This window comes from Arvicola amphibius, chromosome 10 (genome assembly GCF_903992535.2).
Source record: "Arvicola amphibius chromosome 10, mArvAmp1.2, whole genome shotgun sequence".
In the NCBI taxonomy this organism is placed as follows: Eukaryota; Metazoa; Chordata; class Mammalia; order Rodentia; family Cricetidae; genus Arvicola; species Arvicola amphibius.
This window is the reverse complement of record NC_052056.1, coordinates 57,966,404-58,027,351: the sequence shown is the minus strand read 5'-3', so window position 1 is coordinate 58,027,351 and position 60,948 is coordinate 57,966,404. Positions and strand designations below refer to the sequence as shown.

The window sequence follows — 60,948 nt, the reverse complement described above, 5'->3', positions numbered from 1 at the left end:
AGATTCTGTAAGGCATGGAGGGTACCACAGACTAAGCCTCCAGCACTTCCCTCGGGTGACCAAGGAGCATAGACTGTGTGGTCCTACAGCAAGCTATCCAGACCTGTCTAGGGCTCCAGGCTGACTGTTCACTTGATACAGGCTTTCTGAACCTTAACCTGCATGGTGCCCCTCCCATAATTCCCAACTGAACATTAGTACCTTAAGGACCCCTTGGTGCTGTCCTTCTCATTGTGGCCACTGTATGTCATTGACCTACACCCACCCTCCCCATGTTTGCCCTTTAGGGGAAAAATGATTCTACCGAGAGACATTTTTTTTTTCAAGTAATTTTACTAAAAGTGAGGAAAGGCTGAAGGTGACTGTAACATTTGCTGGTTGGGTCTTTATTCCACAGTGTAACATCAGGCTATTCGGCCTTGCCCTGAGTTAACTAAACCACTGGAGGACAAAAGCAGATGAAATCAGACCTCTCATTTTTATTCCATTTCCTAGAGGGCTGTTGGCACTGAGTTCAGATGCCAGTGCAGAGGAAGCCAGCCCCTCCTAAGCCACAGTCTGAGCCCGCCCACTTAGAAACAGCAGCAGAGGTTCCAAGGCCTCTGTGTTGTGGCAGCAATGGTGAGCCTTGCTCTACTTGAGGTCCCCTCGTGATCCCCATGGTGGGAAGCAGCACCTTAACCCTCCCAACACCCAGGATGCACCACCCTCCCAGCACCCAGGATGCACCACCCTCCCAACACCCAGAATGCACCACCAGAGAACGTCACACAGCACCAGCTTCTTGGCCTACAGTACTCCTAATAAGAAGTAGAGTGGGCACCAAATTCAGAAGGAAAAAAGCCAGGGAAATCTGAGGTCACTTCACAGACATGAGATACTTGTGACTGTGATGGCCACTGAGTGATGGACATTGTGTGATGGACACCATGTGATGGTGGTCACTGCAGGAAGGTCACGTGTAATGACCACCATGTGATGGACACGGAGTAATGGCCACTCATTGTTAGTCACTGTGTGGTGGTCACTGAATGATGCCCGAAACAGCACCTGCTTCCCTCAAGGCCAGGTTCTGTGGTGGGAATAGAGAAGGGCTGGGCACCAGCACCAAGACTCAGTAAGCTGGCTCTCAGGGTTCCTGCCTCGGTGAGCTCAGACAAGGACGTTTCTTGTACTCTGAACATGTTCCCTTAAGCCCTGAAATATGGAAAAACTCTCCCCAAAGCACTATTCATGGGAACAAGGTCATGTTTGTGACCACATCTCTCACTCTACCTGGCAAAGTCTAGGCACTCAATAAACGGCACTGAGTCTGAAAATGACAGGAGAAAATGAGAACAAATTTAGCCAGGTCTGGTGACACAGGCCTCCCACAGGTAGCCAAAACAGGAAGAGAGTGAGTTCAAGGCCTGCCAAGGCTGTAGAAGGATATCAGAGGCAGTCTGCAACTAAATGAGATCCTGCCTCAAGGTAAGAAGTAAAGAGGGCAGAGGCTGTGTAGCTCAGTGGTAGAATCTTTCCTGGTTTATGTGAGGCCCTGGATTCAGTCCCCAGTACCACAAGAAAGAATTACCATCCAGTAGACACTGAGTTAGCAGCCTGACTAACTGGCTTACACACAATGCTGTGAAATCATCACAAGCTGCCCTGCCATGGGAAAGATGCTAGCGGATCTCCTCAGCGCTCACTCATTTTCATGGGGTGGAAGGGTTTCCCCTGGTGATGCAGAAGGCTTCATCCAGTTAATTTCAGTAGGTAGCCAGAACACTGAGGTTGACATTAAAAGGGACTTCTTGCAATTAGGGCCACGACTTCTGAGCTGTGCCCCTCCTTGTGGCTCAGTTCACAAAGACCACGAACCATATACCAGCATCCAGTTTGTACATAGCCCTGCCTGGAGCTGTCCAGCCCACATGGCACAGGGCTGGTAGTGAAGAAAGAGGTTCTCTTCTCTGCATCTGTTCAGTTGGTGGTTAGCAGCCTTACTGGCTCAGTGACACTGTGTGTCCCCACGGCAAGGTAGCACTTTGACATGATTCCACTGGTGGCAGCCAGAATTGCATGGCTTGCTAAAAGTCCATGAGGATGTTACTGTCACATTTGAGACAACACAGCTTCAGCTGTTACCTGATGTAAATTTTCAATTAGATTGGCTCTCAAGTGGATTCATTTCCACCTCGGAAGAGTAGCTGAGGAAACATGTCCACACAGCACAGAAAGACCTTGTGCTCTTAGAGACAGGATAAGAAAGAACTGCTAAAATTTGTCTTGCAGCAGATGCATGAAGGTGACCTGAAGTGTCAGCGCCTAAAGGTGATGAGATACTCTGGGTATGCTTGATTGTCATAGAACACTACAAACAAACTTGGGTTTTTATCATCATCTGTGACAGTGTCGTACAAGTCAGTAGGATTTCGAGGGTCCCTTGGAGGAGGCACAATCAGTGACGCGTTTCCCTTTGTGTAGTTCCCAGTGAGAACCCGCACGTAATACATATACTTCTTCCCATTGGCATCTGGTCTGGAATATGTATCATCAGCTGAATAGGAAGCATTGACGGCAAAATAGGTTCCCTTCCCATAGTATGTGGCTGCAAAGAGAAAGACATATCAAAGGAGTTCAATGTAGCATATAAATCAACTTATTAGCCCACTATGTCAGCTAATGTGAAAGGAATGATCGACTAGAAAATATGAATATTTCCTTAATCATCATCATTGTTATTATTACTTTTCCTCTTAAAAGAGTTTGTCAAGCCGTTGGGGTGAAATTGAAATTTATCACCATTTACTACCACAATGGGAAGAACACAGTGAACGGAGCCCAGGGTGGTTCCAAGTCAGCAGCCCATTTGGGGAAACTGACTGCATCTTTCCTCACCATTCTTCCCAGCGTAGCTGCGGTTAAATCCGTGGCTGTTGACATGTAGAATAGAGCTAGCCTCCGTCCCGTGGAAGAGTTGTTTCTCATTTCTTTCATGGCCGTTCTTTTCATCCATGATTTTTTTGTTTGCCTGGTATCTCCTCCAGAGAGCTGGATTCTGGATCCTTTCGATCTATAAATTAAAAAAAAGTATTAAGTTATTCTGGAACACAAGAGCCCTTGCCAAGTGATAGCCAGCTACTGTCTTTGTCTTTCATGAGCAAAAATTCTACTAGAACAAATTCAGTGCCAAGTGACAGCGTCCTATGTTCAGAAATATTTTTAGAACTGATAAGACAGCTCAGGAAGAATATGGCAACCTGAGTTCGATCCCTAAAGTTGGAAGGACACTGACTCCACAAAGTTACAGTCTGACTTCTACAGGTGTGCACAGTCTCTTCACTCTACCCCTCCTCCACACCTATGCACACAGGAACACACGCATGCACACACACAAACACACACAGAGACAAGGCTGTCTTACTGGTCTGGAGATAATGCACCAAGTTAGGTTGGCTAGATAGGTGCCACAGTTTCAGGCTGTTGTAAGCTACCTGATGTGGGTCTGGAAACCAAACTTGGAACTTGGGGTCCTCTGAGAGCACAAAACAAAATCTTGACCCATGGGCCACCTCTACAGACCCATATATGAGTGGGTTTATCCGGGAACATGGGTTATATCACTTATATAACTATGTAACTTTTCCATTAGAAAACTCAGCACCCGACTTACCTTCTCTATGATGAAGTTTCGGCAGGTCTGGTGGAACGTGTTTGCCACCATGATATACTCAGGATCATTGGTTTGCAGACTGACCACAAGCAATTTCTTCTGCCTCATGTCACTCCAGTTTGAAGGGATTTCAGCTGCAAAATAGACATCTGAGGGCTCCTGTGTTCATTTCCAGTATGCTTTGACAAAACCTGCCTCCCTCCCTCTTGTGTATTTTCTCATAATTCTGTATATGCAAGAAATCCCTTATCTTTCTAAAAGGATGTTGTTAAAATCAAGGAGCTTGGACCTTTGGTATCAGGATAAGATGGAAAACTCGTTTAGTAGAGGAGGGTGATTTAAGGTGAGACAGCGCAGTGGTAGATCTCTTGTCTGATACATATGAGACTTGTTTCCCAGCACTCTCTCCAGAAGAAGACAAAAGCCATCGATGTACTGAGTTAGGGTTTCCTAGGGATGGAGCCTCTCTACCTACTCCTGTTTTGGTCTTGCTAAGGTGTGAGAACTGACTACATGCTGTAACTCACCTTCATTTAGTGCACAGCCTCTACTCTGATGTGATTTAACAAATTCATTACTAATCTGTTCTGAACAATCTCTATCATTTGCACATTCATGAGTTTGTACCACTGGAGGGCAGTCTACATGTATTTTCTCATTTGCCTCACTCCATCCTTAAGAGGTAGGTAGGTGGGTGCTAGGGTTTGTCTGTGGCAGGCTGTAGAACACCACATATTATATGTCATTCTTCCAGGGTTGCTTAGGGTCTGGGAGTTCATTCATACTGGTCCCACAGAAGATGAATATAGTCTGTGGGAAGCCAAGGGGGACTCATGTGGTGGAATTGTCAGCCTACACAAGACAGACACTCCCTTCCTGGGGATCAGATCTAGAGGGAACCTGTAGGCCATGACCTGGCCTGGTACCCAGGAACCTTTGGCACAGGAAAGAGAAGAATATGGGAATAAAATTGGGGTCTTCCCTTGGTCATCATCATGGACACAGAGGCCAACTCTAACAAGTCTGTCCTCTTCTTCACTTTTGTGTTCTTGAGAACCTTGGGCAGCTTTTCTTCTGAGATGATTTTTTTCTACCTATGCCTCAGACAGCCATTATTTCACCAGAAGAACTGACCCAGTATCAACGGCCAGATGGAAAATGCAAGGCTAACCGTTGTTACAGTTAGGATGGTTCATCTTGGGCTGTTGGGCTCATCCATGATCTATTTTTCTGGCCATAGTATATGCTCTAGAAACTTAGAGACCAAGATCTTTAAATTATTCTACTAGTGTTATTTGAATTTTTAACTACTTTAAAATTTAATGTAACAGAGCACGTGTGGCTCATGCCTTTAATCAAACCATTTGGGAGGCAGAAGCAGGCAAATCTCTGAATTTGAACCCAGCCTGGTCTATGTTCAAGATCAGCCATGGCTATTAGTGAAACACTACCTCAAAAACAAAACAAAAGAGTCCCAGGCCAGCAAAGGCTAAATAACAAAACATTGTTAAAACAAGCCGGGTGGTGGCTCACACCTTTAATTCCATCACTAGAGAGATATAGGTAGGATCTCTGTGAGTTTGAGGCAAGCCTGGTTAAAAAGAGCTAGTTCCAGGAGAGCTAAAGCTCTTACACAGGAAAACCCAGTCTCAAAAACCAAAAACAAACATCAACAACAACAACAAAACCCTGCTGTGTTTCTAAAATAATGTAAAAATCAGAGTTGGGGCAATGACTGACACCCATGAGCATGTAACTTACCTTCATCTTTTAAGATGCGCTGAACTGTGACACTCTGTCCTTGAGGGCCCGTGGCCGTGTTCATCCTCAAGTTCACTGTGAAGTCCTGATTATTAATTTTCACAACAGTGCTCATGTGCTTTGCCTGCCGTGCATTTTCCAACTGCATGGTAGCTATTTTGTCAAAACAGTATGTGACGTTCTTGACAATATACCGCCATTCCACGAATGTGAAGACATAGTCTGCCTGGCTTTCCTTCTCTTTAGCCAATCGGATGCTCTTGATCAGGTTTTCAATTTCATCTTTAGCTCTTATCACATCTCTGCTAATTCCTGCAACTTTAATCAAAGGTGTCTTCTGGTCTATCTCAATGGTGATATTCAGTCTCTCCTGTAGCTCATTCAGCTTCTTGTACTCCTTCTCTCCAAAGTCTCTGACACACTCATCATCACTGCGATGGAAAAGCTGCTCCTGGGTGATCAGGTTCTGTATCCAGGAGATTGTACGTTCCACACTGTCTTCATCTATGCCACATACCTGGAAAACTGTCTGCTCTATTTTCTTCTCCAAAAACAGGGTGTTCTGTTTGGGGGGAGTGGGCTTTGAAAAGCCAAAAAAGGCTAAAGAGAAAATGAAAATTAATTTTTCTTTTACTCCCCTCAGCATCAAAGTGAGGAATATGTATTTGATAAAAGTGAACAACTCACAGGTGATCCTAGACAGTAGAGACGGCTGGGGAAGAGCCGGGGAACCTTCTCTGTCTTTCATGTTATCATAAAATACATCCAGGATATGAGGCTGGAAGATAACAACTTTGACTTTCTTCACAGCCTGCACTGATGGTTTCTGGATAAATTCTTCAATGGCATCCATTATGGCTTTAGCAACTGTATCTGGGTCCTGTTGTGCACTTCCTTTAAAAACATACATACATACACACACACACACACACACACACACAGACACACACACACACAAGACAAGGTTAAGATCCACCTGCAAAAGGCTGTGACCTAAACAAGGAATTCAAGATGTCACAGGAAAGAAAAATGCCTGGTTCTACTTTAATCTCTGTATAGTTCTCTAACATCATGTCATCAAATAGTTTTGACATCCTAGACACAGTGGGGAGGAGTTTCTGTTCCATGCTGTCCACAGGTCAATGCTCCAGGTAAAGCCCTTGAAACCCATTCTGATTTGTGACATTCACATCTGTCCTTTTCAGCGGATCTGGGTTCCCAGGGTCACTCCCCTCCCATTACAGAGTCCAGGTGGCTTTCCTCCCTTGATTTATGAGAGTTTTCATAAGATCATAAAAGGCAGGAAATAAAGATAATACACCTTGAAAAAACAACATGGTCTTTACAGAGACAATCTGAGCCTCTGGTAGATTTTATGCATGTGTTGAGATTCTCCCAGCTACCTCTGGGGACCTGATTCAAACTAAGGTAATTCTAAGGTACCCCAAACTGTAAGATACTTGTTATAGTCTACAATTCTAGGCATATTAGTTACCCTGAGCCTCTGGGATGTCTTTCTTCCCCGTACTCTGTATTGTTTTTGCTGCCCAGAAGAATTCAAAGCAGCTGCTGACTAGATCCTGCTTTGACATGTTCCAGATCGTGTTTCTCAAGCCCTGGAACCCACTGGCAAGGTAAGACTGTGGAACAGCCCAAAGTGAATGGCATCTCCAAAGTCACATGACAGGCAGTGTAAAAGTCTCCTGGGAAAGCTGGTTTGATCAACTGAGAGCCCATCTAGATTATCCCTGTTAATGGCGCCCACCACTGGGGCAGGAAATTACAGCAGATGCCTTTGACTAACCTTGAAGACAACAATTGTGGGCATACAGGTCACTCCTCCTACCTCTGTCCTTCCCATCATTGGGGCCACAGGTGCACATAAATGCACCCTGCTCATTTTCCTCTTTCTTAAAGAACCCACAGGCTTTGCTCAGTCCCTAGTGGACGGGGTGCCTTGGAGTGAGGAAACTGTCTACTCCTAGGGAAGGTGTCCCTGTCATCACCCAGACCCAGTGAGCACCAAATCCATGGGGAAGTTGACACTTTGGAATGGAACCTTGACATCCTGTGGCTACAGACCTGTGCCAATGGCTGGTAGGCAAATGGATGAGTAGTTCCGTTGTTCACATTCTTCCAAAACACAGGAAACTGATCTCTTCACATCATTCCCACCAACAACGTGAATAATACTCTTGCATCTCAGTGATCCACCTTCAGTGACTATGTACTCATTGTTGTTCTGCTGAGCTGTGAAACAGGAGCAGACTCAGAGTCAGATGCTGACCTGCGCTTGGAGAAAGCAAGATGTCTGATTCCATGAGGACACATTTTATGAATTAAAAGTTCATGAAATACTATATATCATGAAATTTGATAACCTTCCACTTTTTACTTTCTTCCATATGGAATTCCTTCATAAAATATATGATCTTAAGATGAATACATGGGTCTCAAAATAAAAGAAAACCAAAAAACAAACCAGATTAATACATTTTCCTTCCAGCCCAAGGCCCTTCCTCAGTTTCCTCACTGCCTCCCACAGTCAATCTTCCTCTTCCAATCTGGCTCCAAGAAGCAGCATCGTTCCTTACCCAAGACAGAACATTCGTTTTCCACACTTGGTCCTGCACCTTCCAAAATTGCTTTGGAGACTCCTACATGAGAAAATCAAGACCGTGATCTGACCAGAAAAATGCCTCTGTGTCTCAATACACTCCATCAAAGAGCAGTAAGGACAGAGGAGACATTTTCAAAATGTTGCCAGTTGTAAGAAAGCCCATTGAATTAACTTTAAAGATATTAGTTAACAGGAACAAGCCCAAGTCAACAAACTGTTTTGTCTATAGAAACACCTCTTCATAAGATCTACCACACTGATTCTTGCATGAGACAGAATCCATCTCACTAAGTACCTGATTTGAGATCAAATGTGTTTGATGTTGAATTGACAATCACATCTGCCACTTCTTTGGCGATGTTCCCTGTGGCCACTTGGAAGAGTATTGGGCCAATATACATTTCATGCACTCCTAATGTAGGGCTGCAGAGACTCCCATAAAACCCTGCCCGAAGAGAATAAAAGACAGAATTAGGCACCAAGTCATCAGAAGCAAGAATAGCTGAGGCTGCAGGCTGCTCTATCACTGTATTGACTGTCTTTTACTGTGGCCCTGGCTCTGAGCTGGAATAGAAGTATAGCTTGAATTCGGGAGTTTGGGGCCGTCCTGGGCAACATGGTAAAACCTCGCTTCATATCAAAGCTCCAGTGAATTCCAAACAAGATGAACTCAGAAACAGAAAGCCACATTTGACAGAGAAGTGTTGGCTTGCATTGTCTCTTAAAATGTATCTTGGGAAATACACATCACAGTGGAGATGGTAGTCTCGTCAGTCATTTGAAAATCCCACTGTACAGACTATATAATCTGGCCCACCTTTTCTCTTTGCCCCAAGTCCCATAAACAGGCCACTGTCTTTTATACTCACATTCATGGAATATCATTTAATATGTTCCAGAGTTTGACTTATCAAAGAAATGATCACCATCATCCTTTCCCTGTCATTGAACAGTTACTTAGTAACAAGAAGTCACTGGTCAACTTAAACACTTTACTGTACCTTGGGTGTCACTTGGATTTCCATGACTCCTTTTGTTAAATTCATCTGAAAATGCCTGGAAATACAAACACAGTTTTAACCATTATACTCCCTATGCGATCAGTGAGTTTGCATCTTGGTGCTTCTGATTCTGTACGCATAGGTGTAGTGATATGTATAGTAAAGCCGTTGGGCCTGGTTTTTAGTAACATATTTCAGCAAAGCCTTGCTAGGTTTGTGTTGGTTGGTAGAGGCTGGGAAATTAGGTTGAGACTGTTTAAACCTTGAAGAAATGTTGTCTCTCTGGAATCTCTGCACTTGGTGCTCTGTGAGAGCTTGTAGCTGTACCGACCTTTGTCTGAAGACACTCATGGAAACCTGGGTTTCTTACTTTTGATTATGGCATTCCATAATGTGTGGACTGTCTTCCCTGTCTCAAAAAACTGAGAAAGGCACACACACACACACACAGAGAGAGAGAGAGAGAGAGAGAGAGAGAGAGAGAGAGAGAGAGAGAGAGAGAGAGAGAGAGAGAGAGAGGGTGGGGGTGAGAGAGAAAGAGAAAACAACATTTCCAAGTAAAAATTGGGAGAGTCAAGTCTATGAGATAGGATTCATCCCTATTCATGCAAACATTCATATCACATAAATATCTTAGCACCTCCACCTCCTGCTCAGTTCGTGTACAGAAACCTAAATTTGTAAAGTAATTCTGATTTCTAAAAGGGAGAGCATATGCTACAAAAATGCCCACATCACCTTTCACCATGATGTCTCAGGGAAGCTATTTAAAACTCTTAACAGGTGGGAAAGTGCATACATACTTACAATCTCAGTATTCTGGAAGCCGATACAGGAGGATTGACGTAAGTGTTAACAGTCTGAACTACTTAACCAGATCATGTATAAAAATAACCTAAGTAAACAAACAAACATCACTGTGCTTGCACAGTCCAAGCTGAAGGTGTCAGGAGCTTTGGCTGCCCGATTAGAATGTAGGTTCCCTGTGCTTGCTTCCATGAATTTATAGGAAGTGTCTAGATCTGGATAATAATGACATAGGACCCAAACATTCCAACAGCCCCATCCACAGACATCTGTGGGCTGAAACCTTTACTGTGACATTGTGGAAACTATTCTAACACTAAGGTCATGTGTTCTACTGGATTACAAAGACATGGAGAACAGAAATCAGGCCTTAGAGTCAGACTACATTGCTGTAGCTGATTTGACACACTGTGACCGAGGATGATTCTAGTATTTCTGGTCCAAGTGTCCTAAGTCACATGGGGATGTGTTCAACCATATCCTTCACTTGTAATTAATTACATTTCCAGAAATGGCAGCTGGATCATCTGCATCTCATCCTGGAATTTTCAGATTGATAATGCCATAAATGTGCCTTGATATTATGTATTAACATTTCTATGTCCAAAGGACAGGCAACCCCATAGACTGATACAAAACAATGGTTATTGCAATGTGTGAGCCTTACTTATCTGATTCTGTAATGAATACGACAATGTGTGAGCCTTACCTGTCTGATTCTATAATGGGTATTACACTGTGTGAGCCTTACTTATCTGATTCTGATCCAGACATAAGGATGGAGAGATGGAGAGGCATTCATGACACAGCTGTAACCTCAAACATTAACTCTATCGTTGACCACATAAAGGAATGACTGCTATTTCAGGGTGTATTTTAGTGGTAAGGTTAAGTTCAAAATGAATTGGTGAATTGTTTAGAGACAGAATCATGTGTCAACATTACATGTGAGAAAAAAATTAGACACCCAGCCACAAGGCAATAGCAGTTGAGGCTGAATAACAGATAGAACTTCATTGGGTTGGTTTATGGACTTTTGTGGGTATTTGAAACTTTCCAGAATAAGAAATTTTTTTTCTGTTTATATTTTTTCTTGAAATTTGTCATGCAACGTAGAGCCAGTCAGCACCGTCTCCTGTGCTGAAAACACATGAAACAAACCTCCTATTAGACCAAGAAGACATAGAAGAACACAGGTCCAGTACTGCAGTTGGCAAAGAGATCAGAAGCAAGCCAAGTCTGTACCTGAATGTTTTCCAAGTCTTTTGGGTGCAGCAGAAACTGAACTTCCTGTAAAGTTTTCAGTTGGTTCTTGCTACTAAATTTGAGCACTTCTGAAATTATCAATTTAGCAAATTCGGGTTTAGGAAACCCCAGATTTCCTGTTCCTATTGCTGGAAATCCAATTGATTGCAGAGACAGTGCCTCGGCGGTTCCTAGACAGTCTCTGATGATGTTTTTCATGATCTGAAAAGCACAGAGCAGTTCCTTAAACGTCTTCTTTAGAAAGGGGGGACCCTAAAAAGAAAGCAGCTTGTCCTGGGAGCACTGTCCACTCTATTGTGCTTTCAACAAAAGTTAGCAGCTGTGTGAGGGGGAAACTGAGGGGAAGAAATGAGAAAGAGAACGTGGACACCCTTACAAGAGCACAGACTCCCTCCACCATAAGCAAAGAGGGGAAACCACAGCCGTCCCAGTCTATCACTGTCCCCCAGCTTCAAGCCCTCACCTTACCTTTCCTCAGTAAATGTAGTATATTCCCCCAACCCTTCCCTGACCATCAGTAATTGCTGAGCACAATAACTAACTTACATTTCTAACTATGGCCTATATGAACTATGACCTACAAGAAGTCATCTACAATCGAAAAGAAATGGCCATGGTATGGGACCTGCCAACTCATGATGCTGTCCCAGAAAAGAAGCAGACAGGGACTAGCTGTGGTGTGCTGTAGGGGAGTCCAGAGAGCTACCCCATGTCCTGGAGAATGTAAAGCTGGGTCCTACCTTCAGTGACTGTGCACTGTGGTTGACTTTCCATGGTGGAACGACCACGTGAAATACGTGGTGGCAGTTCAGGTTACAGCCACTGGTTTGTAGGATTGTGCCTGCCTTGACAGAGACCCCTTGTCCTGCTTCATTCAGTTCCTTCTGGAGTTCTGGCCCAGCCTTTTCCAGTAAGGCCTTAGAAAGTGGTCCTTTGTTGAGCACAAGATCCGAGGGAATGGAGTTGACAACGACATGAGTCTTAAAGACAAAACCAAAGATTCCTTTCAAATTCTTAGTAAAGGCATTCATCAACCATGACTACATTTGAGCCACTGGGCTTGGCAAAGGAAGACAACAGTTGCTTGTACATGTTGTGATTAATGTTCAGAGAAACAAAACTCATAAAAGTCATAGTGGAAACAATTCAAAGGTCCATTGGCTGGGAAAAACAAATGCATCTTCATCTAATAGGATATTATGCAGCCACTAAGAGGGATGAAGTACTGATACACGCTGCAGGGCAGGCAAACCTTGAAAGAATTCTCATCAGTGAAGGAAACAGGTCACAGAAGACACAAATATATTATTTCATTTTATGAAATCTCAAGAACAGGTGAATCTGTAGAGCCAGATGTGGTGGCACATGCCTTTAATCCCAGCACTCAGGAGTCAGAGGAATGTAGATCAATGCCAGCCTGGTCCACACTGCAACTTCCAGATCAAACAGAGCCATGTACTAAGACCTGGTTCATAAAGAAAATTAAAAAACAAACAACAGATTAGACTGGATGTTCTCTAGAGCTAGGAGGGGTGGGGTGAGCAGGTGCATAAATTAAGAGTAACTGTTAATGAGTACAAATTTCTTTCTAATGGAATTAGAGTGCACTATAGTTAGATTGCAGTAATGGTTGAATGTGGTTACACACACACACACACACACACACACACACACACACACACACACAAACTCATGCTTACACTGCAAGAATTATTCCTACATGAGCCCCAACTCCAAGACCTCCCATGTTTATTTTTAGTGAATATACAGAAAACACTGCTGTGCCCACTTGAAGTGTGAAGTGTGAGTTATATAACACTGTTTTAAGAAAAAAAATCAATATTCAACTGTTAAAATGATGTTTAGCTTTGCTCAGCTTAGCCTGTGGGAACATGCTGCAGCAGCATGTCCAGGTGAAAAGGTCCAATTGTGGGGCTGGGGCGATGGCTTAGTGGGTAAGAGCACTGACTGCTCTTCCAGATGACTCAGGTTCAATTCCAAAAACCCACATGGCAGCTAATAACTATCTGTAACTCCAGTTCCTGGGGATCCTACACTCTCATATAGACATATATGGAGGTAAAACACCAATGCACATGAAATAAAAATAAATATATTTTTGTTTCAGTTGCATCACTTGGTGGTCACAACACACCAAGACATGTTCTTGGAGGATGCTTAGAGATACTTTCTCTTCAAAACAATTCAATCTTAAAAACAATTCAAAGTAAGACAGTGTTACAACATCTAGTTCATTTCATCTATTACCATAGCCAGTGTCTCTGCCTATTGGTGGGGACAAGTGACACCCAGTGGAGATAATTTAGGACTTTGTTCTTGGTCTTCAAACAAAGCTTTCATGATTGGTTAAAAATTTCACTGTAAAGTCTGGAAAGCTGGCTCAGCAGTTAAGAGCATTTGCTCTTCTTCCAGAGGACCCAGGTTCAGTTCCCAGCATCCACTCATGTGGCTCACAACCACCTGGAGTTCATCTCCAAAGGATCTGACACTGTGTTCTGTCCTCTGGGCATCCACACACATGTGACATCCCCTCACTAGGTCACACACGCATACACAGGAATTTAAAAAATAACAGAAATAAATATTTATCAATTTTCTCTATATTATGATGTTTGTTTTCCTTGTGTTGTTATAACAGTTTTCTTCTCTTCTTTTTTTTTTTAAAAAACAAGATCTTAATAAGTTCAGGATGGCCTCGAGTTCACTTTGTAGCCAAGGATAGCCTTGAATTTGGAAAAGAAACACTTCTAAAGCTTAAATCATACATTAAATCACACACACTAATAGTAGGAGACTTCAACACTCCTCTCTCACCACTGGACAGGTCAGTCAGACAAAAAATTAAGAGAGATAAAAGGGAAATAACAGATGTTATAACTCAAATGAACTTAAAACACATCTGTAGAATGTTCCATCCAAACAGAAAAGAATATACCTTCTTCTCAGCACCTCATGGAACCTTCTCAAAAATTGACCACATACTCAGAAATAAAACAAACCTCAACAAATACATAAAATCTGGAATAATCCCATGTATCTTATCAGATCACCATAGCTCAAAACTAGAAGTCAACAGCAATACTAGTTCTAGAAAGCCCACAAACACATGAAAATCAAACAATGCTCACCTGAATCATCAATGGGTCAAGGAAGAAATAAAGGGTAAAATTAAATCCTTCCTAAAATTCAATGAAAATAACCACACAACATACCCAAATTTATGGGACACAATGAAAGCACTGTTAAGAGGAAAGTTTATAGCATTAAAAGCATACATAGAGAAGATGGAAAAATCCCACACTAGTGGATTAACAGAACATTTGAAACCTTTAGAACAAAAAGAAGCTCACCCAAGAGAACTAGACAGCAGGAGATAATCAAATTGAGAACTGAAATCAACAAAATAGAATCAAAGAAAACAATACAAAGAATCAATGAGTACAAAGAGTTGGTTCTTTTAGAAAATCAACAAAATAGACAAACCTTTATCCAAACTAACCAAAAGGCAGAGAGAGAATATCTGAATTAACAAAATCAGAAATGAAAAAGGGGACATAACAACAGACATGGAGGAAATGCAGAGAATCATCAGGTCATACTTCAAAAGCTATACTCCACAAAGCTGGAAAACATAAAGGAAATGGACAACTTTCTGGATAAATATCACTTACCAAAATTAAATCAAGACCAGGTAAGCAAATTAAACAGACCCATAACTGCTGAAGAAATAGAAACAGTCATCAAAAGTCTCCTAACCAAAGAAAGCCCTGGACCAGATAATTTCAACTCAGAATTCTGCAAGATTTTCAAATAAGAACTAATACCAATATTCCTCAAATTATTCCACATAAGAGAAACACAAAGAACACTGCCAAACTCTTTTTATGAGGCTATAATTACCCTGATACCCAAACCACATAAAGAAATTACTAAGAAAGAAAATTACAGACCAATCTCACTCATGAATATTGTTGCAAAAATACTAAATAAAATACTGGCAAATTGAATCCAAGAACATATCAGAAAAATCATCCACCATGATCAAGTTGGCTTCATCCCAGAGATACAGGGATGGTTCAACATATGAAAATCTGTCAATGTAATCCACTATATAAACAAACTGAAAAGTAAAAACCACATGATCATCTTATTGGATGCTGAAAGCTTTCGACAAAATACAACATCCCTTCATGATAAAGGTCTTGGAGAGAACAGAAATACAAGGAACATACCTAAACATAATTAAGGCAATGTACAGCAAGCCAACAGCCAACATCAAACTAAATGGAGAGTAATTCTCAGCGATCCCACTGAAATCAGAAACAAGACAAGATTGTCCACTCTCTCCATACCTATTCATTATAATTCTTACGGTCCTAGCAAGAGTAATAAGACAACAAAAGGAGATCAAGGGGATAAAATCAGAAAAGAAGAAGTCAAACTCTCGGTATTTGCAGATGATATGATAGTTTACATAAATGACCCCCCCCCAAATTCTACCAAGGAACGTCTACAACTCATAAACACTTTCAGTAATGTAGCAGGATGCAAGATTAACTAAAAAAAATCAGTAGACTGCATGTACACAGATGATAAAAATGGGCTGAATAAGAAATCAGAGAAACATCATCCTTCACAATAGCCACAAATAGCAAAAAATATCTCGGAGTAACTCTAACCAAACAAGTGGAAAACTTGTATGACAAGAACTTTAAATCTTTGAAGAAAGAAACTGAAGAAGATACCAGAGAGTGGAAAGATCTCCCATGCTTTTAGGTAGGCAGAATTAACATAGTAAAAATGTCACTCTTACCAAAAGCAATCTACAGATTCAATGCAATGCACCAAAATCTCTGCAAAATTCTTTACAGACCTTGAAATAATGGTACTCAGCTTCATATGGAAGGGCAAAAAACAGGATAGCCAAAACAATCCTGTACAATAAAAGAACTTCTGGAGGCATCACAATCCCTGACTTCAAACTCCACTACAGAGCTACAGTACTGAAAACAGCCTGTATTGGCATAAAAACAGACTGGAGAACCAATGGAACTGAATTGAAGACCCAGATATTAATGCACACACCTTTGAACACCTGATTTTTGACAATGAAACAAAAAACTATCAAACAAAAAAAGAAAATATATTTAACAAATGGTTCTGGAATAACTGGATATCAACATGTAGAAGAATGAAAATAGATCCATATCTATCACCATGCAGAAAACTCAAGTCCAAGTGAATCAAAGATCTCAACATAAAGCCAGCCACACCGACCGTCATAGAAGGGAAAGTGGGAAGTACACTTGAACACATTAGCACAGGAGACCACTTACTAAATATAACCCCAGTAGCACAGACACTGAGAGAAACAGTTAACAAATGGGACCTCCTGAAACTGAAAAGCTCCTGTAAAGCAAAGAACATGGTCAACAAGACAAAATGATAGCCTACAGAATAGGAAAGATCACCACTAACCCCACATCAGACAGAGGTCTGATCTCCAAAATATTCAAAGAACTCAAGAAATTGGTCATCAAAATAACAAATAATCCAATAAAAATCGAGTACAGACCTAAACAGAGAACACACAACAGAGGATTCTAAAATGGCTGAAAGACACTTAAGGAAATGCTCAACATCTTTAGTCAACAGAAAATTCAATTCAAAACAACTCTAAGACCTGTAAGAACAACTCTTACACATTGTAAGAATGGCCAAGATCAAAAACACTGATGACAACTTATGCTGGAGAGGTTGTGGGGAAAAGGGAACACTTCTGCATTGCTGGTGGGGATGCAAGCTGGTACAACCCCTTTGGATGTCAGTGTGGCGATTTCTCAGAAAATTAGGAAACAACCTTCCTCAAGACTCAGTAATATCACTTTGGGGTATATATTCGAAGGATGCTCAATCATGCCACAAGGACATGTGCTCAACTATGATCATAGCAGCTTTGTTTGTCATCGCCAGAACCTGGAAACAACCTAAATGCCCCTCAACCAGCGAATGGATAAGGAAAAGGTGGTACATTTACACAATGGAGTACTTCACAGCAAAAAAAAAAAAAAAAAAAAAAAAAAAAAAAAAAAAAAAAAAAAAGCCATCTTGAATTTTGCAGGAAATGGATGGAGCTAGAAAACATCAATTTGGGTCAGGTAACCCAGACCCAGAAAGACAATTATCACATGTACTCACTCATAAGTGGGTTTTAAACATAAAGCAAAGAAAACCAGCCTACAAATCATGATCCCATAGAACCTAGACAGAAAAGAGGACACTAACAGAGATATACATAGATCTAATCTACATGGGGAGTAGAAAATACGAGATCTCCTGAGTAAATTGGGAACATGGGTACCTTGGGAGAGGGTTGAAGGTGAAGGGAGAGGCACGGAGAAAAACGGAGAAAAATGTAGAGCTCAATAAAAATCAATATAAAAAACCAAGATCTTGGTCTTTGGTTCTCACGTACCTGCCTCTCCCAAGTCTTCCCTAGTGTATTTAAGTGTCCTGCTCCTGGACTAAGGCCATCCACCCAAAGGGGTGAGAGGCTGCCCTCCAGGCATGTCTGAGGATTCCTGCAAGGGAGTGCGGGCTTGTTCAGATTGTGCTGCAAGGAATAGCTCCTGCTCCGGCGGCACTGAGGAGATACAACCAGATTCAGTCACAGCAAAGATTGGTCTAAGACACCAAGTCCCTCCTGGCTCCATTTGAAGGAAGAGATGGGCAGGCGCCAATGCAAGAACTCCACCAACAACATGAAAGGCAACATGACATCACCAGAATCGAGACATCCCGAAACAACAAGAATTGAACACCCTACTCCAGAAGAAATAGAAGAAATTGACCTTAAACAGTACTTTATGAAAATAATAGAGGACCTTAAACAGGAGGTAAAAAACTGCCATAAAGAAATGGAGATGACAAACAAAAAGGTAGACGAAATAAATAAATCTCTCAAAGATACCCAAGAAAAACAAGAAAAACAAAAAAAGCAATCAAACAGGTAAGGGAAACAGTACAAGACCTGATAAATGAAATGGAGGTAATGAAGAAAACACAATCTGAGGGAAGACTGGAAATGGAAACTCTGAGTAAACGAACAGAAACTTCAGAGACAAATATTTCCAACCGAATACAAGAGATGGAAGAAAGAATCTTGGACTCTGAAGATACTATAGAGGAAATAAATTCACAGATTAAAGAACTAAACAAATCTAACAAATTCTTAACACAAAACATCCAGGAAATCTGGGACACCATGAAAAGACCAAACCTAAGAATAATTGGGGTAGAAGAAGAAGAATTACAACTCAAAGGCCCAGAAAATATATTCAACAAAATTATGGAAGAAAACTTCCCCAACCTAAAGAAGTATGTTCCTATGAAGATACAATAAGCCTACAGAACACCGAATAGACTGGATCAAAAGAAAGCATCCCCACGCCATATAATAATCAAAACACAAAACATACAGAATAAAGAACAGATATTAAGAGCTGCAAAGGAAAAAGGTCAAGTAACATATAAAGGGAAACCTATCAGAATTACACCTGACTTCTCAATGGAAACCATGAAAGCCAGAAGGTCTTGGATAGATGTGCTACAGACACTAAGGTAACATGGATGCAAGCCCAGACTACTATACCCAGCAAAGCTTGCATTCACCATCGATGGAGAAAACAAGATATTCCAGGACAAAAGCAGATTTAAACAATACATAGCCACAAATCCAGCCTTGCAGAAAGTAATAGAAGGAAAATCACAAACCAAGGAGTCCAACAATGCCCACAATAGCTCAGACATCTAGCGACCCTTCACCAGCACAACTCAAAGAAGGGTAACACACAAACTCTACTACCAGAAAAAAAATGACAGGAGTTAACAACCACTGGTCATTAATATCACTTAATATCAATGGACTCAATTCACCTATAAAAAGGCACAGGCTAAGAGATTGGATACGAAAACAGGATCCAACATTCTGCTGTTTACAAGAAACACACCTCAACCACAAAGACAGACACCTACTCAGAGTAAAGGGTTGGGAAAAGGTTTATCAAGCAAATTGTCCTAAGAAACAAGTGTGTGTGGCCATACTAATTTCTAACAAAGTTGACTTCAAACTAAAATCAATCAGAAGAGATGGAAAGGGACACTTTATACTCATTACAGGAAAAATCTTTCAGAATGAAGTCTCAATCCTGAATATCTATGCCCCTAATATAAAAGCACCCACTTATGTAAAAGAAAAATTACTAGAACTCAAGGCAGCCATCAAACCACACACATTAATAGTAGGAGACTTTAACACTCCTCTCTCACCAATGGACAGGTCAATCAGACAGAAACCTAACAGAGAATTAAAAGACTTAATGGAGGTAATGAACCAAATGGACTTAAAAGACATCTATAGAACATTCCACCTGAATAGGAAAGAATATACCTTCTTCTCTTCGGCTCACAGAACCTTTTTGAAAATTGACCATATACTCGGTAACAAAGCAAACTTCCACAGTTACAAAAAAATATTAGTAACCACCTGTGTCTTATCAGATCACCATGGATTAAAATTAGAATTCAACAACAATGCTACCCCCAGAAAGCCTACAAACTCATGGAAACTGAGCAGTCAACTACTGAACCACACCTGGGTCAAGGAAGAAATAAAGAAAGAAATTAAAGTCTTCCTTGAATTTAATGAAAACAAAGACACAACATACTCAAACTTATGGGACACAATGAAAGCAGTGCTAAGAGGAAAGTTCATAGCACTAAGTGCCCACGTAAAGAAAATGGAGAAAGCACTCATTAGAGACTTAACAGCACACCTGAAAGCTCTAGGAAAAAAAGAAGCAGATTCACCTAGGAGGAGTAGAAGACTGGAAATAAACTGAGGGCTGAAATCAACAAAATAGAAACACAGAAAACAATCCAAAGAATCAATGAAACCAAAAACTGGTTCTTGGAGAAAATCAACAAGATTGACAAACCCCTAGCCAAACTAATCAAACGGCAGAGAGAGAACACGCAAATTAACAAGATCAGAAATGAAAAGGGGGACATAACCACAGACACAGAGGAAATTCAGGGAATCATTAGATCTTACTACAAAAGCCTGTATGCCACAAAATTGGAAAATGTAAAAGAAATGGACATTTTTTTTTAGATAAGTACCACATACCAAAGTTAAACCAGGACCAGGTGAACAATCTAAATAGTCCTGTTAGTCGTGAAGAATTAGAAACTGTTGTCAAAAACCTCCCTACCAAAAAAAGCCCAGGACCAGATGGTTTCAATGCAGAATTCTACCAGAACTTCCAAGAAGATCTAATACCTATACTCCTTAAGGTATTTCATAATATAGAAACAGAACAGTCATTGCCAAATTCCTTTTATGAGGCTACATTTACCCTGATACCTAAACCACACAAAGACTCAACCAAGAAAGAGAATTATAGGCCAATGTCACTCATGAACATTGACGCAAAAATTCTCAATAAAATACTGGCAAACCAAATCCAAGAACACATTAGAAAAATTATCCACTACGATTAAGTAGGCTTCATCCCAGAGATGCAGGGCTGGTTCAACATACGGAAATCTATCAATGTAATCCATCATATAAATAAACTGAAGGAAAAAAACCATATGATCATCTCATTAGATGCTGAAAATGCATTTGACAAAATTCAACACCCCTTTATGATAAAGGTCTTTGGAGAGATTAGGGATACAAGGGTCATTCCTAAATATAATAAAGGCTATTTACAGCAAGCCGACAGATAACATCAAATTAAACGGAGAGAAACTCAAGGCCATCCCACTAAATTCAGGAACAAGACAAGGCTGTCCACTCTCTCCTTATCTCTTGAATATGGTGCATGAGGTTCTAGCAATAGCAATAAGACAACAAAAGGGTATCAAGGGGATTCGAATTGGAAAGGAAGAAGTTAAACTTTCGTTATTTGCAGATGATATAATAGTGTACATAAGCGACCCAAAAAACTCCACCAAAGAACTCTTACAGCTGATAAACTCCTTCAGTAATGTGGCAGGATACAAGATCAACTCCAAAAAATCAGTTGCCCTCCTATACACAAAAGATAAGGAATCAGAGAGGGAAATCAGAGAAGTATCACCTTTCATGATAGCCACAAATAGCATAAAATATCTTGGGGTAACTCTAACCAAGGAAGTGAAGGAGCTATTTGACAAGAACTTTAATTCTCTGAAGAAAGAAATTGAAGAGGATACCAGAAAATGGAAGGATCTCCCTTGCTCGTGGATTGGGAGGATCAACATAGTAAAAATGGCAATTCTACCAAAAGCAATCTATAGATTCAGTGCAATCCCCATCAAGGTCCCAACAAAATTCTTCACAGACCTTGAGAGAACAATAATCAACTTTATATGGAAAAACAAGAAACCCAGGATAGCCAAAACAATCTTATACAATAAAGGAAGTTCTGGAGGCATTACCATCCCTGACTTCAAACTCTATTACAGAGTTTACAGTATTACTCTATTACAGTATTGAAAACAGCTTGGTATTGGCATAAAAACAGAGAAGTTGACCAATGGAATCGAACAGAAGACCCAGATCTTAACCCACAAACCTATGAACACCTGATTTTTGATAAAGGAACCAAAAGTACACAATGGAAGAAAGAGAGCATCTTCAACAAATGCTGCTGGCATAACTGGATGTCAACCTGTAGAAGAATGAAAGTAGATCCATATCTATCACCATGCACAAAACTCAAGTCCAAATGGATTAAAGACCTCAATATGAATCTGAACACACTGAGCTTGATAGAGGAGAAAGTGGGAAGTACTCTACAACATATGGGCACAGGAGACTGTTTCCTACGTATAACCCCAGCAGCACAGACATTAATGGCAACATTGAATAAATGGGACCTCCTGAAGCTGAGCAGCTTCTGTAAAGCAAAGGACACTGTCACTAAGACACAAAGACAGCCTACTGACTGGGAAAAGATCTTCACCAACCCTGCAACTGACAAAGGTCTGATCTCTAAAATATATAAGGAACTCAAGAGACTAGACTTCAAAATGCTAATTAACCCATTTAAAAAATGGGGCTCTGAACTGAACAGAGAATTCTCAACAAAAGAAGTCCAAATAGCCAAAAGACACTTAAGGTCATGCTCAACCTCCTTAGCTATCAAGGAAATGCAAATGAAAACAACTTTGAGATACCATCTTACACCTGTCAGATTGGCTAAAATCAAAATCACCAATGATAGCCTTTGCTGGAGAGGATGTGGGGTAAGGGGTACTCTCATCCATTGCTGGTGGGAATGCACACTTGTACAACCACTTTGGAAAGCAGTGTGGCGGTTTCTCAGGAAATTCGGGATCAACCTACCCCTGGACCCAGCAATTCCACTCTTGGGAATTTACCCAAGAGATGCCCAATCATACTACAAAAGCATTTGTTCAACTATGTTCATAGCAGCATTATTTGTAATAGCCAGAACCTGGAAACAACCTAGATGCCCTTCAGTGGAAGAATGGATGAAGAAACTGTGGAATATATACATATTAGAGTACTACTCAGTGATAAAAAACAATGACATCTTGAATTTTGCATGCAAATGGATGGAAATAGAAAACACTATTCTGAATGAGGTAACCCAGACCCAAAAAGATGAACATGGAATGTACTCACTCATAATTGGTTTCTAACCATAAATAAAGGACATTGAGCCTATAATTCGTGATCTTTGAAAAGACAATAAGAAGGTGAAACCAAAGAAAAACATATAGTTATCCTCCTGGATACTGGAAGTAGACAAGTTTGCTGGGCAAAAATTGGGAAGTTGGGAGTGGGGTGGGATGGGGGCAAGGGGAGATGGGTAGAGAAAAGCGTGAAGGGGAAGTTAGGGGGAGCTTGGGGGAATGGGATGCTTGGGATATAGGAAGGGTGGATATGGGAGCAGGGAAGCATATATCCTAATTAAGGGAGCCATCTTAGGATTATTAAGAGACTTGACTCTAGAGGGGTTCCCAGGTATCCAGGGAGATGCCCCCAGCTAGTTCCGTGGGCAGCTGAGGAGAGGGAGTCGGAAAAGGCCAGATCCTATAGCCATACTGATGATTATCTTGCATATCACCATAGAACCTTCATCTGGCAATGGATGGAGATAGAGACAGAGCCCTACATTGGAGCACCGGACTGAGCTCCCAACGTCCTGATGAGGAGCAGAAGGAGGGAGAACATGAGAAAGAAAGTCAGGACCGTGAGGGAACCTTCATCTGGCGATGGAGATAGAGACAGAGCCACACATTGGTGCACCGGACTGAGCGCCCACGGTCCAAATGAGGAGCAGAAGGAGGGAAAACATGAGCAAGGAAGTCTGGACTGCGAGGAGTGCTCCCATCCACTGAGTTGGTGGGGCCGATCTATCTGGAGCTTACCAAGCCCAGCTGGACTGGGACTGAAAAAGCACGGGATAAAACCGGTCTCCCTGAACATGGCGGACAATGAGGGCTGCTGAGAAGCCAAGGACAATGACACTGGATTTGGATCCTACTAAGCATACTGGCTTTGGGGGAGAGGGGCTAGCCTGTTTGGATGCTCAACTTCCTAGACCTGGATGGAGTGGGGAGGAACTTGGACTTCCCACAGGGCAGGGAACCCTTACTGCTCTCTGGACAGGAGAGGGAGGGGGAGTAGAGGGAGGAGGGGGTAAATGGGAGGCGGGGAGGAGGCAGAAATTTTTAATAAAAAAAAAAGAAAAAAAACAAGATCTTATATAATTCAGGCTGGCCTCAAATTCACTTTGTAGCCAAGGATAGCCTTGAATTAGAATTTCTGATCCTCCTCCCTACATCTCCTTACTGTTGCTTTTAGACTTGTGCCTCCACACCGTGTTTATGCAGTGCTAAGGGACTGAATCCAGGACTTCATGCCTGTTTGGCAAATGCTCTTTCAACTGCGCCTCAGCCAAGCATTGGTGTGGGAAGTCCTTCTGTCTACGTGCTGCTTTTAGTGGTTAAGGAATACATCTGTTTTGGTCAGTGGCTTAGCAGAATAGGGCAAGGCAGGAGTTCCAAGAAGACAGATGAAGAGAGAGTAGGCAGAGTCATAAAGAAGCCATGTAGCCCCGTCAGAGACAGATGCCAAGTGGAAGTTTGCCAGTAAGTCACAACCCCATGGCAGTACACAAAACATTAGAAATGGGCTAACCAAAGATATAAGAGCTAGCTAGCAATAGGCTTAAGTGATTGGCCAAGCAGTGATTTAAATAATATTCTTTTTATGTGATTATTTCACGATTCAGGGCAGCTGTGAAATGAACACGCAGCCTCCGCCTACAAAGCATGTGTCTTTAAATCAGAGACAACAAAATGCTCAGAGCTGTCTGAGTGACAGACAGGGCAGATCACCCGACTCTGAACTCCAACCCCTGCTGAAGCAGTCAGAAGGGCAAGGCAGACATTCACTGGAGGACGCAGCTACAACCATGCAGAGCGACCTGCAGCTACTGGTCAGGAAGAAGGTACCAGCCTGCCCTGCTTCAGATCGCTACGGTTCCAATGAGTAGAACCTGTGTTGGAAAGGGTATTAAATACTTTTCAGGAAGAAGGAAGCAGGTCTCACTATGTAGCCCTGGATGAGCTTGAATTCTACATAGACCAGGCTTGCCTTGACTCATGGAGATTTGCCTGCCTCTGTCTTACAAGTGTTGTAATTAAAGGCATGTGCCACTAAACAAAGGCATGCCCAGCTAAATATTCTGTCTGTCTGTCTGTCTGTCTGTCTGTCTGTCTGTCTGTCTGTCTGTCTCTGTCTGACTCTGTCTCTGTCTCTTTTGCTCTGTCTGTCTCTTTTGCTCTGTCTGTCTCTTTTGTTCTCTCTCTCTCTCTCTCTCTCTCTCTCTCTCTCTCTCACACACACACACACACACACACACACACACACACACACACACAAACACTCCTAAATGATTTGAAAAGAAGTCCAGTGTCCATGGAAAATGTTTGAAGGCCCAAGTAGGAGAGCAGGGAATTTTCCTCAGTCCTTTCCCTCCACCCTGTCTTCCTTTGGCCCTCAATAAAGCTGACAGAGGCCAGTGACATCACAGCACACTGTTGGTGACAGACACTCACCGTGGCATTCTGCACATCTTCTTCCACCAGCCGGATTTTCAGGCCTTCTGGGGACACCAGCACATAGTCCTGTGTCTGCGGTATCTGTGGCACTAAATCTAATTCTGTTAAACTGGACTGGGAAGCTGCTGCGGAGAGGGTGGCTTTATATGTAGTTTCTACAGCTTCAGCAAAGGCCCCAGCAACCTTTGCAGATATGTCCATCAGATAAATCTTTTTCAAGGTGCGCCTGGCTGGCTTGCGTTGGAAGTTGTCTTTGATGGCAGAAACAATGGTGGCCACACACTGGTCTAGGGGAAAGTCAAAGATTCCAGAGCTGATAGCCGGCAAGGCTATGGATTGACACTTGGCCTCCTCAGCTAAGGAGAGACTTCGTTCCACAGCTCTCTTTAATAGGCTCACGCACTCTTGGGCCTTATTTCCGTTCCACCGAGGCCCTACTGCGTGGACCACATGGTGGCAAGGGAGCTTGCCTGGTTTTGAGATAACGGCACTGCCAGGTAGGACCACACCACCCTTTCTCACTATTTTGTCACATTCTGCTTGAAGTTCAGGGCCGGCTGCATTTGAAAGAGCGAGGGCCAGACCACCAATGTGTTTCAGATTCTCATTTGCCGCATTCACGACCACATCAGCAGGAAACTGAGCCAGGTCTCCCTGCTGTACAATCAGCGTGACTCCAGGGGCTATGTCCTTCTGTAAGAGGCACTTCTGCTCTTTAAGGCTGCCTTTGTCCTTCTCTGCACCCTCCTGGAGCTCAATGATGCATCCATACAGGCGTTTGATCTCACTTTTGTAATAGAATGCTTTGTCCTGGAAGAACTGCCTAGCACCAGGCTTATCGATCTGGAACCTTTTAATGCAGACTGAATCCCGAATTTGCCTGACCATGTCCATGCACTCTAGAACTTTACTCTTGGAGCCAGTTAGTAAAATGCCTTTTGGTTCATCTTCCAGCGTAAACCTTGCCTGCACATGGGCCTTCCTTATCCTTGGCCAGAATAGCTTCCTGTCTGACCTTAAATACTCGATAATCAAGACTTGTTCAATATCAACCAGTCTTTCAATTTTCATTTTGTTTTCCAAGAACTCAAAAAGTTGGCCATAGATTTCATTTACTTCTTTCACACAGCCTGCAATGATGACCTCCGCCGGTGTACCTGAAGTTAATTCATTCTTTATCATAATGCTTGCAGTTGAGAGGTGTCTTTTTTGCAGAAGGTTAATTTTCTTTTTCCACACATTGCCTCTAAAAACGTCCTTGTCTTCAACTTCAATGATTTTATAACTCAAGGCATCAAGCATGTTCTTCTCTGCTTCTGTCAGGGTTCTGAAAGAACAGGCCATCAAGAGAAGAGCTGTACCTTTCAGTTCATACGTGGCAAGAATTTTCTGTGCTTCAAAAAGAGTCTTGGAGAATTCCTGACTGTCCACTTGCTGCAGAAACATGAAGACTTCGGAAGGAAGCAGGACGTCTTTCTGAGGCATGGAATACACCTTTTCCTGGATGTCACACTTTACTTTATACACATCTGCACGGAATCCCTTAAAGCACAGGTGCTGAGTGGCAGCATCATAATGAATCTCTATCTCTGGGTTCTCTTTGCTTAGACCCTCCAAGAAACCACTATGATGCAAAAGAAAATGTTTCCCAGGAGAAATGGCTACTTTCTCCTCCAGACTCTGCTCCTCCTTTCGGACCTTTCCCGTGGTGCTGTCTATTAACGCCTTGATTCTCTGGCCAATGTCTTGGACATCTTCTGATTTTCCGGCTAAGGTGAGACTCTCCTTATCAAACTCAATCAGAACCCTGTCATCTCCTAACTCATGCTGTATGATGTCCCACACTGGCGGATACACTTCAAACACCTTAACTTCGTACTTAGACTTGATGCCAGACAGCACCTCGGAGGCGTCTCTCTGCCAGGTTTTGATGCTTGGTCTGTGACTGACTAAGGTGGCAGCAGGTCTGACAGTCACTGTGCCATGGATGTCAGACCATGTTAGCTCACAGTGACAGCGTCTCATTTTGTCATTTATCTCCTTGATCAGATGGTTATGTTTTTGAAAGAACTTCCACAAAGGAAGTCCCAATGACTCTTGGAAAGATGCTGGAAGCTTGACCAGTGGCTTCTCCTCGCCATACAAGGCTGTGCCCAGAGAAGGATAATAGGGGAAGACAGATAGTGGCATCTTGTTGAAACTGTGCTTCTTGGCCAGAATGGTGTCTAACACTTTAGAAACAAAATAAACAAACAAACAAATAAATAAATTACAATAAACCCAATGTCATGCATTTCCAAAGACACAAAACAAAAAATAATCTCTTCCAAAGGGCAAAAGACTCTGATGTTTGTAAAACTCAAAGCTGGCATTCTCCCATGTGCTCAGCTGTAGACTGATGCTAACCACAAGAGAAACTCCATTTAGGGCTATGATGACTTTATACCCAAATTGCTCTACACTGTTATCATGCTCGAGTCTATTGTTTTTCTGATGTCACTGATGTATGTGGCACAATTTGAAACAGACACAGATTTAAACACAAGCATGGGGTTGGAGTTTGTACCAACACAAGGAATGGCTTAAGGGCTGGAGAGATGGCACATCAGCTAAGAGCACTAGGCTGCTCTTCAAAAGGACCTGGGTTCAATTTCCAGCACCCACAGTGCAGCTTACAACCATCTGTAACTCCTGTTCCAAGGGATTCAACACCCTCACATGAATATACATGCAGACAAGTACCAATGCACATATAATAAAAAAAATAAATAAATAATAAAATATCTTAATCATCATGGAGGGTTATGCTGCATCCATCCCTTTCTGTAGAGTCCTAGAATTTAACTTCCATAGGTTACTTCATTTTTCAGGAGAAGATAATTCTTCCAACACTCTGTGTCACTCTCTCAAGGGCTTTACATGAATTTCCTGTGTTTGCTCTTGGCAGTGGCCTTCTCAGGTAGAGATTCCATTACACCCATAGATAGAGGTGAGAAAGCTGAGGCTGGGGAAAGTCAGGGTTCTATAAACCAATAGAAGTATTGTAGCGGGCGTGGTAGGCCGGCAATGGGAAATAACCATTAACAGAGAATCTGGATTGTGTATTTTATTATGTTTTCTTTGAAATTTTTGACTGTAACGGAGCTAAATACAGAGAGACATTTCATTATATGGGCTTCCAGGCTAGACCAGAATGGACATCTTAACGGTATGACTTCAGAATTTGGATCTAAGAACATGATGCTTTGGAAAAGAGGGTCTTCTTTTGTTTTCACAGAGGATGACACTCTGTGGATTGCTTCTATCCCAAAATGGTATGATACACCACGCCCTCCTGAAAGGTTGCTATGAACATCTTCAAAAAATTACTTCACTCAACTGTTGACTGAGATGAACCTAGCAGACAGGTTATAACATGAAAGACCTAAATAACAGCGCCCCCACTTAGCAGGAAGCAGTTTGGAGAGAAATAACTGTGTCCATATTCCCAAATATTGTTTATAAATGTTCTTTTACATTTAAAGGGGAATATGATATAGATATGAATAATTTGCATTGGTATAGAGTTTAAGGTTAATTTTGTTATATGTATATGTATTTCTGCTCTTGATTAAGGTATTGTGATTGTGTAGTTCACTTAAAAATGTAATGTATAATTAGAAATATAGGTTGTTAATGGATAATTGTCGATAATAGTCAAGCTGGTAGTCATGTTAGTTACATTTTCTGGATATATAGAGATATATTTCAGTTAGATAGTTATTCTTCATATCTTTCAAAGACTGCAGACTATGGCATTTAATGTTTTAATAACTTAGGGCTTTTCATGACAATGAGACACATCTGCTCCTGACAGCACCACTCTACTTCAAGAGGAAGATGGGCATCAAAGAGGCTCCTTATGGAGTTTGATAGCCATTTGGGCAAGAAACTGCTCTTGCCTGGACTGTTGCATAAACTGGACACAAAGAACCCGCAGAGAGAGGACTGCTGAACTTGCCTTAAAGTGAGTTGGTCTTTCAGGGTTCCTGATTCATGAAAGAGTCTGAGACATTCTGCAGGATACAGAAAAAAGTGACTAAACTGTCTTTTAATTTTCCTGCTTCATGGAAATGTCTACTGGATACTATGGGCCTCTTGGCCAAAGATGGATGCCCCAATGGTACAGAGAAACTTTGGGTGACTGTCCAGGCAGTGAGATGTCTCTGTCATTTCTAGAGTTTTGAAAGTTGCTTATTTCTTGTTTATTTAGGTAATATTATATCCTTCTGGAGTCTTTGATGGTGTTGAAGAATGGTTCAATAGTTATAGTTTTCCCTAGTTATGATAAAAGATAAAATAGATCTAAATATTGTAACTGTAATTCTTGCTTGATAACTGTTTTTGTTACATGTAATTTTACTATATTAAAGTGAAAGCCCTTCTTTTTTGTTTAAACAGGAAAAGGGGAATGATGGAGGATTGTCTATGTGTTACTTTCATTGGTTAATAAAGAAACTACCTTGGCCCCTTTAATAGGACAGAAAATTAGGTAGGCGGAGTAGACAGAACAGAATTCTGGGAAAGAGAATGCAGATGCTTCAAGGCAGTCGCCATGCTTCTCCTCTCCAAGACAGATGCAGGTTAAGATCTCTCCTGGTAAGTGACCACCTCATAGTGCTACACAGATAACTAAATATGGGTTAAAGGAAGATGTGAGAATTAGCCAATAAGAGGCTGAAACTAATGGGCCAGGCAGTGTTTAAATGAATACAGTTTCCATGTAATTATTTTGGGTAAAGCTAGCCAGGTGGCGGGACACAGTCCGCCATTCCTTCTACAAAGTATCTGTACTAATTGCCAGTGTGAGCCAACCCAGATTCCATGGTCTTGCCCCTATACCAAATCAAAATCATTCTCACAGTTATTGGAGAGTCCAGCCCCAGAGGTCACAATTTAGTAAGGCCTTCCCCATTATATCTCCCAGTCACCATGTGTAGCAGGACAGCCACCACAACCCACCCCTGACTGAATGCTCACATTCTCTCTCTGTCTCCAGGACTTGCCTCACTTTGTTTTAGCTGTTGGGCAAGCTTAAGTGGTATCAGCATGGAAATTAGAGTCAGTCATGCAACAACTTTAATGTAAATGGCACCTATGAGAGAAAGATGTGAAAATACAATACCCTGGTGAAGGACTCAGTCCTAGGGCAGGTATCCTAGGCAGGCCTGAGGGAAGGAATGTGACCTACAGGGCTCCAGAGAGGCTGGACAGCCTGAGTGACCTCCAGCTCAGACTCAGCACCTCCTTAGGCCAAGCACTGCTGTGGGACTGTTTCCTTTCTTCCTACAGCACTCCTCTGAGGTAACTCCAACACTACCTCTACAGATGAGAAAACAAAGGGGTTTGAGGGCTCACAAAGGTCACCAGGCCAGTGACCACCAATCAGGATCATAAGTCAAGTTTGTCCGACTCAAGAACCACTGAAGATGTCATCAACAACAGGACTTCCATCTCCTCCTGAGGTTATGAGAAATCACCCATTATCCTGTCTCAGCACAGGGACAGCATAAGGGGAACAGGAACACTTTCTAGAACTCTACATGCTTCTGAGTCCATCTCTCCCTATACTTGTTCATTAGAGAATCAATGCAGGGACATAAAACACAGATCTATGGCGGTGAGTACGGCGTGTCATCGTTCCTAGAATGGCGACATTCAGTTACAGGCCGGACTCGTCAGAGGCTCTCCCTGTCTCTCATGAGCTTGTGCTGCTCCTCCAGAGCCTGCCTTGCTGCCCTCGTTCTGCACCAAATCCAGATGAATGAGAGACTGGTGTCATTCCTGACAGATTAAGGAATGGCTGAAATGGCCAACCATCCAGGTCTTGCCTGCGTGGCAGGCCAAGGCACATTACCTTTGCAGTCTGAAAACTCAACCAGCGCTGAGCTCTCCTCTGGGAAACACTCAATGCGGGTGACTCTTCCACCCCCATTGGAAGGGTTTTCAAAGTAGAGCTGCAGCTGGTAGTCATCGACCCCAGGAGGCAGGTTTTCCACCCTAACTACTTTTGTTGTTTCCAGAAGTCTCGGGGCAAGCTGCAGCTGTCGGTTCGAATGGTGACCGATACAATCACTAATAAATCTTTTGGTATCTACAAACAAAAAAAATGAGGAAATTTCAGTGACATCTCTATATGGTATGGAAGAAATGGTTTGGCTGCAACCCAGTAGTGAGAACTAGTTAATTGTATTTTCTGCTACTGAGCTGTGCTTTGGCCATGGCCAACCCTCCTAAATGCACTCCTCACAATGCCACCCCTCTCCCCATTTTCTCAAGACCCTTGATGCCCACTCTGCCAGCAGGTAGGAGCCCGCATCCACAGCCAGGCTCCTGACTCCAAACATATATCCAAGCAGCACTTTCAGTTTTATTTTCACGTTGCCATGAAAAGTTAGTCATGAATCTGCTGATGGTGCCATATGCCTTTAACGCCAGCCCTTGGGAGACAGAAACAAGCGGATCTCTGTGAGTTTGAGACCAGCCTTGTCTACAGAGCTAGTTCCAGGACAGCTAAAGATGCACAAAGAAAACCTGCCTTAAAAAAAGCAAAGTCAAACCCCCCCCCAAAAAAAGCCACCATCAACAACAAAAACCAACTAGTCATGTTTTTTGTCCTTGTACTGTGTCTGCAACGCCCATGTCTGCAATTACGGTGTCTGCAGTCTGCCTGTGTGTGAGATGTCCTTGTCCAACATGGGATACAGAGGTATTTTTGTTTTATTGTGATGTTGAAAATTAAATTGAACCATGCGAACAAAATAGGGCTCTGTCTACAGCACCCCCTCTATTTTTCAGTTGGTCTATTTATCTTCAGGACTCAGCCTAACTATCTCTTTTAATTAACAGATTAGATGGTGGGTCTGTCATGTGCCAGTCATTGTGATGGGATCTGAGGAAGTCCTTGCTTGTATATCACTGGGAAAATATGGGTATCAAGCACAGTTGAATTGCCTTTTGGACTCCAATCAGGAACAGATGAAATGGGACTCAGACTCAGAGTGTATAAGGACTATATCTGGTCTCTAATTTGAACACTAAAGGGAGACTTGCCAAACAGATAAGAGAAGGGAGCAGTAGCAGCATGAACAAGCTTGGTGTCCTATGGAGATGGTCAGGTGGCACTGCTGGAGGACACACTCAGGTGGGGACAACTATGCACGGTCCTGTCTCCCACCTCTCTCTGGTTACTACACCTGGGAGACAGCCTCTCTTTCTCCACTATTCATTAACACACATGCCTCCTCCTCCTCCCAGACTGAGTTCCTCTAGGGAGGGAACTATGATTTTAGTCATCTTTGTGCCTCAGCCCCTACACCAGTACCTGGTCCATAACAGTGGCCATAGTTTAGACCAAAACTGTCCCTGAGGCCCATGTGTTAAGTCTTAGTTCTCACCCAAGTGCTATGGGAAGTAGTGAATCCTTTAACAAGTGAGGCCTGTGGGAAATGTCCCAGTCATTGATGGGGGAGGTAGGGGACAAAATGACCCCCGTCTGTCTCTGTCTCTGTCTCTCCTCTATGCTGCCACCATGCATACTGCCTCAACATAAGCCCCAGGGCAGCAGGACTAACCAACCATGAACAGAAGCCACCCAAACTGTGATCTGGCATAAACTTCTCTTTTTGGAGGCTGATGACCTAAGATGTTTATTACAGTAACAGAAGCTAATACAGAATGCAGTCAAGATTGTTGATCAGTGAACAGCTGCAAGATCATTTCAATTTAAATTTCCCTTTATGGGTCTGGAGAGATGGTTCAGAGGTTAACAGCCGTTGCTGCCTTTGCAGAGGACTGTGATTCAGTTCTCAGCATCCACTTGGAAGCCCAGGACCATCTGTAGCTCCAGTTCCAGGGAAATCTAATGCCCTCTACTGGCTGCTTCAGGCACTGCAGGCATGTGGTACACAGATACTTGCAGGCATGTACACATAAAATAAACAAATCTTTAAATTTCTGTTTATAATAAATAATAATAAATTTGGAGTAAGTGTCTTTAACAAATCCTTAACGTGCCTGAGGTACTATCTCACGGAATTTAGGTAAGTGTGATCTTCCTCATTTTATGGATGAGTGGATAAGGACCAGAGAAAATAATAACTTGGTCACCTTCGTACAACTAGTTAAGTGACAGGGCCAGAATTCTGACCGCACCCCCTGTGAGCTTGACTGACACCCACCGCTGTGCCCATGGGACATGGGGCTTAGATTTGGAAATCTGCCATGTTTTAGGTGGAGCTGGGTCTTGCTTATGACAATGACCTAACAGAGCAGTCATTTTCTTTTCCATGTTTATGTGTGTGCACATGCCAGTGCATGTGTCTGCGTACATCTGGAGGTCAGAGGGCAACTTGTATGAGTCCCAGGGATCAAAGTCAGGCTGTCAGACTTGGGGGCAGTGCCTTTGCCCATTCTGCCATCTTGCTGGCTGGGGCACTCATTTTCCCCATTAAGTGGAATCTCTCTTCTCCACTTGTGTGACCATGAAATGGTTACACCAAGGAGAAGTGCTGTGTGGTAAAATAACGGGAAAAAGGGGAGTGGAAGTTGGCTGTCCGGGCTCAATTCCAGTTCCTCCATCTCTCAGCAACATTGAGCCCTGTCATAGGGTTGTGAAAAAGAACTAATAAATTAACACATGCAGAGACTGGCAGGTGCCTGACACTAAGCACTAGGGTAAATCTGTTGGCATCATTGCCTTACAGAAGTGTGGCATGGTGACAGGCCAGTCTTACCTCCTCCTGGGAAGTAAAGGAAGAGTTCCAACTCCTCCACTTGGAATGGCCTGGGACTTTATATTTCTCCCCCCCACCCCACCTCACCCCACCCCACCCACTCAAGCAATCATATAATAAAGGGAAGTCTATTAAACAGACCCAAATTTGATCTCAAAATGAATTTGCTCATCTTTCCACAATCTGAGGGGAAAGGCACCTGTATTGGCTTAGAGGCCTTGTTTACTACAACAATGTGTCAAACACTCAGAGATGTCCCAGACCCTGCGGTGTGGTGGACAGAAGCCTGGGGATGCAGGGCCTCCCTGGGCCTAGGGCTCACCTATTGGCTTCTGAAAGGTAACCACGGCAACACCAAAATCTCGGATCACTTCCATCTTAAAGTCCTCACTGGGGAAGCCACTTATATTCTCCACTAGGATTGTCAGCACTATGTCAGTCACCTTCTCTGGCAGGTTTTCAAATGCCACCATGGAGGAAACAGTTTCACATTCTTTAGGGACATCTTCCGTTCTGTTGCTGGGAGAATGTGTTGTGTCCAAATCTTCTGAGGAAATCAGAAATGACAATGACAGGTGTAGAGTATTAAATCATAGTTCTATTAAGTCCATTATCTTAAGACAACCCTCCTCCCTTTCCCATATCTTGGCTAACTCTGCTAAAAAAACATTAGGTAGTGGATCTTTTGCTTTAGTGAATTAAAAATTAAAATGTAGCCAGGCAGGGTAGTATACACCTTTAGTCCTAGCACTTGGGAGGCTAAGGCAGACAGATCTCTGCTGTGAGACATTGTCTTCTACCCTGTAAAGATTTGTTGCTTGTATTGCTTTAATAAAACACTGATTGGCCAGTAGTCATGCAGGACGTATAGGTGGGGTGACCAGGGAGGAAGTATAGGAAGGGCAACCAGAACAGGAAAATTCTGGGAATAGGAAAGACTGAGTCTACAGTCGTCACCCAGACGCAGAGGAAGCAACATGAGAATGCCTCGCTGATGAAAGGTACCAACGCTTGTGGTTAACAAAGACAAGAATAACGGGTTAATGTAGGATTTAAGAGTTTATAAGAAGCCTGAGCTAATAGGTCAACCTGTTTATAATTTCTGTATGCTTCTTTGGGACTGAACAGCTCTGGGACCATGTGGGGCAGAAACCTTAGTCAACAGATCACTGTGAGTTCAAGGCCAACCTGGTCTATAGAGGAAGTTCAAAAACAAAGCAAAACAAAATTCTAAAATGTAATACCGTGAGTTTTTGTTGCTCTTGTTATTAGTAAATTATAAACAAAAAGTAGCATTGGTTTCTTTTACTTTGTTGTTGTTGTTGTTATCACTTATTCAATTTTATTACTTTTTCTGCTCTGTCTTTCTGAGGAATGGGCATCCTCCCTCATATAAGTCTTTCCAGGACTCGACTGTGATTACAGAACCAAGCTTCTACAGGCAGGGCATAGTCTTCATCTCTGTGCTGTGGGGACACGGCAGACAGCTGAGGCTCATCAGGTGTCCACTGCATTAGAGAACTACTGTTGGCCTCCCTGGAGGAGCAAAGGGATGGGAAGCTGTGTATGTACTCGGGCTGAATAAAGTAAGAGTTTAAAGATTCCACTGTAACAGCATCAGTGAAGAATGGCTCCCTGGGTTAGATAGCTTGCTGTGTAAGAGTGAGGGCTGGAGCTTGAATCTCCAGCCCCCTTGCAAATAGCTGGGCATGTCTACATGTGCCCAGTTTGGAGGGCCGGATCCACAGAGCTCCCTGACCAGCAAGCCTAGTCGAAGGAGCAAACCTAGGTTCAGTGAGAGACCCCTTCTCTAGGCCAGAAGGCAGAGTAATGCAGGGAAAGAATTTGTTTCCCTAAGACTTGGATCTCTTAGTTGCTCTTGCTCACCTTATCCAGTATGGTTCTTCATTTGGTGCCCCTTACACAGGTATTATTAGCAGCTCCTTTATTTAACTCTGGGCAGGACATGGCCCTGCCCACCCACCAGGAAACAGGAAACTCCACCCCAGTCCCAGTGCTGACTGTTTCCTGTAGCAGATGAGGCTTGTGCTCAGAAGCTGGGGTCCATCTAAGACACACCCAGTGCTCACCGAGCACTGCTACCCAGAGATGCACACAGCAAGCATCCACTTCAAGTCCTGTCCTTGCACTACTATCACCACTTCCCAGATCTTCCTCTGCTCTCCTCAGCTGCAGACATCTACCAGCACACAAAAAAAAGCTGGTCCCATTTCTCTGAAGGAAGCCCAAGGAGCTGGAGGCTCCCTCGGGGATTGTGAGCAGCATGTTACAAACTGCTTAATGGCATGACATAGACTAGCTTTATACTTGGAACTGGTGCAGTGTGCACAGTTCGTAGAGGTGGTGAACACACCTCCACCATGATGGACTGGGTGGAGCCAATAGGCAAAGCAGCCTTAGTCCAAGTCATGCTGCTGCTTAGCATTTTACGAAGCACTCCCGGACAGAAAAGGATTACAAATACACAATAGGACAGATTCAGACAAAAAAGACTTCTAAATGAGACACAGTGTGTTTATATATATATAGGCTTTGGAGGGAGCAGAAAGTGTAAAGAGACAATAAATGTAATATAAGAGTATAGACAGTCATAGATTAAAGGAGTAAAGATAGTAAAATATTTAACTTGTAGAAAAAGTAATACAATAAGAAAAATAAGCCACATAAAGAAGGAAGTACACATAGAGTCTAGATTATATATATTATTGTGCTACATTTTATTTTTTGACTGTGAAGGAGCTAAGTACAGAGACACATTTCATTGTACAGACTGCTAAGCTAAACCAACATCTATGCTTTAAATGTTTCTTGACTTCACAATCTGATCTAAAGATTTGTTGCTTTGGCAATTCCACTATTGGGAATCTACCCAAGAGATGCCCAATCATACAACAAAAGCATATGCTAATCTATGTTCATAGCAGCATTATTTGTAATAGCCAGATCCTGGAAACAACCTAGATGCCCTTCAGTGGAAGAATGGATGAAGAAACTGTGGAATATATACATGCTAGAATACTACTCAGCGGTAAAAAAACAATGACATCTTGAATTTTGCAGGCAAATGGATGGAAATAGAAAACACTATTCTGAGTGAGGTAACCCAGACCCAAAAAGATGAACATGGAATGTACTCACTCATAATTGGTTTCTAGCCATAATTAAAGGACATCGAGCCTATAAATTTGGGATCCTTGAGAAGATAATAAGAAGGTGAACTCCCAAAAAAAGATATAGTAATCCTCCTGGATATTGGAAGTAGACACGATCCCCAGGCAAAATTGGGAACTTGAGGGTTGGGCGAGACTGGGCCAAGGGAAGATGGGGAGAGAAAAATGTGAAGGGGAGAACGGGGGGAGCTCGGAGGAATGGGGTGCTTGGGATATAGGAAGGGTGGGTATGGGAGCAGGGAAGCATATATCTTAATTTAAGGAGCTACCTGAGGGTTGTCAAGAGACTTGACCCTAGAGGGGTTCCCAGGTTTCCAGGGAGACGCCCCCAGTTAGTTCCTTGGGCAGCTGAGGAGAGGGAGCCTGAAAAGGCCAGTTCCTATAGCCATACTGATGAATTTCTTGCATATCACCATAGAACCTCCACCTGACGATAGATGAAGAAAATGACAGAGCCCCACATTGGAGCACCGGACTGAGCTCCCAAGGTCCTGATGAGGAGCAGAAGGAGGGAGAACATGAGAAAGAAAGTCAGGACCGTGAGGGAACCTCCAGCTGGCGACAGATGGGGAAGGTGACTGAGCTCCACATTGGAGCACTGGACTGAGCTCCCAAGGTCCTGATGAGGAGCAGAAGGAGCAAGAACATGAGGGAGAAAGTCAGGAACGTGAGGGGTGCGTTCACTCATGGAGACGGTGGGACAGAACTAAAGGGAGATCACCAACTCCAGTTGGAATGGGACTGATGGATCATGCGACCAAACCCGTCTCTCTGAATGTGGCCAACAGCGGGGGCTGACTGAGAAGCAAAGGACATTGGCGCTGGGCTCTGATTCTTCTGCATGGACGGGCTCTGTGGGAGCCTTCTCAGCTTGGTCGATCACCTTCCTGGACCTGGGGGGAGTTGGGAGGACCTTGGACTTAGCATAGAGTGGGGAACCCTGATGGCTCCTTGGCCTTGAGAGGGAGGGAGGGGAGGTATGGGTGGAGGGAAGGGGAGGGAAGGGGGAGAAGGAGGGGAGGGAAGGGAGAGGAGGAGCGGAGGGAGGGGGGAGGAGGAGGGAAGGAGATGGAAATTTTTAAATATAAAAAAAAAATAAACCATGAGGAAAAAAAAAAGATTTGTTGCTTTGGAAAAGAGGTTCTGCTTTTGTTTCTACAGAGGATGAGACCTGTGGATGTCTTTCAGACTAATGTGGTCTGATGGACCAAGACCCCCTGAAAGATTGCTGTGAACACCCCCCAAAATACTTTGCCCAACAAAAATCAGGAAGCAGTTTGGAGAGAACTATGCCCAAATTCCCAAATATTGTTTAAAAACGTTTGTTTACATACTAAGGGGGTATGGTTTAGTGATAACAATTTTAGGTAAATTTTGTTATATATATATTTCTTCTCTTGATTAAGGTATTGTTTTTGTTTAGCTCATTTAAAAATGCAATGTATAATTAAGAAATATAGGCTAATAAATAATCATCTATAATAGTCAAGTTTGTATTCATGTTAGTTAGGTTTCTAGATATTCTTTAAATCTTTCAGAGCCCTTCAGAATATGGCATTTAAAATATTTTAAAAATTTAGGACTTTTCATGACAGTGAGACACATCTGCTCCTGACAGCACCAGTTACTTCAAAAGGAAGACGGGCATCAAAGAGGCTCTTCATGAAGTTTGTTAGCCACTTGGACAAAAAACTGCTCTTCCCTAGACTGCTTGATGTTATGTTATATGAACTGGAGATGCAGGACCCACAGAGAAAAGACTGATAAACTTGCCTAAAGGGGTTCCCACTTCATGAAAGAGTCTGCCAGCCATTTTGCAGGACACAGAAAAAAATAACTGACAAATTGTCAATATAGGCGGAACTGTCTTTGAAATTTCCTGCTTTATGGAAAAGTCTGCAAGATACTATGGGCCTGTAGGCTGAAGATGGATGCTCCAATGATGCAGAAGAACTTTGGGTATTGTACATACAGCAAGATGTCTCTATCAGTTCTAGAGTTTTGGAAGTTGTTCACACTGCACTTCCTGTTTACTTAGGTAATATTATATCCTTCTGAAGTATTTGATGGAGTTGAAGAATAGTTATAGTTATACTTATACTTATCCTTAGTTATAATAAAAGATAAAGTAGATGTAAATATTGTAACTGTAGTTCTTGCTTAGTACCTGTCTTGTTATATGTAATTTTACTATGTTAAAGTTAAAACCATCCTTTTTATTTAAACACAAAGGGGAAATGATGTGGGAAATCATTCTGTCTATGTGTTACTTTTATTGATTAATGAATAAATAAACTGCTTTGGGCCTATAGCAGGGCAGAACAGAGCTAGATAGGGAAAACTAAACTGAATGCTGGGAGGTAGAAGGCAGAGTCAGGAGAAGCCATGTATCCTCCACCAGAGACAGACACACCACAGAACTTTATTCAGTAAGTCATAGCCATGTGGCGATACACAGATTAATAGAGATGGGTTAGTTTAGGATATAACAGCTAGTTAGAAATATGCTTAAGCTATTGGCCAAACAGTATTGCAAATAATATGGTTTCTGGGTGATTATTTTGTGGCCGGGAATGAATGAGCAGCTTCGTAAAACACAAGCTACTTGTTTAATAAACACAAACTGCCTGATGAACACTAGAGTTACCTTAGTAGAGACTTACCTTTTCCTGCAGCACCTTTTTTAGTCTTGGATTCCTAAAACCAAAACAGTAAGACAGCATTAATATAAGAATCATTTCTTTCTGTTTATTTGATTGGTTGGTTTTTGTTAGTTTAGCTGGTTTGTTGGTTTTGTTTGTTTGTTTTTTTTTCGAGACAGGGTTTCTCTGTGTAACTTGTTCTGGTTGTTTCAGAACTCACTCTGTAGACCAGGCTGGCTCAAACTCAAAAAGATCCAACTGCCTCTGTGTCCCCAGTGCTGGGGTTATAGACTTGTGCCTCCACCACCCAGCGGCTGTGAATCATTCCATATATAAATAAAACACCTCTTGGGCCAGACTGGAGATGTAAATTAATTGAAATGATAATAACACATCTGAATACTAGGCTAGTGAATGGATAAAAAGCTACATGTCACAGTGTGTCTTTTTTGCTGGTCACAATAATCACTGTTGAAATGAGACACACACAGAAGACTCCCGTGAGGCAGCTTAGTCAGAGGTTTGCCTGACTTGGCACTTAGTTCACGTTTACTGTATGAACACGGTGCACGTGCTTCAGAGAGGTCCCTGACAATCTTCTTCACAGCTGAGGGAACAGCACACACGGTGTACACTGCTGGCCTCAAGATGATGGAAACAGAACAGCAGGCTTCTGGTTATAAAGATGCCAAGAGCAATGGATACAAACTTTGACATTCCAAATTCATTACTATCTCACCCTGAAATCTGAACTCTTCCAAAAGTGACAAAAATGACTGCTTCTCCATTGTTTACAGTCCTTGCTCCCTCCAGAGTCCCAAGCTGCCATTCTCAGGCTACTGTGACTTAGGCCCTGATCTACCATTTTTCTTTTTGAGACATGGTCTCACTATATAGCCTTGGCTGGTCTGGACTCACTATGTAGATCAGGCTAGCCTTGAACTCATAAAGATCCTCCTTCCTCTCCCTCCCAAGTGTTGGGATTAAAGGTGAGCGCCACCCCACCCAGCACATCTCTACCATATTCATCATAGAGAATCCCACACACCTTGCAATAACGCCCTGTGTCCTTACCTTTCCTGGAACTTCCTCATTAGACACTGAGGCTTCATCTGGGTCTTCGGGCAACCGGACAGTTAACTTGAATGTCCCTTTTCCTGGCCACACTAACTCATGATTTTCTTTCTCAAGAACATTTTGCCTAACTGAAACGTTAAAAAAAGAAAAAAATATTTTAAGCCAAATTGCAAGCAATCTTTACTTACATAATTAATCCATGATTTCTACAGACTTCACAATTATGAGCCAGCGGCTCAGCCCATCTCCCTAAGCAGAAAGCCCTTGTAAAAGAAGGAAAACTCAGCACAGGGATGTGAATATCACTGTGTGTGCATTATTCATGTTGTAGACATGTGGGCATGTGGAGGAGTGCACACCCCTGGTCACATGGAGGCCACAGCAGGACACTGGGCATTTCCCTGCATTGCTCTTTGCCTTTTGGCCTGGAAATGGGGTTTCTCACTGAATCTGAAGTTTGCCCATTGGTTATAGGCTTGCTGTGATCTGCCCATTTCTGTTCTCTACACTGGGCACATGGAGCCATGCCCAGCTGTTTACAAGGGGGCTGAAGATTCAAATTCAGGCCCTCATACTTACCCAGCAAATTATCTAAGCCAGTGAGCCATTCCCCTGCCCCTAAACTTCCTGTGGTGTTGTTTATTTGCTTAGGTTGCTTTGTTGAGACAAGACTACTATGCAGCCCTGGTTGGTCTAGAATTTGCTCTGTAGATCAGGCTGGACTCAAACTCACAGAGACCTACCTGCCTCTGTTTCTTATGTGCTGGGGTCAAAGCATGTGCTGCCACACCCAGATTACTTTTTAATATTCATTGGTTTAGCTTAGTTATTGAGTGTGCCCCAAGGGCCTTGAAATTACAAACAGGGTTGCAAATTCATGGTCTAATGGAAGGTCCTGGAAGCTTTAAGAAGTGAGGCCTAAAGGAAGTCAGGTTTCCCCAGGGGAAGGGATGACCCTGGGACCCCAGCCCTTTTCTTCTTTCTGTATCACTACAGAGCCAAGAGTTCCTGATAGGATGTGCTGCCTTGTGCCATTGTTCAAAAGCAGCAGGCCAACTGATTGTAGACCAAATGCCCCAAAATTATAGAGCCCAGGTAAACCCTTCCTCTATTCAAGGTGATTATCTCGGATATGTTATCACACAAGGGAACTCTGGGGAATCCCGTCAGCATCCTGCTACACAAATCCTACATACACAGCCTCAGCCTTCTACCTGACTACTGAGGTCAGTGGAATTGTGTTGAGCCAGTCAGTGCACTGCATTGAAGAACCATAGAGTGTAGTAGTACAGGACCTGTACTGTACTGGGTGGGCACTGGAGGTGGGAATATTTATAATTACAGGGACAACTGGGTACATGGGGTGAGACCCATGCTGTACAGAGGTGACCCAGTTTGTCATCATCAGAATGACCAGGAGTTCAGCCATTAGCCTGCAATAATAAATAACACAATACGGTAGTAAAGGGGAAAAAAACAAGAATAGAGGAGATATTGCAAAAACAGAATTAGAACACCAGACAGCTGAACTTAGTGAAACTCTACAGAATCCAAAGACTTGTCATTTGATTTGCAATTTACCCACAGTCTAGCTGAGTGGCTATAAAGAAATAAACAATTCTGGAGCAGAGGTTTCCCATTGAAACTATTTTCTAGGAACGCTGTCAACAACATAAAGAGCTATGAGAATGTGCATTGTGATATCAGAAACTGCAGCCAGAGAGAGAAGAGGAAAATCAGTGTTGCTCAGACCATGGAGAAGCAGAAAGGAGCAGGGAAGGACATGGCCATTATTGAGAACAGGAAAGGAGCAGGAAGGGACATGGCCAACAGAGAAACAAAAGGAACAGGAGGGGTATGGCCAAGGAGAAAGATACCTGGGCCGTGGTGTTCACAGCTACTGCAAAACATTAGGGTGCCATTGTTCTCTGAAGGACAGCTAGTCTGATGAGCTCAGAGCCTGTCACAAAGGGAAATATGATGGCAGGTCTAGCGACTTCACTTAGATGTCCACCCAGATACAGACGTTAGAATCCATCTGAGAAGGAACATGGGTCTCTAACTCTACTCTATGAGTAGTCAGAAGTCTCCAGAGAAGCTGTATTGGCTGGTGAGGGAGACTGAGGACTGGGTGACCTCAGGGTGACCTCTGTGTGAACAGTCTGAAGCCTGTTACACAATGTCCTGCACCTCCGTGTTACATTCCTCCTCTTTCCTGGACTTTGGTGAAGTCCATCTAAGGCATCCAAGCATAGCCGTCTCTTCTTAGATGTATGCATTCCAGGGGATTTGATGCCCTCTCATGACCTCTGCAGGTACTACATGCGTGTGGTATATAGCCATATAAAGAGCAAACACCCATATACATGCAATACAAATAAATATTTTCTGTAGGTCTGTGTAGTTTTCAGAGACAGGGTTTCTCTGTGTAACAGTTTCTGGCTGTCCTGGTATTTGCTTTGTAGACCAGGCTGGCTTTAAATGCATAGAGATCTGCACTGACCCTGTCAAAGCTTTTTCTTTTTTTTTTTTTGAAGAATATGAGTCCCCTTACTTCAAGAATGCCTAGGCCCTCACTTAATAAACAGGAGCCCATATAGGACTAGAATGCATGATAAAGTGTGTCCACCTGAAATGGGGTTACAGGGACTTGAGCTTGGGTCTGAGAGTATAGCTCAGTGTCCTAAGGGAAAAAAGACCTACATACTCAACAGTACAGGAATCCAGTTGACCTACAAAGGTGAGACCTCCCTGTTGGTACAGGCATACACTACTGCACTGGTAGGCTCAGTAGTCCTGCCCAGCTGGTGTAGGTTTACATGAATAGAGTCATGTTTGCTCAGGGTGTTTCTGGGATGGAGGGTGGGGCCTCTACAGGAAAGGAAAGCTGCTGCCCTAGGACTGCAGGGTAAATCTGCTGGAAAATTCCAGCTGCCTTGCTGAGGAGGAAGTGGGGCCTCAAATAGGAAACTGAAAGTGATCTGGTCACCCCAAAGACTGGCCTGCAACAATGTTCCATTTTAATGCTCTGAGTCATCTGTGTTGGGAGTGAAATGAGAGGAATCAGCTGAGCCACCTGGGAGAAGAGGGGGCTGGGAGCCCCTGAGGGAGAAAGCTGAGCTGGGGTGTGAGCCCAGCCTTCACCTCAGCTGCCCAGGGCCCACGGCGAAGGCTACAGCTGGGATTGTATCATCACAAACATACTTTCCCGTGCTGTGTATGTCACTAAACTACCAGTATCTTAGAGATCTCCATTTTGTTGGCTTGAGGCTCTCAATAAACAACAGAGATTTTTCAGACTTCAGCATGTCCCAGTCACTTCAGAGGGCTGGTGGCAAATGCTTCCCCACTCACCCACATTCTCTGTACTAAAGTGTCTAGAATAGAGCTGGGGCTGGGTCTAGTTCCCCCACCCTCCCTGTGACCAGGATGCAGTAGTCTATACCACTAACATGCGACCAACATTTGGAGACAGCTCAAGAGAAGAACACACTCCATAAGGGTTGTGTCTACTGGGGTAGTGATAGCTGGAATCAAACTGGGAACCCTCTAACTCTCTGAGGTGGTTCTCAACCTGTCAGTTACGAGACCCCTATGTGGGTCAAAGGTCCTTTCTCAGAGGTAGCCTAAGACCATCAGAAACAGAGATATTTACATTACAATTTATAGCAGAATAACAGCTATGAAGTAGCAAGGAAAATAATCTTATAATCCGGTCACCACAGTATGTATTATAGGGTTGTAGCAGTAGGAAGGTTGAGAACCACACTGCTCTAGGAAAAGGGAAAATGAGAAAACAGGTTCTGCTATGAGGTGTCTGCGGAGCACACCCTGGTGAAATCAAACCTAGGACGATAAAGTTCTCACCCAGGCTTTCTGAAAACCTGTGTCTACACCCCTACACCAGTCTCTCTCTACTGTTTTCTTCTTGGATCCCTGTTGGGCTGTTAACTACAGCCTGGCTTCCTAGGCCTCTTTGTCCCTCCTCTGCCCCAAATGTTTCTCCAAATTCAAGGAGAAGGAGGAATTGTCTGCATTCTGAGGATGACCCTGGTCTACAAAATCTCAGGTGGGAGCTAATGGTGGCCTTCCAGAAGCCACAGGTCTGGGGCTTCCAATCACCCACCTGAGCAAGCAAACAAGGCTGAGCCTCCCTTGCTGACTGCAGACAGGAGTGGGGAACATTCAACTGCTCAACTGTTCTGGAGCCTCTCAGAGATGAGGGGACCCCCACCTCCACCCCACTTCTACCCCCACCCAGGCTCAAAGATCACAGCCACCTGAGGCCACCCTGGGCAAAAGGACAAAGCAGGAACTTTGTCCAGGCTGTGCCACAAGAGCTCCTGGGCTTTTCCTTCCTCAAGCTCACCTCCCAAAGACACCTCTCCCTAGCTAGAACCCCTTGGTTCTAGCTGATCCACAATTTCTCAAGATTCTTAATTCTTTAACTGTACCACTTGAATAATAAAAACGGGAAAGTTAAAGGAGGGAAGGAGGGAGGGAGAGAAGGAGGGAGGGAGGGAGAGAAGGAGAGAGGGAGGGAGAGAGAGAGAGAGAGAGAGAGAGAGAGAGAGAGAGAGAGAGAGAGAGAGAGAGAGAGAAGCACAAGAAGGTTCACAGCAGCCAGGAAACTCATGGAAGAGAAAGGGGAACCATCACTGCTCCAGAATGCGCTTGCTACCCAGATTTGGGCCCCAGGACCTCCTGCTCCCATGAAGCTGTAGCCTAGTACTGGGCCTGCCATCCATGACTCCGAACCCTGCAGGGTGCTACCTTCAAGGCCCTCACCGTCATCTGGGGAGAAGAGGACCAGAAAGTTCGCTGGGCTCCCAGGCTGCAGGATGACCTCGCACTCCCCTCCGCCCGACTTCTTCCGGCTCTGGAAGTATGTTTGCAACTTGTTGATTAAGGTCTTCGGGGGGTCGGGACCCCAGGATCCCTCCACCAGCAGTGGGAACGGCCCAGAGGCAGCCATCCTGGCTGGCCTGCGCGAAACCGTGACTGCCAGGTCAGGCAAAGCAGCTCAGAGTTCACTTTGAGTTACATTCTCTTCTGCTTTCTATTTCACCTAGCTGTCCCTCTATTGGAATAGTGCAAACCCCACCCCTCTCCCACACACACACCCAAGGACCCCGGGGAACTCCCAGTCCCCTTCTTTCTTCTCCCGCCCTCAACAGAAGTGAGTCAATCCCAGGGAGCTGGCAGTCCCAGACTCTGGTCTCAGGTGCTCTTTGCTTAGTAACTCTCTAGCTAGGCTCCTCGTGCACTTCACCCCAGCCACAGCTGAGCTCTGCTCCATCCCTAGGATAACGTCAGTATACGCAAAACCCACATTGTATGAGAGAAGAAAAGGGGCTCACAAATGATCCTCTCCGGATGCTCTCTGCTCACTTGGGGACCACTCCTCAGAATTTGATCTGCCTTTTTCCTGCTTCTGAATTCTGTTTTCTCATTCGTGAACACCATGTCTACAAACTCCCAGTTTTGAGGAACATGTGCTAGACACCAACCAATGCTTTCTGGGTGTACAACGGAGGGACACAGATGTGGGGACACAGGAGAGAAGACAGTAAACAGGTGTTGCTGGAGCAGGAGAGCAGGGGCTCCCAGCCTAATTAAGGGAAGGACAAAAGAGCTTATGGGCAGGTGACATGGCACCTGAAGCCTGAGGACTATCGAGAAAAGACCTTAGAGGGTTGGGGAAGGGGAGACTCTGGGTGGTGATTCACATGCACAAAATCACCAGGGCTGCTGCATGGTGCTGGAGTGGACTCAGGAGAAAGAAGGCTGCCGACCTGCACACTCTAGAGAGGTCTAGAGGAAACGTGGGCTCTAAGCTGCCACTGAAGGCAGCATTTGCTGAAAGATATGAAAAGTTCACCCTGGAGTAGGGCAAGAGACTGGATCCTAGCGCAGGAGTGAAGAGGGCTGACTGGGACAGGGGTGAGAAGAGCTGGGACCGTGTGTGTCCTCAACATGCAATGAGCGGATGTGTGAGACAGTTAGAGGCTTTGCCACTCCAGGGTTAGGGGTGGGTTGGTCCTCTGTGGACCCTAGCAGCCCAGTCTGATGAAAACAGAGAGGGCAGGGAGTCTGGGGATGCCTGAAGTCTGACAAAAGGAGGAAGTAGAAGCTGCAAACCTAGCCAGAGCTTCCCAGAAGGTGACTGAACAGGAAGATGGAGAGTCGGGCTGTGAGTGGGGTGGGAGTTTGTTTCTTGGATTTAAATGTTTTGAAGATAGAAAAGTCCTAGGCATGTGTGAATGTTAATTAAAAGAAGGGATGTGGAAGATATTCGTGGCACCAGCCATGACTTCCCCAGGCACCAGCAGCAAAGCATCTTGAATAAAGACGGGCTTGGAAGAAGATCCAGGTGTTTTTTTACTGATGAGTCCCATTTCTCTGTGGATTCCAATCCAACAGATCACACAACCCAGTGGGAGGCTTGTGAAGATCTTGGTAACACCGAAATGTTTCTGAAAACACAATGACCAAAAACTAATTCAAAATCAACTGCATAGCACATCCTTGCTTCTGGCCCAGATTCCGCGGTGTTGTCTTCTGACATCATGCATCATGTGAAAATGCTTAGTTTTAAAAATTGCTGTTTTGGGGGTTGGAGAGATGGCTCAGCAATTAAGAGAACTGGTTGCTCTTCCAAAGGACCCAGATTGAGCACCTGCATGGCAGCTCACAACCCCCTGTGACTCTAGTTCCAAGAAATCTAATATACTCTTCTGGCTTCTGTGTTCTCTTCATACACATGTGGACTCTTCATACACATGTCATACACTGACACACATGCAGGCAAAACACTCACTATAAAAAATTCTTTCAATAATTATTGTCTTGGAATTAAGACAGAATTTCCTCCTATTTCTGAAACGGTCCTCAACATGCATCTGCCATCTTATATTTAGTATTAAATCAAAGTAGGGTTCTCAGCATCGACAACAGTGAAAGAAAAATGTTCATTAAGTCTGGAAAAAATGAAAAAGGTTCCATGTCCTGCAGTAGCAAATACTCAGCGAGATTTAGTTCTTTATGTAAAAAAAAAAAACAACAAACACATCTGTTGCAATGTGCAAATTTGCTTCCATTTTTAGTAAATGATATAAGCATATGTGAACTCAAGAACTGTCATAAATAACTTTATGAGTTATTATCAGGAAGTTCTTGGTTTATAAACACGTTTTCATATATCTGTATACAGGAGGTTGCACTAAAGTTCGTCAGCTGTCAGCAGTAGAAGAAAAAGTCCTATCTCAGGGTCTGTCAAGTTCAGAGATGCTTTGGAGACAGACAGTTCAGAGAAAGCAAATTGTTACTTAATCCCAAAGAACTGAAACAGTATAGAGAGGGACAGGGATCCGCAGAAGGGAATTTGCTATTTTGCTTTGTTTTGTTTCCCTGACCTCTAATAGTGTTGAACAGTGCCCGGGTGTCCTCCAGGTTTCAGCATTCTGCCTGCAGATGGCGCTCATCAGCTGATCCAAACAGCTCTGGCCCCTGGCATAGAGGATACAGGTAGGCAGGTTAGAGCGCCAATTCTCCTTGACTTTGTCCCTGGCTAACCCAAACCACAAAGAAAACCAGCAACCCCTTTCCCAAAACTTAGAGTTCCAGAGCTGAGCAAACGGTTTCTCATTTTTCTCACACAATCAATTTCTAAGAAACGAAACCAAATTGTAGGTCCAAGAGTCCAAAACAGCCCAAGCAGGCTCAAGAGTCCACACAAAGGAAGTTCTTTATTGAATTCGTAATCAAAGAACAACCGCCCAAGAACAACAGTACAGACTCAGGAGCTGGCTGTGTCTTTGAACGTTCCTTTCAGCAAGTATTTAAGCAGAAAATCTGTAAACATCTGCACCAAGTCACAGTTACTTTGTTCGCCAGTCAAGGTTCAGGGATAGGGAACTTTCCAAGGAAGATTTCCTGCGGTGCACTGGTCTAGCCTGGTTTACTCAACTGTGGCGGGGGATTTGCCCACCATCCCGGTCTCAACTTGCCAACCAGGATGTCAGTGATGTCAGTTACCCAGGGAGGTCTGGGGAGGGCTTGGGAACTTTAACCTGGCTTCATCCTACTTTTCAAGATGGAAGTCTTATTCAAAATGGCTTCAGTTTGGTTCTTTCTTACACTCACAATAAAAGTGATATTTATAGTTTAAGTTTCCATCAACACTGGGCCTTTCCACTCTGGGCGACCCCATAGTGTAATCCAGTGTCAGTCTGCCGGTACAGCCATCTCTAATAGAGCATCTCCAAACTAGGAGTGATGTAGGCTCTCTAATACCCCAGGTGGATGCTGCTGCCTTTGTTACTTTTCCTGTTGCTCCGATGAGACACCTGACAAAAGCAGCTGGAGGGAGAAGGGTTGTTTTGTCACAGTGCCAGGTGGTGTCTATCACAGTGCAGAAGTCACAGAAACAGGAGTCCGGGATGGCATTAAGATTCAAGGTGGCTGTCACACTGTACCCACAGTCAAAAAGCAGAGCAGGACTGGATGGTAATGATAGCTCATGCTCTCCTCTCAATGTCCTATTGAATGGACTCTGTGTGCATTGTGTACCACGAGGAAGGAGAGACAACGCCTATGGGCAGTGAAACAGCTCAGTCTTTAGTAAATCAGCACATGAGTGGGGTCGCTGATCGATCCGGCTACCTTGATCCTCCTGGCAGCCCTGAACAGGGCATAAGCGGGGTTTAAGCACAGAAACCTCAAACACCTGTGCCAAGTCACAGTTTTCACCAACCTGGGACATCAGTACCAGGCTGGACTGCAGCAACATCCAACTTCACAGACTAAAATCTACTGGATTCTTGACCTTTCTGGTGCAAGATAACCATTGTTGACCTACAGGACTGCATCCTATAAGTCAGTGTAATGAATCCCCTTTAATATCAATTCTATCCATTCTTCTCTGGAGAACCCTGACTAGCACGTATTACTCTGTCTCAGCTATTTCATGTAGCTCTGGTAAAACAGCATGGCCAAGGAAACCCGTCAAAGGATGGGCTCATTGGACTATGATTCCAAAGCAATAAAGTCCATGATAGCAGATGGAAGTGGCAGGCAGCGGACACCTGGAGCAGTACCTGAGAGCTCACATGTAAAACTGCAAACATAGGCAGAGAACACACGGAATGCCAGGACTCTTCTGAAACCTCAAAGCCCTCCCCCAGTGAAACACCTCTTCTTCCAACAAGGCCACACCTCCTAATTCATTCCAAACAGTTCTACCATCTGGGGACCGAGTATTCCCGGTCTTGAGTCTCCGGTGTTGTTCTCATTCAAACTACCTCAGACACAACAACAACAAAAAAAAATCACAGGTTAATTTCCATGTGTGGGAAATGGAGCTCTGTGAGGGAATTCTGAGTGCTTGGGAGAAACGCCAAGAAGATAAGAGGCTTGTGACCTCTGCTCCTTCTAAACATCTGTTTGTGCTTGGAATGTGCTTTTGTGCCCCTGCCAGGTGTAATAAGTAGGAATGGATTTACTCAAATTACCCATTATATCACTACTGTCATTTAGATAACGTCTCCAGGCACGTCCTGTTCATGTGATTGTACACAGCATGAGTCATGGGAGTTTTGTTCATGTTAACTTTGCTCGTCACCCTTTTTTCTTCTGAAACTGTGTCTTCCCAGATACCATGATGAGCCCCCTTCCACATGATGTAGTCTCACACTTATCACAGACAGCCTTGAGCCCTGATTCCCCCAATTTTCTGTACAAGTGCTAACAGCCAATTTTCTCAACAACTGTTTTCTATCAACCCTAACACTTCCCTGTGAATGGGACTTCAAAAGTCAGTGATGAGTGCTTAACCCTCAGGGGATAAACCATCTGATAAATAAAGCTGGCTATCAAATGGACTTTTGTCTGCTTTCTTTTCTGCTCCATTTTCCCAGGTCCCACTGCCTCTAGAGTAGGGACACCATGATGAACATAGATATAAAGATGCTCAATGAAATACCTACAAAATTGCTGGTGACACATGTCTTTCATACCAATACCTTGGGGGGGGGCTGAGGCCAGTGGATCTTTGTGAGTCTTAGGTCACACTGGTCTATACAATGAGTTCCAGGGCAGTCAGAGCCAGATAGTGAGATGATGGAGGAGTGTCTATGTGTTACTTTCATTATTAATAAAGAAACTGCCTTGGCCCTTTAAGAGAACAGAAAATTAGGTAGGCGGAGTAGAAAGAACAGAATGCTGGGTAGAAGGCAGTGGGGGAGATGCTTCGGGCAGTCGCCATAGTGAGTCGCCATGCTTCTCCTCTCTGAGATGGACGCAGGTTAAGATCTCTCCTGGTAAGCGATCCACCTCATAGTGCTATATAAATTACTAAATATGGGTTAAAGCAAGATATGAGAATCAACCAATAAGAAGCTACAGATAACAGGCCAGGGGCCAGGTAGTATTTAAATGAATACAGTTTCTGTGTAATTATTTTGGGTAAAGCTAGCCGGGTGGCGGGACACAGCCCGCCGGTCCACCTACAGATTGGCGCCCAACGTGGGGCTAAATCCACTTAAAAACCTGAGAAGGCTTTAAATAAAGGAGAGACAGACTTTAACAAAGCTTTTTGCTGTTTGCTGGCATGCCACAGAGAAATTTCCATGACTCAGCCACCGTAACAGGAAAAAACCTGTACAGTTTTCAAAACACAGCTTCCTGCGCTGTGCCGCCAGCGCGAACTATGGCTTTAAAGCATTTCAATGGCTTTTATGGGACTGGATATTTGTGTTCCCGCTTGGGATCGAAAGGAGAGTGCGCTGAGACCGGGCCAATGGCTCAGAGCTCCCCGCCTGCACCTGGGCAGATGGCAAAATCAGGCTTAGGCAGGTGGAAGAACATGGCGGAACTTGGATGAAAAGAGTTTCTATGCTGCTTGCTCAGTCTCAGAGTTAAAGTGCTGAGTGCGGCTCCTACCTGGTGGCCCCAGAGCTAGCAGAAAATGGTGCATCCTCCATTTTGAAATTGGAGAGAGGTAGAGCCAACATCCAGAGCAGCCCGTGGCTCTGCAGCTCAGAAGTGCAACCCATTCAGAGTCACAAACGGCTGCACCATGTTGGACTGGGAGTGACAAACCTGCAGTTCCTGTTTTTGACCTAGGAATGTTACAGCTTAGATTCTTAAGTGCTTAGCAATTTAAAAGCACAAAACAAAAGTGCTTCTGGATAGTAAAAAAATTACAGATTCACAATGGAACAGATTCAGACATATGAATATACGTAGGCTTGAGAGAGAAAAAAAATATAAAAAATAAAGTTAATGTCTTAAAAAAGGATAAAGTCTTTAAAGAGACAGAATACAGATAGTTATAGAGTAAAAGAAGTAAAGTGATAGAGTAAAAATAAGCCACATAAAAATGGAAAATTCACAGAGTCTGGATTCTTTGTATTATTATGTTTTCTTTAAAATTTTTGACTGTAAATGAGCTAAATACAGAGAGACATTTCATTATATGGGCTGCCAGGCTAGACCAGAATGAACATCTTAATGGTATGACTTCAGGATTTGGACCTAAGAACATGATGCTTTGGAAAAGAGTTTCTTCTTTTGTTTTCACAGAGGATGACACTCTGTGGATTGCATCTATCCCAATATGTTATGATAGACCACACCCTCCTGAAAGGTTGCTGTGAACACCTTCAAAAATTACTTCACTCAACTGCCGACTGACATGAACCTAGCAGACAGGTTATACCATGAAAGACCTAAATAACAGCGCCCCCATTCAGCAGGAAACAGTTTGGAGAGAAATAACTGTGCCCACATTCCCAAATATTGTTTATAAATGTTCTTTTACATTTAAAGGGGGATATGATATAGATATGAATAATTTACATTGGTATGGATTTTAGGTCAGTTTTGTTATAGGTATTTCTGATCTTGATTAAGCTATTGTGATTGTGTAGTTCATTTTAAAAATGTAATGTATAATTAGGAAATATAGGTTAATGGATAATCATCAATATTAGTCAAGCTTGTAGTCATGTTAGTTAGATTTTCTAGATATATAGAGATATATTTCAGTTAGATGGGCATTCTTCATATCTTTCAAAGACTGCAGACTATGGCATTTAATGTTTTAATAACTTAGGGTTTTTCATGAGACACGTCTGCTCCTGGCAGCACCAATCTACTTCAAGAAGAAGATGGGCATCGAAGAGGCCCCTTATGGAGTTTGATAGCCATTTGGGCAAGAAACTGCTCTTGCCTGGACTGTTGCATAAACTGGACACAAAGAACCCGCAGAGAGAGGACTGCTGAACTTGCCTAAAGGTGAGATAGTCTTTCAGGGTTCCTGATTCGTGAAAGAGTCTGCGAGACGTTCTGCAGGACACAGCAGAAAGTGACTAAACTGTCTTTGGAATTTCCTGCTTCATGAAAATGTCTGCTGGACACTATGGGCCTGAAGGCCGAAGATGGATGCCCCAATGGTACAGAGGAACTTTGGGTGACTGTCCAGGTAGCGAGTTGTCTCTGTCATTTTTAGAGTTTGAAAGTTGCATATGACTTGTTTACTTAGGTAATATTATATCCTTCTGGAGTCTTTGATGGAGTTGAAAAATAGATAGATAGTTATAGTTTTCCTTAGTTATGATAAAAGATAAAATAGATCTAAATATTGTAATTGTAAGTCTTGCTTGATAACTGTTTTGTTACATGTAATTTTACTATGTTAAAGTTAAAGCCTTTTTTTGTTTAAATAGAAAAAGGGGAAATGATGGAGGAGTGTCTATGTGTTACTTTCATTATTAATAAAGAAACTGCCTTGGCCCTTTAAGAGAACAGAAAATTAGGTAGGCGGAGTAGAAAGAACAGAATGCTGGGTAGAAGGCAGTGGGGGAGATGCTTCGGGCAGTCGCCATAGTGAGTCGCCATGCTTCTCCTCTCTGAGATGGACGCAGGTTAAGATCTCTCCTGGTAAGCGATCCACCTCATAGTGCTATATAAATTACTAAATATGGGTTAAAGCAAGATATGAGAATCAACCAATAAGAAGCTACAGATAACGGGCCAGGGGCCAGGCAGTATTTAAATGAATACAGTTTCTTTTTTTTTGGTTTTTTTAAAAAATTTTTTATGAAAACAGTTTCTATGTAATTATTTTGGGTAAAGCTAGCCGGGTGGCGGGACACAGCCCACGGGTCCATCTACAGTGAGAGTCTGTCTAAAAAATATTAAATTAAAATTTAAAAACCAATGCAGAGGTTTCTCAAAAGACTAACATTAGTACTACTATGTGACCCAGATATATCACTCCTGGGCATCTATCAAAGAACTCTATATCCTGCTACAGAGACACTTCCACATCCAAATGGTTTCAGCCTAGATGTTCATGAAATGATCACTGAATAATCAAAATAAGAATATGGGACAAATACATAATGGAATTTTATTTACCCATAAAGGAGAGGAAAAAGCCAATCCCACAAATGTCTGATTGAAGCAAGCTGTATTTACTCAACTGGCTTCCTCTCCCAATGTCAGGATTTTAGAGAGCAGCCCCTCACTGACTTTGAGGTCCCTTTTATGGGGAAGGGTTAGGGTTGATAGAAAACATATGTCGAGATAACTGACTAGTAGTACCTATATATAAAAGTGGGATATTCAGGGCTCCGGGATGCCTGTGGGGTAGAGAAGTGTGAGAATCGATTTTGTGGAAGGGGGGGGGTCATCATGACACCTGGGAAGATACATTTTCATAAGGCAAAAGGGCAATCATGTGCCACAGCCTCAGGAGTTTAGCAGTGCATACTTCGTTCAGCATAGGTTGAAAAACAAAGTTTGTAGGATCCTTAGGCTTAGGAAACAGAAGCTTATTCTTGTATAGTATGGAGACTTAATAACAATGTATAACAGTATATTTCCCCAACAACAACAGGGCTCCTTTTTGGTATCACAAAAGAAAAAATGAAATTATAAAATGTCTTGTAGGTAAATGAGTAAATCTTGAAATTATATTAAATGAGATATGCAGACTCAGGAAGACAAGGACATGTTATCTCTCATGTCTGAATCCTGGCTTCCTCCTTCCACTTACACACACACACACACACACACACACACACACACACACACACACACACACAAACCTAGAGTCAGCATATGACAGAAGACATGCAGTGTTTGTCCTTCTAAATCTGGCTTACTACATTTAATATAATGATCTTAAGTTCATCTGTTTCCATGCATGCTGGGACTTTTTTTTCTCTACAGCTGAAATTTCTCCTGTACATCTGCACCGCATGTTCTATCTCCATTAGGTGAAAATTAAAAAATCATTGTACATGTACGGGTGATTTTCCAGTGACTGTGTACCATGATAATGATGGAGGCCTAAGATTCCAAGCTGCCCCAGACATAGCCACTAATCCAGCTGGGCTAGACAATCACCTAAGAACCACCCCCAAGAAGGCAGTACCTAGTACCTCGCTAAAGAGATGGGAGGAATAATTAGTCCTCTGATGAGATAATGTGCCTTTGCCTTTCCAGAAACTCTACCTTCCGTGCAGTCACTAAAGACAGACCAAGCACCAGGCCCTGTGAGGTCTGTCTGTAGCTACTTTCTTTCTTTTTACCTAGTTTTCCTCCTCCCTCCCTCCCTCCCTCCCTCCCTCCCTCCCTCTCTCCCTCCCTCCTTCCCTCCCTCCCTCCATCCATCCTTTTCTCTCCTCCTCCTTCCCCTTCTTCTGCTTCTCCTCCTCTTTCTTTTCTTCTTCTTCTTCTATACCAACCTGAGCCTGGCCATGTGCTCCCCAACACTTTGGGCTTCCTTAATCTTTATCTGAAGCATCCTCCCCTCTGTCCATGGGGTTGGCTTCCATTGATAAAAATGCAGGCTTAGCTCAAATAGCCTGGCTTTCTGTCTCTCTTCCACCTTCCTCCCCAGCAGAGATGTTGGCCTTTACATTGTCCTGCAGTTTTTCTTTTAAGCTTAAATAAAACTGGCTTCAAGGTTTCTTCTGAGTCCATTCTTAAATTCTTTTACTAATGAAATTAAGACCTCCAAAAAGGGACACCAATCTCCCTGTAACATTATCCATCCAGAAAGCATTACCATAAATAAGGGGGAAAACACTATTTATTATGAATACCTACTAAGACAATATGATATGGGATTACCCTCTGTATGTTGAAAATATAAAAATATATAGCCAGGCTGGAAAAGATATAGAAGGAAAATAGGCAGAGTCAGGGAGAAGCCATGTAGCCGCTTCAGAAGACAGATGCTGGACAGATGCTGGACACTGAACAGAACCTTACCCGTAGGCCACAACCATGTGGCAATACTCAGATTAATAAAAAATGGTTAACTTAAGATATAAGAGCTAGCTAGCAATATACATAAGGGATTGGCCAAGCAGTGTTTTAATTAATACAGTCTCTGTGAACTTATTTTGGGTCCGAGCAGTCAGGAAATAAACAAACAGTCTCAGACTAAAACAAAATGATGCTTATTACAAGCAATGTGCTCAACAGATTTCAAAGTATAAAACCTTTTAATGTTATCAGCCAACCACCAGCCACACACTTTCTAAGATAAATGAAAATAGTCCTCAAGTAAAAAGATTTGAAAACATTGTTTGACATCACACAGCTCACCCCATATCCACTTGATAATTGGGGTGACCATCTACATTGTCTTTAATCCAAAGGAGTATACTATTATCTCTGGAGTGAATGTGAGTCAAAATCAGGCTTCCCTCTTAGGGGATTTGGGAGATAAGAATACAGCTGCCTTTGACAATAGCATTTCAAAGTGATAACCCCCAGGTTTTGGTAAAAATATTACAAAAGCATTTGTTCAACTATGTTTATAGCAGCATTATTTGTAATAGCCAGAACCTGGAAACAACCTAGATGCCCTTCAGTGGAAGAATGGATGAAGAAAGTGTGGAATATATACATATTAGAGTACTACTCGGTGGTAAAAAACAATGACATCTTGAATTTTGCATGCAAATGGATGGAAATAGAAAACACCATCCTGAGTGAGGTAACCCAGGCCCAAAAAGATGAACATGGGATGTACTCACTCATAATCAGTTTCTAGCCATAATTAAAGGACATCGAGCCTATAATTCGTGATCCTAGAGAAGCTAAATAAGAAGGTGAATCCAAAGAAAAACATATAGTTATCCTCCTGGATATTGGAAGTAGACAAGATTGCCGGGCAAAAATTGGGAACTGTGGGGTGGTGTGGGATGGGGGGATGGGGGGATGGGGAGAGAAAAGTGTGAAGTGGAGGATGGGAAGAACTTGGGGGAATAGGATGGTTGGGATATAGGAAGGGTGGATATGGGAACATGGAATTATATATCTTAGTTAAGGGAGCCATTCTAGGGTTGGCAGAGACTTGACTCTAGAGGGGTTCCCAGGTGTCCAGGAAGACGTCCCCAGCTAGTTTCCTGGGCAGCTGAGGAGAGGGTGCCAGAAATGTCCAGATCCTATTGCCATACTCATGAATATCTTGCATATCACCATAGAACCTTCACCTGGCATTGGATGGAGAAAATGACAGAACCCCACATAGGAGCACCGGACTGAGCTCCCAAGGTCCTGATGAGGAGCAAAAGGGAGGGAGATCATGAGCAAGGAAGTCAGGACCATGAGGAGTGCGTTTACCCATTGAGACGGTGGGACAGATCTAACAGGAGACCACCAAGTCCAGTTGGAATGGGACTGATGGAACAGGGGACCAAACCGGACTCTCTGAATGTGGCTGACGGTGGAGGAGGACTGAGAAGGACTGAGAAACCATGGACAACAGCAATGAACATGAACTCTACAGCATGGACGGGCTCACTGTGAGCCTTGTCAGTTTGGTTGCTCACCTTCCTGGACTTAGGGGGAGCTGGGAGGACCTTGGACTTAACATAGTGAAGGGAACCCTGATGGCTCTTTGTCTTGGAGAGAGGTGGAGTGGGGGTATGGGTGGAAGGGAGGGGAGGGAAGGGGGAGGAGGATGGGAGTAGATGGAAATCTTTAATAAAAAAAAAAGAACTTTAAAAAAAACATTCCCAGAAGCCAAAAGTGACCAGAGATTTTTAAATGAAAAGATTTTTATACTTCTCCAAAGTATGTGCCAAGGATGAGCACTAACAGGTGTTTAAAATGAAAATGAAGAAAGTATCATCCTTCTTTTGCATCTTAAGGAATCAAACTTTTTAATTTTTATTCATATTTACTGTATGCAGCTGTAGAACACACAGGTGTAACTATGAACATGGTCCTGTTACAGACAGAGAACTTGAATTTCATTAAAATTACTAAATCTTATTTGTGTGTGAGTGTGTGTGTGTGTGAGCGAGAGAAAGACAGAGAGAGACAGGCAGACAGACAGAGAGACAGAGAGACAGAGAGACAGAGAGGGGGGTGTAAGAGGTCAGAGAGCAATTTTTGAGATGAGGCCATCAGGCTCACTGAGCCATCTGACAGGCCCAAATTTCATGTAATTTTTAAATCTCATAAAATATCCCTGTCCTTCTGATATCCATCAAAGCACTACCCATCTTAAAAGTCATTCTTATTTTGCACGTCAGCTGAGAAAGAAACAATGTACCATGGCTGGAGAGATGGTTCAACTGTTAAGAGCACTAAGGGCTCCTTCTGAGGAATTTTGTTCAATTCCCAGCACCCACATGGTGGCTCACAGTTTGTAACTCCAGTCCCATGGATCTGATGCCTTCTTCTGAATTTGTAGGGTACTAGGCATTTACATGCATCACAGACACATATGCAGGGAAAACACCCACATTCATAAAATAAAATAATAAAATAAAAGTGTACAGTATTTGATACCCTTGGCCTCTTTGCTTTTTCTTTTTTTCTGAACTCACAGAGATCCATCTGCCTCTGCCTTCCAAGTGTTGGGATTAAAGGTGTGCTCCAGCACTGCCTGATTCCTTGGTATCTCTATGACTGGGGTGGAGACTTCCTCCAGGCCCAAGCCTAAAAATGATGAATCATTGATTTTTACCACCGCCTTGCTAACCAGCAGTCAGCTGCAGTCCGTTTTGGTTTTGTCAGTGTTTCTGTCAAACAGCACATTAATCCTCTAGACTCATTTTCCAGGGGCACTATAACAAGCAAATAAGTTGGATAACTCAAAACAATAGATACTGATTTTTCCATTGTCCTGGAGTTTGAAACTCCAAACTAAGATGCAGTAGGGTTGGTTTCTGCAGAAACCCAAGGAAGAAAACTCTCCTGATTCTCATTTCACTCAGTCCTTAGCATTTGTTGGCTTGCAGTTCATCACTCCAGCCTCTGCCTCCTTCTTCACAAGCTGATTTGATTCCCGCTGTCTGTACAAATCTCTCTGTGCACAGATTTCTTGTTTCTTGAGGACTATGATCCTCAGGTTTTTCTATTTCTGTATGGCCAGAAGCAACTTGCAGAGGAGTGGGCTTATTTCATCTTTCCTTTGCAGGTAACAGCCCAAAAATGAAGGAAGTCAGGGCAGGAAGCTGGGGTGGGAACTGAAGCAGAGGCCATGGAAGAGTGTTGCTTACAGACTTGCTCCTCATGGCTTGCAAGCCTGCTTTCTTATACAGCTCAGGATAACTTGCCCAGGGATGGCACTGACCACACTGAACTGGACCTTCCCACATTAATCATTAATCAAGAAAATACCAAATAATAATACTAATAAATTTATGCAGCATCTCTTAAAAAAAAAAGAAAGGGGGCTGCAGAGATGGCTCAGAGGTTAAGAGCATTGCCTGCTCTTCCAAGGGTCCTGAGTTCAATTCCCAGCAACCACATGGTGGCTCACAACCATCTGTAATGGAGTCTGGTGCCCTCTTCTGGCCTGCAGGCATACACACAGACAGAATATTGTATACTAAATAAATAAATAAATAAATAAATAAATAAATAAAATTTTTTTAAAAAAAGGAAGAAAATACCTCATATGCCAATATAGTGGGGACATTCTCTCAGTTGAAGCTATACCAAGGTGACAGAACGCTTACATGTGGCATATGTGCAAGTTTGTATGTGTGTGTGGTCAGATGTTAAGCTCCATGTGGAAGTCAGAGGAAGACATCAAAGATCTTCCTCTATTGCTCTCCATCTTACTTTTTTGAGAAAGGGTTTTTGTTGTAATCTGCTGGCGTGTGCTCTTAATTCTCTTACAACATACTGTATATGTGATCCAACCCTGCTTTAAAATACAAGCTGTTTTCCCCTATTGTAAGCTTCTATTGCAAACAGGTTTTTTTCTTCTTTGTCTTTCACAAGTATAAATCACACCTGTTAAGTTAAAATCCAGCACAGTCAAGCTTGGAGCCAGTTCTCCAGATAGATTCTGTGCTAAAGTCATAACTCATCTATACCCAATAAACAGCCCTCAAGTACTCAGAGATCTGGAGACTATGGCATTTAGATGTTTAACTATTAAAAGACTTTTCATAACAGAGAGGCAGGTTGGCTCCCAGCAGCAGCTCTCTACTTTCTCCTAAGAAGACAAAAGACAGACGGGCACAGAACAACGTCCATCCTCAATTAGCTTCATCAAGTGAAAGCGCTGACCACTGGGAAAAACTGCCTTTCATCTAAACTGAAGATCTCCAGATGCAGACAAAGAAACAAATGGAGTTGACTTGCCTAGCTGCTCAGGCCAAGGTAGGCTTCTCTGCCTACAGAATGCCTAACCCACAGGATCTTCTGGAGCCTGGCAGGCCTTGCTTCTAACTACAGGAGACAAATGCAGTCCTGATGCCCTTGCCCTTGACGACCATGGTTCTAGGTAGCCAATAGAGTAAGTCCTCTGCCGTTTTTAAATTAATAACTCAAGTAAAATTTTATTTTTCTGAATGATCTCTGGTGCAGTCTGACAGCTGAGAAGTTTTGACTGTTAAAAAAGGACAACCTCACCAACCAAATTTCAGTATAAATTCTTAACATGTTCTAAATAAAAGATGTTTGAGATATGCAAACGCAAGTTATTGAGGTATGTACCT

At 43.0% G+C, this 60,948-nt stretch overlaps 1 protein-coding gene across 1 annotated transcript; it reads right to left on the bottom strand.

Moving 5' to 3' along the window:
• Positions 1-304: 304 nt before the first annotated feature.
• Positions 305-46,038, bottom strand: LOC119825694 (protein mono-ADP-ribosyltransferase PARP14-like). Its single transcript, XM_038346735.2, has 17 exons — positions 45,749-46,038; positions 40,958-41,088; positions 39,905-39,938; positions 34,373-34,597; positions 31,173-31,409; positions 25,274-27,507; positions 11,851-12,090; positions 11,090-11,311; positions 9,038-9,092; positions 8,332-8,481; positions 8,011-8,073; positions 7,499-7,666; positions 6,104-6,310; positions 5,417-6,016; positions 3,656-3,789; positions 2,881-3,055; positions 305-2,590 (listed from the first exon to the last, which is right to left on the bottom strand). Exons 1-17 carry the CDS (start codon positions 45,933-45,935, stop codon positions 2,301-2,303), a joined length of 5,352 nt encoding a protein of 1,783 aa, XP_038202663.1. The 5' UTR covers positions 45,936-46,038; the 3' UTR covers positions 305-2,300.
• Between the last annotated feature and the right edge of the window lie 14,910 nt (positions 46,039-60,948).

Excerpts from the sequence above, each read along its gene's own strand:
- LOC119825694 (XM_038346735.2), bottom strand. The coding sequence starts at position 45,935 with ATGGCTGCCTCTGGGCCGTTCCCACTGCTGGTGGAGGGATCCTGGGGT. Across the intron at positions 27,508-31,172 it reads TGAGTTTTCAGACTGCAAAG|TGTTAGACACCATTCTGGCC; the intron begins GTAATGTGCCTT and ends TTGTTTCTAAAG. Across the intron at positions 12,091-25,273 it reads AAGATGTGCAGAATGCCACG|ACTCATGTCGTTGTCAACTC; the intron begins GTGAGTGTCTGT and ends TTTGTCTTTAAG.